The 72,089-nt window shown below is 38.2% G+C and overlaps 1 protein-coding gene, 2 non-coding genes and 1 pseudogene across 3 annotated transcripts; 2 read left to right on the top strand and 2 right to left on the bottom strand.

Moving 5' to 3' along the window:
• The first annotated feature begins 44,536 nt into the window (after nt 1-44,536).
• Nucleotides 44,537-44,652, top strand: LOC142176876 (U5 spliceosomal RNA). The gene has a single exon (XR_012705681.1). It is a non-coding gene; the product is annotated as a U5 spliceosomal RNA (small nuclear RNA).
• A 994-nt stretch (nt 44,653-45,646) lies between these two features.
• On the bottom strand, nt 45,647-47,948 carry LOC142176713 (SAGA-associated factor 11-like). The gene is made up of 4 exons (XM_075244916.1): nt 47,783-47,948; nt 47,099-47,210; nt 46,303-46,614; nt 45,647-46,186 (listed from the first exon to the last, which is right to left on the bottom strand). The coding sequence occupies exons 2-4, from the start codon at nt 47,135-47,137 to the stop codon at nt 46,007-46,009; spliced, it is 531 nt and encodes a 176-aa protein (XP_075101017.1). The 5' UTR covers nt 47,138-47,210; nt 47,783-47,948; the 3' UTR covers nt 45,647-46,006.
• Nucleotides 47,949-52,891: 4,943 nt separating this feature from the next.
• On the bottom strand, nt 52,892-54,742 carry LOC142175709 (uncharacterized; annotated as a pseudogene).
• A 17,124-nt stretch (nt 54,743-71,866) lies between these two features.
• LOC142176846 (small nucleolar RNA R71) lies at nt 71,867-71,973 on the top strand. The gene has a single exon (XR_012705653.1). It is a non-coding gene; the product is annotated as a small nucleolar RNA R71 (small nucleolar RNA).
• Nucleotides 71,974-72,089: the final 116 nt, after the last annotated feature.

Genomic DNA, 72,089 nt, shown 5'->3' with positions numbered 1-72,089 from the left:
GTTGAGTTATCAAACCTATATAAGGAACGTGCTTTTGGAACTACACGATCGCCCATCAGCATTTCGTTCACCACTCATAATAGAATGATATTTACAGAGCTACCTGGTCAATCAAAACTCGTTTTACATTAGTATCATATATAAGTAAAGATATTACCAGCGCATCGTTGTGAGGAATCATTAATCCATCGGCATCTGCATCATCAAAGGTTATGTTGCCGTCTTCCAGAGTTTGGAGAGTTCGCTTCCCGTGAGTTATTGTGAACTTTGTTGTTTTTCTCGCAGCTATATAGGTTACGCCGTTGACTTCTTCTCCGCCGTTTATCACATTTACTGTTCTCTTTGTAGACGGAGGTTTTAGGGGCTCTTGCCTATTTTTCATGTAAGCTTGTTTGCCTTTCTCTCTGAACAATTCCATCAGATAGCCCTGCTTCAATAAATGTTCCACCTCACCTTGTAATAATCTGTAGTCTGATGTTCTATGGCCGTGGTCATTATGGAACTCGCACCAAATGTCTGGGTTTCTTCTATTTGGATTTGATCTCATCTCTTTAGGCCATCGTTCCTTATCCCCCGTGCTTCTTAAAACAGTGACCAACTCGGAGGTACTCACGTTAAAATTGTAGTCCCCAATCCTTGCATTTGTATTAGCTTCTCTGTTACGTTCACCTCGATCTTTTCTGAATCTCGACGATGATGAACCTGAATCTCTATTTGCGAACCTGTGATCAGCCCGCACGTTTTCGAATTTGGAACGAGCTTCTCGCCCCGAAGGTCCCATATAAGGCTCGTACCTATTCTTACTGGACCTCTTCTCAGATTCTGACCGCCTCGAACCTGTTTTTTCTTCAACTTTTGACTGAGCTACGATATCTTCTTCGATCAGTAATTTGGTACTGTACCTATTATAGACATCATTCCATGTCGTGGAAGGGAATTCTCGTAGGCTCTCTTTAATCCTCTTCGTAGCTTCTGAACTTTTCTCGTTTAAATTGCTTGCAAATGCCATGGCTGCCCAATTGTCAGGTACTCTTGGTAGCAACATTCTTACACGTTGGAATATGTCTATGAATTCTCGAAGCAATTCTGTATCTCCTTGCTTTACTTTGAATATATCCTCCATTCTCTTTTCAACTTTTTGTGCACCCGAGTGTGCTTTTATAAATAGATCTGCAAGCTCAACAAAAGAGTCAATAGAATTTTTAGGTAAAAGAGATTACCATGTTAACGCTCCTTTAGTAAGTGTTTCCCCAAACTTTTTGACCAGCACAGATTCAGTCTCCTGCTTGGTTAAATTATTGCCTTTTACACCCGTGGTGAATGCAGTAACGTGGTCACGTGGATTGGTCGTTCCATCGTATTTCGGGATGTCAGGCATTTTGAACTTTTTGGGAATTGGTAATGGAGTTGCGCTTGATTTCCATAGTTGTTGTGAATATTTGTAGAAATAAACTCCTTTGATCACATGTGGTATGCCGGGTATTTGCTCAATACGGTCGTTTTGTTCTTTCACCTATTTCTGCAAGGTTAGTATTAAAGTTTGTAAATCAGAATTATTAGGCATACCTGGTCTTCCATCACGTGACTCATTGGGAGTCCCTCCGCTTCAAGAATTAGCCAACCCTGATCATGGAATTTCCACAGTTGCGGTATTGTTTGGTGGAGGTATGGGTGGCACAGCTGGTAGTCCCCTCATGAAAGCCTGGAGAGCATCATTCACGTACTCAGCAATTAACTGCTTCATAGCATCCTGCTCGACAGTTTGTTCATTTCCATGTTGTTCATTATTATGAGTAGTGGATCTTTCCGGTGATGCTTCTCTTGAATTGCGTGGGGTTCCTTGAGGTGACGGAACTGGAGTTCCTTCCACCTGTTGGTTGTTGTCATTGACATTCAACATGATTCAGTTGGGAGAGAGTGATTTGGAAAGTAAGAGAAGATTATCAGATTCCTAGTAACGGAACCAATTTGTTTAACCAAGGAATTAGATTCTCAATCAAAGCCTATTTTTAGAAGTACCCGGGTTACTGATAATCAAGAAATTTAATATTCTCTCAGAAATAAGAAAGGAAATTAGAATAAAAAATGACAAAATAATCAATAGAAAGCAACAACAATAACAACAACCCAGTAAAATCTCACTAATGGGGTCTAGGGAGGGTAGTGTGTACGCAGACCTTACCCCTACCCCGAAGGAGTAGAGAGGCTGTTTCCGAAAGACCCTCGGCTCAAATAAATAAAAAGACAAAAGGACAAAAAGGAGAAAATAATCAATAGAAAGCACAAGAAAGTAATTATATTTCAATAATAATCAGAGCGCCTCTGTACAAGTGACATCTCCTTCCCTTATATAGGAGTCTATAAGTACAACGTCTTTTGCCTTTTATGACCGAATCATTATGAGCATTAATGATATTAATGAGACGTTATAATTGGTAATAGTAATTGTTCATGAAGATTTCGTAACGTTTGAGATCATTCACGCTCATTAATTGACGATTCATGAGTCTTCCCTCTTTACTGTCTTGATTTATTCCGTCGGTGCCTCTTCATTTAACTACTTAAACTCGAGCGACCGTATCCTTTCATCTCGTGGGTGATTTGCTCGTATCTGTTATGACTCGTGTCTCTTTTAATGCATCTCTCTAGTTGTCGTTTTTTTAGTGATCCACGTGCCTTGCCATATCAACCATATATTTAATTCCACGTGTAATATTTATTTTTACCAATACACGGAGGAGCAACATAAATCAAACTTGTTGACATGTTGTACCCACATTTAGCCGGACAGACAACCATAGGGTCATTAGTATAATAAACGCCGACATAGCTGCAATAGGGATTACCACATTTATAAACAGCCTTTTGTGCACTACTCAGACCGTTATTGGCCAATAGATAAAAAGCTAAAGACTTGGATTTTGAAAGGATTTCTTTTTTGATCGATTGAATATAGGTTTTATTAAGATTTTCTACGCTTTCGTAGAGGTTAGACAAACATCCGTTCACTTCCTTAAGGAGCCTGATCACATTGCCCACTGGCCATGTCAGAATATGAAAGAGGAATTTAACACATTCTTTTTCTGCCTCAGCATATATAATTCTATGAGTCTTAGTATCAATCAAAAGCTTCAACCTTAACTTGGATTCAGAAATCGTCGTCATGATTTTGGATGTGGTCTGGTATAACAGTAGCAATTCCTGATCTTTGTAAATAAATAAATAAAATGTCAAGTAATTACATGTCATACATTTGAGGACCTACATTGTTTACCCGAAAAAACGGATAGAGTTGAATTTATACGTAGTTCTAAGGATATGTGATATAGCTTAATACAAATCGTAAGGATAAAAGGAAATATCAAGTATGAACTGCAAAGAATGTAAAATAAACAAAGTTGTGAAGAAGACGATTTTTAGGACTAAGCAAGATGGATAAGTTTTTTAGGATTAAAAGTGTAACTCTTGAATATAAGATGATATCGTGCTTGAATTACAGTGTGAGCTCTCTGTCCAAAACAATGCCCTTACAGAAATGATAACCCTCCTTCTTTATAGTAGAATGATCTTACTTTAAATATAATTGAAAATACTTAGTGGGAAGTCCATGATAGATCAGCTTTTCCACAATTCCTGCCAAGATTCTCTCCTCTAGTGGGATTGCAACGGCTTTTGTCTGTGAGCTCGATCTTGACTCGAGCTCTCGATCTTGGCTTGAGCTCAATCTTGACTCGAGCTCTCGATCTAGTCTTGAGCTCGATCCAGATTCGAGCTCTCGATCTTGGCTTAAGCTCGATTATGACTCGGATCCTTGAATTAATTCGGAGCCAACGTTGGTTGGTCTCTGGATCATAAGCTTGATAGCTTTACTTTGCATCATAGTTTCATTTGGGTTCGAGCTTGATAATGATATCGAACTCGACATTGATCGGCCCCTTGAGTTCGAAGCTTATTTGTACCATCTTTGGAACCCATCTCGAAGTCTCACTTCGATCGCTTATCTTTCAAACTCGATCAGACGTACGAAGGCCGAAATCTATTTTGACCGTATACAAATAGTCCCCTCGTTTCTCAGGAAGAATGTGGTGAGAAACGATATAATTTTTTAACGGCTCGATCGGATTATAAACTGACGTTTCCATCGAGCTCGATCATGATGCAGTGATAATTATCCCGTTGATTTGGTCTTTCAAGGCATTTAATGTATGTCAGATGGTGGTCGGCCACCGCTGATACTGAACCGCCATCGCTTAAACCTATAAATAACCCTTCCTTTCATCATTTACCACTTTTACATCTCCAATCTTTTAAATTTCCCATGTCCCTTTTCGTATTCTCCGTCTTGCCTGCAAATCTGTGATTTCTCTTTGCAAAAAGTCCCTCTTCAATTTTACCAAATCTTCGTCACTTTCTTCTATTCCTCACATTTGAATTAGAAAATGGCGAAAACATCACAAACCATTCCTCAGAAAGAAAAGGCTTCGTCTTCACAGTGTGCCGCTGATGAGACATGTTGGGACCAAACACACTCACGCAAGTATACGCGGTCGTCAAGTAATAAAGTGACTAAAAGTTGGATGTCGAACCCACGAGGACTTATGATTAACTATTAACTAAATTAGACTATCCTAATTATCTAAACAAGAATTAAATCTAAAAATATTTTATTCTAAACTAATTAAATAAAAAATATAAATAATGAACTTTGAACAGAGAAAGAGCAGATTTTTATGATATCAATGTAATGAAAACGATCTAGGGTTATGGGCTATCTAACAATCCTATTGTATTTTTCAATTGAATTGGCCGACTAATTTATCTAGCTTATTGGTTGACAGGGTTAATATTGCTCATAAGAATCTGTCGAGTTCTTACTTGCCTATTCAAGCTAACCTAACGCCTATATGTCTATGGAGTTAGAATCAACAAGAACGCATGTATAATTCCTGTAAATCAACCAAGCAAGGCAATTAGGTATATGTCTATCCTAACCACGAATCCGTTCCCCGATGCTCGAGTTCAAGAACTTGCCCTACTCAATCCTATATGCAATATAGAATTCCCACTTTCGAGTTCAATTCTAGATTCATAGATAATATTCAATTGGTGATCAAGCAATCAAATAAATAAGCGCAAGATTGAATAAATAAACTAATATGATAAATCAAGAAGTCAAAATCAATATCCGAATAACAATAGTCATGAAAGAACCACAACCCTAGAACGTGAAGTTTAGCTCCATATAGACATGGTAGCCAAACAACAAATCATACAAAGAAATATAAAATTTACTAAGTTTGGTGGGAGAAAGATGGAACTTGATGAATTCCGGCCTCCACAGCTTTGTCGTGGCATTTTTTCCCCTTCTCAATATGTTAGATAACCTAAAAGAGGCGTTTTTGGCTTATATATTGCGTACAAAAGTCGTGGGCCAAAGTTCTCCTATTTCTAATCCAAATCAGCTTCTCGTCCTCCACTTCTCAGCTTCGCATGCTAGGGTGGATGCTTCGCATCCACCTCGTCCTCCACTTCTCAGCTTCGCATGCTGGGGTGGATGCTTCGCATCCACCTCGTCCTCCACTTCTCAGCTTTGCCCAGGTGCGGATGCTAAGGCGGATGCTATGGGCCGACTTCACTGCTAAGGGTGTACGAAATCTGATCTTTTTCTAGATTGGATGCGACGCATCCAATCTCTCTTCCTCTACCTAGAGCACCTTTTCTTCATATTTTGCACTCCAAACACCCTAATTTACCACACACAACTCAATTAGTCATAAAACCAATAATTAAACCATGTTGGGCATTTTAAAGATCAAATAACATTAAGAAGCAGTTAAAACATGGGTAAAGTAACATCAACACATATCGAAATATGCCAAACATCACTACCCCACACTTAAACCTTTGTTCGTCCTCGAACAAACCATCCTATAGTAGACGAAACAAAATTAAGCTCTTATCATTCAAAGCACACTGCACCTATGACCATGGTAATTTGCAACAATTAGGCTCTAGACTATGCATCACATACACTTCCCTTTACTTATGCCCTTCTTTAAACATATTCGAACAAAGACAACATGCTCACAACAACCCTAACCTCAAAAACCGACTCAATGTCACTATGCACTCATGGCTTGAACACCCAACATCATAGAGAAGTCTAATAACGTTACCTATCCCTCGTGAAACCATGTGCCCTCACAACAAGAACAAGAGAGCGAGTTCAATCCACACATTCGAATCTCATGATCAAATATATTTTAATGACTCACATATATCAAAGAAAATCGCTCACTCTCACAAAGAAGTCACATGCATGAAATTGGTACCATAGGCTTGCCCTTAATGTAAATCTCTACTAATGTAAGCTCGCTCGATCTAAAATCAATTAGGACTTTTTCATGGTTGTACTGTGGGCTAAGGGACGAGTAGGATATATTTAAGGAATAGTGACTCACCCTCCTAAGCACTTTAATACATCACAAAATTACTTTAAGCGTATTTTCTTCAATACCACTTCAATTTCACAAACAATATCACCCCCAAAACAGTCCCTTTTTCTTTAAGCACTACTTTAGTTCATACCCACTAGCAAGAACAAGACAACAATTTATTCATTTCTATTTTTCCTTCTTCTTTTTCTTTCCAGATTTTTCTCTTCTTTTTTTTTTCTTTCAATTTCCGCTAGTGGTGTATTATTTTACAAAATAAGTGCACCCTTCTTTCTTTCTTTGGTTTCACTCAAAAGTCACCCCACACTTAGTCCCTTCTTACTTCTTTTAGCGCTCATCTAACAATTAAAGTGCTTTAAGAGGTAAAAGGATCAAAACAATGTCAATTAAGAATAAAAAGGGTATAGGCTTGTAATGTGGGTACCAAATAAAAGGTCTACAGGTTCAAAAGGGTTAACTAGGGATAGATTTTATTTGTGATAAGCAATAAGCTCAAAAAGATCAAAGAAAGCCTAAAATCATTTTTCAAACCAAGCATCACCTAAAATTTCGCTTCAACTCACATACCGGGCAAGTTCTAGACACAAGTACAATACATGGACAACACAAAAACCTCACCATACATGGCACATGACTCACTAAGGACGATCACATTCCGACTCTCAAGCAATACAAGTATTCACGGAGCCACGAGATATTAAGTATTAAACACAAGGTGAACATAAGTCATGTAAACGAGACATAGGCACCACAAAATATGCTATCCAATTTAACAAGGCATCATCAATAAATTCAAATCATACAGAAGATACTACACATGCCAAAGTATAAATATGTTACTATCAAACAAGTCAAGGGCGCCTAGGTTCATCATTCTTGCTCCTTTTATTCCCTAAATTCCTAATCTACTCGGAAAGAAAAAAACTACCCGGTTCAAACTACATCCCATGGAAAAGAACCGAGGCACAAAGAAAAACCACAGGGGATTATTACTACCTAAAGAAAGCTAAAAGACATATTTTGGATTTTTGTTTAGACTTTAATCCCTCAAGAAAACTGTCTAGGAGATCAATCGTCGGGAAAAGTCCAATTTTTCTACATTTTTTTCCCCCCACAAAAGCTACTACACTTAAGAATGAGTACTACAACTAAGCTAAAATAGCACAGAAACTCATCCAAACGATCTCCTCACCCCACACTTAAAATTTTGCAATGTCCTCAATGCACACTATAAATAATAAGAGGGTAAACGAGACTCCCTGGTAGGCCAAAGGCCGAAGCAATAGCGGCTCACGAGGTATTCAGACTTTCCCCAGGCATCGTCCTTTGTGTGGGCACCCCACACTTAGTCCTCACCATCTAGCTCGCTTTTGCACTCTTCTAATGAAAAAAGTGATGGACCAATTGCTCAAGGCAGTGAAGTCTGTCTATCGCGTCCGCGTCGCGTCCAACCAATTTTTGGAGAAAGCAGAGGGGATGCGTCGCGTCCAAGCTCGCACGCACAGGTAAATGCTATATTTTAACACATCGTAGGCCAAAAACAAAATTCAAACATAAGAGCAAACACGACACCCTAACATAAAAAGCCCGTCTCCCTCGTTCTTTCTTTAATCCCAATTGCGACGCATCCAAACGCGACAGGTACGCATCATCTTCTTCGTTCTTTCTTTTTATTCTCTCCTAATTCTCCTCTATTCCCTCTTTTAATGGTAGCAACAAGTTAGGTTTTGCCAATTTCAAATATCACACATATGATTAAGAGAGGGACTGAAAAAGCCTGAGGTTTAGGGTTGTCGTTCTTGTTAGTTGTAATGGTTGCGAGATGATAAACTATAATTCCCTTCATCTCGTTAATTTTGGGAGGGTAGTCGCATTACCCAACTGATAGAATGAACTAGGCACAACTGTTGCATATCACATGTTCGATGAATTGACCGTGAGGTAAATTTGGGCGCCGGTGAAGTCTGAGTAACCGAGTAACATTGGTATATGCTTGTGTATACGTGTGAGGTTGTTTGTGTTGATTGTGTACAGCAATGTTTTGAGCCTATGATATATTGTCTAAATGAATTGAACATCCGGTCAATTGAGCGCTATGCGTAATGATATGTCGTGAGAATAAGTGTGGGGTCGAGTGAGGTGCTATGTGCAATTGAACATGATTAGTTAGCGTCGCTCGGATACACCTCATGTTGGGCATAATGATATCTATATAGCCATGAGCTATAGTTTCATGAAGTATTGAATGGCATGACTCTGCGAATAATTGGAAGTGTAAGATGTTGCAACTGTTTTAAGAGCTGAACTTCACTGTTTTATACACTAATTGTTGATTTCTTTGCATTGCAGGTACTTAGGTTCGTAAAATGGCAGCAACGAGTAAACCGTCCAAGCAACAAGACAAAGATAATAACAAACAACCGCCCAAAAAGCCTACCGGAAAGGCAGCAGGTGCCACAAATCCACAGAAAAAAAGGAAGCGGACGGAGAAGGAAAAGGAACTGCAGCCTAGGCAGTTAAGTGATGATTCAGAGCAAGAAGAAGAGGAACCGTCAGTCAGGAGGACAGTGAAGAAGGGTATTACAAAAACATCATTAAATCCACCAAGCAAAGGGATAGAGATAAGAGAGCCTGTGACATACCAGAGAAAAGCCTCCAAAAAGAGTGATCCGACTGAGAAGGGAAAGGAGAAGATTACTGCAGAATCCGAATCCGATTCGGATAATGACCTTCTACATGTCGACATGAGTGATGAAGATGAGGGTGAACCCATAGACCGAGTTGCCTGGGAGAAGAACTTTGTTAATGAGAAGGCATTCCGAGCCTATAATAAGATATTGGGTTCAAAGAAGTACATTCCAGAAAAGCCGATCAACATCGGAACACTTAAGAAAAAGTACCCAGAGTTTCTGAAATCAATTCTTGAGGTGCAACAATGGGGACCCATCTTGAAGGGTCACGGCAAAGCCAACCTCACTATTGTTAGAGAGCTTTACGCCAATTGGCGTCACGCCAGGGGCAACATTGTGAGAGTAAGAGGGGTAGATATTAATGTGTCAGCTGAGGCTCTGAATAATTTCTTAGGGGTGCCACACACACTAACAGATAGGTTTGACTCCATATGCAAAACACCGAATTATGCACACATTAAGTCTGTCCTATGCCCTACCAGGAAGGATGCAGATTGGAAGCATGGGAGTATGGAGTACCATTCTATAGCCAAGGAATTCATGAGTGCGTTAGCACGTGTGGCTCTAAATTTCATATGCAACCGCCTGATGCCATGCCAACACAAAACTGATGTTCCTCGTCACCGCGCACTAGTATTGTATGCTTTATTGGAGGGGATACCGCTCAACTTAGGAGCCATCATGCATGATCAAATGCAGCGCACCAGGATGAATTACAAGTGGAGGCTGTTCTTTGCAAATACCCTATCGGCTTTCTTGACAGAGATGGGAGTACTATGGGACAAGGAGAATGACGACATTGAGGCTAAAGCTCCAGGACCATACGATGTCACTCATGTTCTAGAGCCGAACAAGGGAAGGTCTTCTAAGCTCACCATTCAACAGTTATTTGAGCAGATGCAGGTAGATATGCAAGAGAACCGGGCTGAGTTGATAGCGACTCGTGTCGAGTTGAGTGCCACCAGGGATGAGTTGAGCCAGACTCGTGCGGATCTAAGCCGAGTCCAGACTGAGCAGGCAACGATGATGAGGGAGATATCATTACTCCTCAGAGCTCTGGTTCAACGTGCAGATATAGACATCTCACAGCTGATTGCATCGTCCACTGCCGGACCATCCACTCTTGTTCCTCCTATAGCCCCTGAGGCTCCACACACCAGGCCTACTGAGGTCGATGTACCACCTGCTACAGAATCAGCTCCAGTTGGTGATGATAGGACAATGACAGCTCTCCCTATGCGTGAGGATGATGTTGCAAGGCCGGATGGGGTCTTGAGGAATGCCATGGATGCCGATGCTCTTCCACAGACTACGGATGAGCCTTCCACCTTAACTTGAGGGAGTTTCTTCTCACCCTACTTTACCTTATTTGTGTGCATTGGGGACAACACACAGTTCTAAGTGTGGGGTGGAGGTTATTCATATTTTTTTTGTATGGATGAATGTACTAAACTGTTACAATTTGATTGTTGGGGGCTGTAAGGATTAATGGCATGTAATAGTAATAAATTCATCTATATGGAGTAACTCTCAGAGTTGATTCTTGAAATTAGTTCTTTTAATTTTTTTTTTAATTTTAATTTTATTTAAAATTTTAATTTATTTTTTAATTTTTCTTTTATTTTTTTTTTATTTTTTTTAATATATATATATACAAGATCTAATTCCTACAAAATAATGAACTAACTAACTTGGGTAACCTCCCAAGAAGCGCCTAATTTAACGTCGCGGCACGACGCAACACGTTCTTCATGCCTCCACTAAATCCATCGAGGTCTTGTGACGTGCAATGTCACCACCCCAATAGTGTTTTACTCTCTGGCCATTTACCAAGAATGTTGCATTGGAACCTGTATCACGCAATTCTACCGCACCATGAGGTTTCACACTAACCACTTCAAACGGACCCGACCATCGAGATTTAAGCTTTCCTGGAAAAAGCTTTAGCCTTGAATTAAACAAGAGAACTTCTTGACCTGGCTCAAACTCACGATGTTGGATGTGCTTATCATGCCACCTTTTGGTCTTTTCTTTATACAATTTGGTATTTTCATACGCATGCAATCGAAACTCATCAAGCTCGTTGAGTTGTAGCAATCTCTTCTCACCGGCCAAGTCCATCTCCATATTTAGCTTTTTAATCGCCCAATATGCTTTGTGTTCAAGCTCGACGGGCAAATAGCATGCCTTCCCATAAACCAACCTGTACGGAGATGTACCTATGGGGGTCTTGTATGCAGTGCGATACGCCCATAATGCATCATCTAGCTTCCCTGCCCAGTCCTTTCTATTCCCACTTACTGTTTTTTCCAAAATCTGCTTTACCTCTCGGTTGGAAACTTCTACTTGACCACTCATTTGGGGATGATAGGCAGTGGAAACCTTATGCTTAACTCCATATTTTGCAAGAATATTGTTCAGCAATTTGTTACAAAAGTGAGTTCCCCCGTCGCTTATCAACACTCTTGGAGTCCCAAAACGTGTGAAGATGTGCTTCTTTACAAAGCTTACCACTACCTTTGCGTCATTAGTAGGAAGAGCAATGGCCTCCACCCACTTAGAAACATAGTCGACCGCCACCAAGATGTACCTGTGCCCATTAGAATATGGGAATGGTCCCATGAAATCAATCCCCCAAACATCAAAAAGCTCTACTGCCAGAATATTTTGCAAGGGCATCTCGTGTTTCCTTGTGATAGTTCCGGTTCTTTGGCATCTATCACAATTTTTAACAAAGGCATGTGCATCCTTAAACAATTTTGGCCAATAGAAACCTGATTGTAGCACTTTTTGGGCGGTTCTATCCCCGCCGTGATGACCTCTATATGGCGAAGCATGGCAGTCATGCAGTATAGCGTTCATCTCTTCCTCAGGAACACATCTTCTCACCAACTGATCTGCGCACTGCCTATATAAGAATGGCTCATCCCACATGTAGAGCCTTACATCATGTAAGAATCTTCTTCTATTGTCAGGTGTCCATTCTAGTGGTGTCACCCCACTTGCAATAAAATTCACATAATCTGCATACCATGGGGCTTCACCTGAGGTAACTGCTAATAATTGCTCATCAGGAAATGTTTCTTTGATTGATCCTCCTTCAGCTACATGGTTCCGACTTTCTAATCTGGACAAATGATCAGCCACTTGATTTTCTGTCCCTTTTCGATCTCGGATCTCTAAGTCAAATTCTTGCAAGAGGAGGACCCAACGAATCAGCCTCGGCTTAGCATCTTTCTTTTCAAATAAGTATCTGATAGCTGAATGATCTGTGTAGATGATGACTTTGGTTCCCACTAGATAGGATCTGAACTTGTCAAATGCCCACACCACTGCAAGCAACTCCTTTTAAGTAACTGTATAATTCATCTGAGCTGGATTCATAGTTTTGCTCGCATAATAAATGGAGTGAAAGATTTTATCCCTCCTTTGCCCCAAAACCGCTCCAATTGCTATGTCACTTGCATCGCACATCAACTCAAATGGTTGTGCCCAATCTGGGCCAATGATAATTGGTGCAGTCACCAATCTTCCCTTTAGCTCCTCAAATGCTTTCAGACATGCATTATCAAACTTGAAGGTGACATCTTTCTCTAGAAGCCTGCACAAGGGAGAAGAAATTTTTGAAAAATCTTTAATGAAACGACGATAAAAACCTGCATGACCCAAGAAACTGTGAATGCCTTTGACGGATGTCGGTGGGGGCAATTTCTCAATCGTCTCCACCTTTGCTTTATCCACCTGTAGACCATCTTTTGACACCTTGTGCCCCAAAACTATACCTTCACGTACCATAAAATGGCACTTTTCCCAGTTTAATACCAAGTTCGTCTCTTCACACCTAGCAAGCACTTTATCAAGGTTCGTCAAACAATTATCAAAAGAACATCCAAACACAGAAAAATCGTCCATGAATACTTCTACAAATATTTCAACCATGTCAGTAAAAATAGCCATCATACACCTTTGAAAAGTCGCAGGTGCATTACAAAGACCGAAGGGCATTCTCTTGAACACATACGTGCCATAAGGACATGTAAATGTAGTTTTCTCTTGGTCCTCTGGGGCTATAGCAATCTGATTATACCCCGAATAACCGTCCAGGAAACAGTAGTATTCCTGGCCAGCTAACCTATCAAGCATTTGGTCAATAAAGGGAAGGGGAAAGTGGTCTTTCCGGGTGGCATTGTTCAATTTTCTATAATCTATGCAAATTCTCCATCCAGTGACAGTTCTTGTAGGAATTAAATCATTATTTTCATTAACTACTACAGTCATCCCCCCTTTTTTTGGCACACATTGAACGGGGCTTACCCATTTACTATCAGAGATTGGAAATACAATACCTGCATCAAGCCACTTAATCACTTCTTTTCTTACCACTTCTTTCATGATTGGATTTAGTCGGCGTTGATGCTCTACACTTGGCTTGTGTCCGTCCTCCATGATGATTTTGTGCATGCAGAAAGCTGGACTAATGCCTTTAATGTCAGACATTGTCCACCCAATTGCTCCCTTGTGCTCACGTAGCACCCTTAATAGCTTTTCTTCCTGTAATTTAGACAAGTGAGAAGAAACAATAACAGGTAAAGTGTCAGAACTACCCAAATAAGCATATTGAAGGTGAGGGGGTAGAGGTTTAAGCTCCAATTTTGGAGCTTCTTCAATTGACGGCTTTGGAGGGGGGCCACTTGGCCTATTCAGGGGCTCAAACGGGTGTATTCCTTGCATGTAAGCACATGATGCATCTAAGATATGCATCATTTTTTCAACCTCATCATCAATCATCAAGCTATCAAACAACATGATTGCTTTTTCTAGAGAGTCCTCTAGATATACACTCGTGTCGAGAAGTTGCGCATCCACCTCCACAACAGATATCATAGAGAGCTCCTCATAGTGGCGGGGAAGTTGTATTGCTTTGTAGACATTGAAGACTGCTTCCTCGTTGTCCACCCTCATAATCATTTTCCCTTCCCTCACTTTAATTATTGCATCACCAGTAGCCAAGAGAGGTCGTCCCAATATGATTGGAACTTGTTCATCAGCCTCGAAATCTAGAATAATGAAGTCAGCTGGGAAGATAAATTTCCCAATTTGCAGCAGCACATCTTCAATCACTCCTTCGGGGTAGGCTATGGACCTATCAGCTAATTGCAACATCACCGTGGTTGGTCTCGGAGCTCCCAGACCCAATTGTTTAAACAAAGACAAAGGCATCAGATTTATGCTTGCACCCAAATCACAAAGAGCACGACCCACATCAATATTACCGATTTGCACTGGAATGGTGAAGCTGCCAGGATCCTTAAGCTTTTGGGGAAGCTTGTTTTGGACCCTTGATGTGCACTCCTCAGTAAGTGCAACCGTCTCGAACTCAGTCAATTTCCTCTTGTGAGCCACTATATCTTTTATGTACTTAGCATACTTTGGAATTTCACGAAGTACATCCACTAATGGAATATTTAATTGAACCTGACTCAACATAGAGAGAAATTTGTTGAACATGCGATCGTCATTCTTTTTCTGCAATCTCTGGGGGAAAGGTGGTGGTGGCCTTGTAGCCTCCATTCGCTTTGAACTTGCATCATTTTCCTTTGACTCGTGTATTGCCTTAGGTGTCAGCTCCCCCTCAGGTATAGGTTTTTCCTTTCTCTTCTTTGGCACTTCCTCTAGTTCCCTCCCGTTTCTAAGTGTAACTGCATTAACTTGAGGGTTCTTCTCTGTATCACTGGGAAGAGAACCTGTAGGTCTAGTATTTTGATTTGCTGCTAACTGCCCCATTTGCCTCTCAAGATTTCTGAAATCGGTCCTGAGCTGTTGATTGTCTAGCAACAACTTTTTTAGCAAGTCATTCGTACTCTCGTCTATTTGTTGGGGTGGCTTCTGAGGCTGATTAAAATTTTCTTGAGGCCTATACTGATTCTGATTCTGTTGATTTCCGCCCCATGAGAAGTTAGGATGATTCCTCCAATTTGGATTGTAAGTGTTCCCATATTGTGCATGTTGATTCATAGGGCCTCTGTTTTGTTGTCCCACATAGTATATAGATTCAGGATTCGTGGGGCACATGTCACTCATATGATTGTCACCACATATTTCGCAACAAATAGACATCTGGTGTACATGTTGCATTTGTTGTGTTGTCATTCGGTTCATCTGATTCGCCAGCTTTGCAATATCTGCTCTCATGGCTGAGAAGTCATCAAGCTCAATCAACCCGGCTGACTTCTGTTTAATTGCTCTTCTTGCATCCCCATCTCCTTGCCAATTATGGTCATTGGCAGTGAAGTTATTTAGCAAGAGTTGTATTTCACTATACGGCCTCGCCATGCAACTACCCCCACAAGCTGAGTCAAGATTCATCTTTGATGCTTCATCTAACCCATCAACAAAAGTGTGACCCAATACCTCATCAGTCTGACAATGATGCGGGCAGTCTCTGAGTAACTTCTTGTATCTTTCCCAAGCTTGACGAAGTGTCTCGCCATCCCGTTGTTGGAACCCCAGAATTTGGCTTCTCAGCGATTTTGTCTTCTTAGTAGGGAAAAACTTGATTAGAAATTTCCTTGCTAAATCATCCCAAGTGTGGATTGAATTTGCGGGCTCCTTTTGCAACCATTCCTTAGCTTTCCCCAACAGTGAAAAGGGAAATAGTGTCAGCCTGACATAGTCCTTGGAAACGTACGGATAATTGTAAGTGTCCGTAATTTCCAAGAAGTTCTGAATGTGCCTCTGCGGGTCCTCATGAGATAGACCCACATATTGTCCTGTGGACTGAATCAGCTGTACCATGTATTGTTTGAGTTCAAAATGCCCAGTGATATCGGGCTTCACAATAGCCTGAGTCATATTCGCAAGATTGGGCCTTGCGGCTTCAATCACCGGACGCTCTTCATTACCTGCCATCTCTATTGGCTGTGGTTGAACTACGATGTCCAACTCTCTTTCTATTATCGTTTTAGCTTCGACTTCTTTTCTCACTCTATGAAGTGCTCGTTCAATTTCTGGATCAAAAGGAAGTAGGTTGTTTGCACTTCTACTCCTCCGCATTCAAGAGAAGAGCCTGTGAATACAAACAAGGCAAACTGAAAATTAAAACTTGAACAAATAAGTAATAACAGCTTAACTCGGTCAAGTAGCTAATTTCTAGATCCCCGGCAACGGCGCCAAAAACTTGTTGGGACCAAACACACTCACGCAAGTATACGCGGTCGTCAAGTAATAAAGTGACTAAAAGTCGGATGTCGAACCCACGAGGACTTATGATTAACTATTAACTAAATTAGACTATCCTAATTATCTAAACAAGAATTAAATCTAAAAATATTTTATTCTAAACTAATTAAATAAAAAATATAAATAATGAACTTTGAACAGAGAAAGAGCAGATTTTTATGATATCAATGTAATGAAAACGATCTAGAGTTATGGGCTATCTAACAATCCTATTGTATTTTTCAATTGAATTGGCCGACTAATTTATCTAGCTTATTGGTTGACAGGGTTAATATTGCTCATAAGAATCTGTCGAGTTCTTACTTGCCTATTCAAGCTAACCTAACGCCTATATGTCTATGGAGTTAGAATCAACAAGAACGCATGTATAATTCCTGTAAATCAACCAAGCAAGGCAATTAGGTATATGTCTATCCTAACCACGAATCCGTTCCCCGATGCTCGAGTTCAAGAACTTGCCCTACTCAATCCTATATGCAATATAGAATTCCCACTTTCGAGTTCAATTCTAGATTCATAGATAATATTCAATTGGTGATCAAGAAATCAAATAAATAAGTGCAAGATTGAATAAATAAACTAATATGATAAATCAAGAAGTCAAAATCAATATCCGAATAACAATAGTCATGAAAGAACCACAACCCTAGAACGTGAAGTTTAGCTCCATATAGACATGGTAGCCAAACAACAAATCATACAAAGAAATATAAAATTTACTAAGTTTGGTGGGAGAAAGATGGAACTTGATGAATTCCGGCCTCCACAGTTTTGTCGTGGCTTTTTTTCCCCTTCCCAATATGTTAGATGACCTAAAAGAGGCGTTTTTGGCTTATATATTGCGTACAAAAGTCATGGGCCAAAGTTCTCCTATTTCTAATCCAAATCAGCTTCAGGGATTGATGCTAGGGTGGATGCGTCGCATCCACCTCGTCCTCCACTTCTCAGCTTCGCATGCTAGGGTGGATGCTTCGCATCCACCTCGTCCTCCACTTCTCAGCTTCGCATGCTGGGGTGGATGCTTCGCATCCACCTCGTCCTCCACTTCTCAGCTTCGCCCAGGTGCGGATGCTAAGGCGGATGCTATGGGCCGACTTCACTGCTAAGGGTGTACGAAATCTGATCTTTTTCTAGATTGGATGCGACGCATCCAATCTCTCTTCCTCTACCTAGAGCACCTTTTCTTCATATTTTGCACTCCAAACACCCTAATCCACCACACACAACTCAATTAGTCATAAAACCAATAATTAAACCATGTTGGGCATTTTGAAGATCAAATAACATCAAGAAGCAGTTAAAACATGGGTAAAGTAACATCAACACATATCGAAATATGCCAAACATCAAGACACCGGCAGAACCACAGCCTGAGGAGTGCGTTCCCGGGGCGTGTGTTCTTACTTCTGATTTTAAGATTGATAAAGGCTCATCGGTCCCTGGCTAATGTGAGCCAGTATCGAGGTACATGTGTTCGATAACCGAGAAGCACCTCAAACAGCTAAAGAAAGATTGCAGTTGGGATAAAAAAGAAATAATAATTCCTACTTCTGACGAAGATGTCACCACTTACGTGAAAAGGGTTTTTGAATGTGTATACTTACCCTTTGACGTTAGGTCCCCTCGATTCCGTTATTATTGACTTCTGTCATCAATACCAAATAACCCTAGGCCAGGTCCATCCTTCCTTTTGGTGGATCGTTATCTTGATCTGATACTTTGTGAACAAAATCGAGGGGATGCCGTTCACCCTCGACCATCTTATCCGATGGTACCGTCCTCAAATTTTTTGAGGAGGGTTAATAAAACTTCAGCGTCGGGCTACCAAGGCTATGTTCTCGAGCATTGATGAGGACAGGGATTGGGGCTGGATGGGCAGGTTCATTCGAGTGAGGACTTCGGACCTGATTCCGACCGAAAAGATGCCCTTTCCCGAGGAGTGGAATATGAAATGTAAGTGTGATCCTAATGTTACTTCCTTCTATTTTGTTCTTTCATTTCTTTTCTCATCGATATTCTTCTTTTTGTGATGTAGCGGTTCCCTGGATGCCCGGAGCAGTCCCCGATATCGAGAACTGGGTACGAGCTCTTGTTTCGACCTCCACATACGCCGAGCGCTCATGGCGTGATTTGTCAAAGGGTCGGTGGGAGGCCAAAAATCATGGTAAGCCCCTTTCTCTTACTCTTTGATAATTCAAACGAGATGATTTCCAAATATTTTAATAAACTATTCCATATGCAGGTTTGGGCAAAGATGCGGTTTTGAGGCCCTTGTCCAACGAGGAAGAAACTTTGGCCTCCGTCCCAAAGCCGGTGAAGGAAAATAAAAGGAAAAGAGCCTCCGTTCCCGAAGATCCAAAACCGAAGAAGAGGACGGGTCATAAGCCGAACAAGAATGCCATTCTTTTGACTGTGGAATCAGTTCTGCGTCTAAGGGATGAAGATGAAGATGAAGAAGAAGAAGAAGAAGAAGAAGAAGAAGAAGAAGAAGAAGAAGAAGAAGAAGAAGAAGAAGAAAATGATGGGTCCGCGTTGGCGGCCCGAATAAAGAGAACCACCGATGCTCCATCGGCAGCTAGATCGGTGATGCTTCATGAGACTCCGCCTCGAACTGAGGATATACCGGAGAAAGATTCGGGCAGAATCCCTGAATTATCGGAGATCGAAGACACATCCCATCGGAGCCAACGAATGGGAGATATGTCCGAATGGGGCCCTCTTGAATCCCTTCGAACCGAAGAGAATGCTCCAAGTGATTCATGTGGGGCAGCAACAATCGAAGATTCGCCCACCTTCCCTGCTTTTTTCGCAGGGGTGATTCGGGAAGCCCAAGCTTTGGGGGCCCTCGATCTAGACAGGCCTCATGATGGAGAGGATCCCTTTCGTGACCTGTTTACCGGTATCAAGGACGTTGCCGGTACTAGTGATGAATCGGATCTTTTTCACGGGGTGCAGCAGGCTTTGAATCAGGTAAGCCCCAAAATTATTTTGTCGGTACTACCTTTATGTTTACTTTTCGTTTCTAACTTCGTTTCTTGTTTCTTTGCAGGCAGCAGCAGTTCATCGAGAAGCATGTTCTCAGTCCTAAAACGAGCTGCATCGATATGAGGCCGACCTTCAACGGGTTACTAAGGAGAGGAACTCCCTAAAACTTCTCTTAGGGCAAAGGGAAGAGGAAATAAAAGACCTCCGAGGTGAGTTGGCCAATGCTTACCGAGATTAGACCGATCTGTCTGAAAAGGTAATGATACTTTTAAAAGCCTATGGGATTGATCCCGGAACGATGGCTAATTTTTCGGTCTCACAGTTGGAGCAAAAAATTGAGATGATCAGGAAGCTCCGCGAGGAGGTCGATGCGATAAAAGCGGAGTCTTTGCAGTGGAAAGAAGGTATGGACCGCTTTGCTGCAGAGAAAGAAACTGCTCGAGCCCAGTTGTCATCGACCAAAACCCAACTTCAGAGAATGAAGGAAAAAGGCCTGGTTCAAGCAAGAAAAATAGAGGAGCTCAAGACTCGGTTGGCCTCTGTACTTGCCAAGGCCGAATCTGATGCCGAAAAGGCAAAGGACGATGTGGATGCACTCGTGGCCGTCTACCGGGCTGATGTTGAAGCTACCCAGGTCCAAGCAAGAGAGGCAGCCGAGATCGCCGATACTCGAGCACATTGGGTCGCTGAACTTGCCAAGTGCCGATCTCGGAGGAAAACCCTCGAGGAGATCCATGCTCGTGGTTTCGATCTTGCTGAAGAGATAAAAAGGGCCAAAGAACTCGAAGCCGATGCTGAAGCCTTGGTTTCCAATGACGATGATGATGACAATGATGATGACGATGGGAGTAAGATTGGATCCGAGAATGGGTGGAGCCCGATAGAGAAGAGACCGCTCCTGGGGATGATCAGGAAGCTTAGTCCTTAATTTTTATGTTGTAATCAATCACGTAAACAATTTTGTATATAAAAATATCACCTTTTTTGCCGACTCGCTTCTGTTTTGTTTCATGCCTTGTGAAGACTTTATTCATGCCTTATGAATGTTTTCACAAAGATTTACACAACTTAATTAAACTTGAAATGATGTAGCCCTTAGGCTTATTAGTTGAGTTAATGATTCGATCTCGAAGAAATATAGCCTGTAGGCATAATGGTCGAGTGAGTGCTTGCTCGGACTCGAAATAAAAGTAGCCCGTAGGCTTAGTAGTCGAGTGAATGATTCAAACTCGAAGTAATGTAGCCCGTAAGCTTAGTTGTCGAGTGAATGATTCGAACTCGAATTACTGTAGCTCGTAGGCATAATGGTCGAGTGAATGCTTGCTTGAACTCGAAATAAAAGTAGCCCGTAGGCGTAATGGTCGAGTGAGTGCTTGCTCGAACTCGAAATAAAAATATCCCGTAGGCTTAGTAGCCGAGTGAATGATTCAAACTCGAAGTAATGTAGCCCGTAGGCGTAATGGTCGAGTGAGTGCTTGCTCGAACTCGAAATAAAAATAGCCCATAGGCTTAGTAGCCGAGTGAATGATTCGAATTTGAAGTAATGTAGCCCGTAGGCGTAATGGTTGAGTGAGTGCTTGCTCGAACTCAAAATAAAAGTAACCCGTAGGCTTAGTAGTCGAGTGAATGATTCGAACTCGAAGTAATATAGCCTGTAGGCATAATGGTCGAGTGAGTGCTTGATCGAACTCGAAATAAAAATAGCCCGTAGGCTTAGTAGCCGAGTGAATGATTCGAACTCGAAGTAATGTAGCCCGTAGGCATAATGGTCGAATGAGTGCTTGCTCGAACTCGAAATAAAAATAGCCAGTAGGCTTAGTAGCCGAGTGAATGATTCGAACTCGAAGTAATATAGCCTGTAGGCGTAATGGTCGAGTGAGTGCTTGCTCGAACTCAAAATAAAAGTAGCACGTAGGCTTAGTAGTCGAGTGAATGATTCGAACTCGAAGTAATGTAGCCTGTACACTTAGGCGTAATGGTCGAGTGAGCGCTTGCTCAAACACGAAATAAAAATAGCCCGTAGGCTTAGTAGTCGAGTGAACGATTCGAACTCGAAGTAATGTAGCCCGTAGGCGTAATGGTCGAGTGAGTGCTTGCTCGAACTCGAAATAAAAGTAGCCCATAGGCTTAGTAGTCGAGTGAATGATTCGAACTCGAAGTAATGTAGCCCGTAGGCGTAATGGTCAAGTGAGTGCTTGCTAGAACTCGAAATAAAAGTAGCATGTAGGCTTAGTGGTCGAGTTTATCTTAATTTTGTTTGCATAATAAATCCCCAAATAGAGGAATTTCTCTCGGATATAAGATATCGGTAAAGAGGAGAACTTTCTTTGCAAGTCATTATACATGTGTTCATGTTTTGCGTCTGGATTCGGGCCAACTACATGAGCATCGCTCGTTTTGACCATTTGGCTCTTACAAATTTTCCTATTGGAACCCCGTTGTTGCGAAATAACTTTCTTGCATCAGAACTTGATATATTTGAGGGCTAATGCCCCCAGTATTCGAGGTCAATTGTAAAGAGGCCTCGGATATTGTTGTAAGTGCAGCACGATCATTGGTTGCCTCATTAAAAACCTTGCCGAAAATCCATTTGGGATAAAATCGGTCTAAGGGAAAAAGAGTACAACGCATGCTTTCAGATCTAAGGCTCGTATTGAAGGATCCATCTTCGCTCCTGATCGGACATCTGCAGGGGTTAGTTTTGAAACGTAAATGAATATGGGAGGGTCGTACCTTAACAATAGTATCTTTTTAGATGTGACACATTCCAATTGCTTGATAGTTGTTTGTCGTTTATAATGCCGAGCTTCTATGATCCCTTTCCGACGTTCTTGAGAACCTGATATGGTCCTTCCCAGTTCGGTCCTAGTTTTCCTTCGTTCGGATTTCGGGTATTGAGGGTGAGTTTTCTTAGCACTAAGTCCCCGGGCTTAAAATGGCGGAGCTTGGTTCTTCGATTATAGTATCTTTTGATTCGTTGCTTTTGGGCGGCCAATTGGATGAGAGCAGCTTCTCATTTTTTGTCCGATAATTTGAGGCTAGTGTTCATGGCCTTATTTTTTGTAGTTCTATTGTGTATCGAAATTTGGCACTAGGTTCGCCGATTTCGACGGGTATCAAGGCTTCGGACCCATATACTAAGGAGAACGGGGTTTCCCCCGTACTAGATTTTGATGTTGTTCGATATGCCCAAAGGACTTCAGGTAGGATTTCTCTCCATTTTCCTTTGGCGTCGTTCAGCCTCTTCTTTAGGTTTTGAATGATAGTTTTGTTCGTTGATTCGGCCTGTCCGTTCCCACTGGGGTGATACGGTGTTGATAATATCCTTCTTATTTTGTGATCTTCGAAAAATTTTGTCACTTTGCTGCCAACAAATTGTTTCCCATTGTCACACACTATTTCGGCGGGCATCCCGAATCGACATACGATATGATCCCAGATAAAGTCTATAACCTCTGTCTCTCTCTTACTTTCTCGAATGCCTGTGCTTCAACCTATTTCGAAAAATAGTTAGTCATAAATAAAATGAATTTAGATTTACCTGGGGTCGATGGCAGAGGGTCGATGATATCTATTCCCCATTTCATGAATGGCCATGGGGATAGGACTGAGTGAAGTTGCTCCCCGGGTTGATGGATCATTGGTGCAAACCTTTGACATTTGTCACATTTTCGAACAAATTCCTTCGTATCTTTGCCCATATCAACCCAATAATACCCTGCATTGATTATTTTTTGGACTAGTGGATTTGCACCGGAGTGATTCCCACAAGTGCCCTCGTGCACCTCACGTAGGATGTAATCGGTATCTCCTGGACCCAAGAATACTGCCAATGGTCCATCGAATGTCCTTCGGTATAACGTTCCATCTGAAGCCAACGTGAATCGAGCAGCTTTAGTCCGTAGTGCCCTTGAATCTTTAGGGTCCGATGGGAGCTTTTCGTTCTTTAAGTATTCAATATACTTATTTCTCCAATCCCAGGTTAAGCGCGTAGAATTTATCTCTGCATGACCTTCTTCGATCACGGATCTCAAGAGTTGAACGACAGTCCCCGAGCTCAAGTCACCTTCCTCAACCGATGAACCCAAATTCGCAAGTGCATCGGCCTCACTATTTTGCTCTCGTGGAACATGCTGTAAAGTCCATTGTTTGAAATGGTGCAAAGTGACATGTAGTTTGTCCAAATACCTTTGCATTTTATCTTCTCAAACTTCGAAGGTTTTGTTTACTTGACTTACCACCAGCAAAGAGTCACATTTGGCTTCAATGATTTCTGCTCCCAAGTTTTTAGCTAGCTCGAGCTCTGCAATCATGGCCTCATACTCGGCCTCGATGTTAATCAACCTGGTAGTTTTAATAGATTGCCTAATAGTGTTACCCGTGGGTGGCTTTAAAACTATGCCTAGCCCGGACCTTTTCACGTTCGAAGCCCCGTCCGTAAAAAGGGTCCATACCCCCGATGACGTACCCGATTTCAACAGGAGTTCTTTTTTGACTTCGGGTACGAGGGTTGACGTGAAATTGGCCATGAAGTCTGCTAAAATTTGAGACTTGATGGCCGTACGGGGTTGATATTTGATATCGTACCCACTCAGTTCAACGGTCCATTTGGCCAATCGGCTTGATAGTTCGGGCTTGTGCAAAATATTACGAAACGGGTAAGTGGTTAATACACATATGGGGTGACATTGAAAGTATGGTCTTAACTTTCTAGAGGTGCTTATCAGTGCAAGTGCCAATTTTTCTAGGTGCGGATATCTAGTTTTTGCTTCACCCAAGGTCCGACTTATATAATAAACGGGAAATTACGTACCTTGCTCTTCTCGAACTAGGACACCGCTTACTGTGATTTCCGATACTGCCAAGTACAAGAAAAGTTTTTCGTCTATTTTTAGAGTGTGAAGTAGCAGTGGGCTCGACATATATCGTTTTAGTTCCTCTAATGCATGTTTGCATCCTGGGGTCCAAGTGAAATCATTCTTCTTTTTGAGTAGAGAGAAAATTTGTGATTTCGATCTGATGATCTTGAAATGAATCGGCCTAAGGCTACAATCCGTCCAGTTAGCCTTTGTACAGCTTTCACGCTGTCCACGATGGTGATGTCTTCGATGGCCTTGATTTTGTCGGGGTTAATCTCGATTCCCTGATTTGACACCATGAAGCCGAGGAACTTTCCCGAACCGACCCCGAAAGCACATTTTCAAGGTTAAGCTTCATGTTGTATTTCCTCAAAATCTCGAACGTTTCCTGCAAATGGGTCAAATGGTCCTTTGCGCGCAGGGACTTAACTAGCATGTCATCAATATAAACTTTCATTGATTTACCTATTTGTTCTTCGAACATTTTATTTACTAGGCGTTGGTAAGTAGCCCCTGCATTTTTTAGCCCGAAGGGCATCACATTATAACAATATGTTCTATATTTGGTAACAAATGAAGTCTTTTACCGGTCCTCCGGGTTCATCTGGATTTGATTATACCCGGAATAGGCATCGAGAAAAGTGAGGATCTCGTGGCCGGCCGTGGCATCGATCATGCGATCGATGTTGGGCAGCGGAAAGGAATCTTTGGGTCATGCTTTGTTCAAATCCTTATAGTCCACGCACATTCTAAGTTTGTTCCCTTTTTTAGGCACTACAACTACATTGGCTAACCATTCGGGATATTTCACCTCCCGAATGGACCCTATCTTGAGAAGTTTGGTTACCTCGTCCTTTATGAATGCGTGCTTTACCTCGGACTGGTGTCTTTTTTTTTTGCTTCACCGGTCTGAACCTGGGGTCCAAGCTTAGCCGATGCGCCGTTATGTCCGGTGGGATCCCTGTTATATCTAAATAGGACTAGGCAAAACAATTGATGTTATTGATAAGAAATTGAATAAGTTTCTTCCTAAGTTCGAGGCTCAACCCCGTTCCCAGGTATACCTTCCATTTGGGCCAATGCTCGATTAGTGTGACTTGCTCCAGTTTCTCAATTGTAGATTTGGTGGCGTCGGAGTCATCGAAAATCATGAAGGATCGAGGGATCCTCTGATCATCATCTTCTCCGATCTTCTGGTTATCTGGTTGGGTCAAGGCCTATGTCTGTGATTGCTATTTGGTATCTCATTCCCCTTCTGAGCCCGGTCCCTTTACTGGAGAAGGTGAGGATATTGGTTTCTCTTCCTCGACGACGAACATTTCTCTTGCGACTGGTTGTTCTCCGTACACTGTTTTGACCCCTCTCGATGTTGGGAATTTGAGGACCTGGTGTAGGGTCGAAGGTACAACTCTCATGTTGTGGATCCATGGCCTTCCGAAAAGGGCGTTGTACCTCATGTCGCCTTTGATCACGTGGAACTTCATTTCCTGGATGGTTCCGACCACGTTTATTGGTAGAATTACCTCGCCTTTGGTGGTTTCACATGCCATATTGAATCCGTTTAGAACCAGGGTTGCAGGTACGATCTGGTCCTGCAGGCCGAGTTGTTCTACGACCTTCAATCTGATGATGTTAGCCGAGCTACCTGGATCAATCAACACACGCTAAACTTTGGTTTTATTCATGAGTACGGATATTACTAGTGCATCGTTATGAGGTTGTATGATTCCTTCTGCATCTTCATCATTGAAGGACAGAGTTCCTATGGGTGTGTAATCTTGAGTTCGAGATTGCTTTTCTCTCACAATCGATGTCTTAGTGCGTTTAGGCACTGGTCCCTGAGGGATGTTGGCGTCGCCGATAATCATGTGAATGGTGTGCTGTGGTTCTTCTTATTCGTTTTGCTTGCTGAAATCCCTGTTTTTAAAATGGTTCTTCGCCCTATTGCTCAAAAATTCTCAAAGGTGCCCTTTGTTGAATAATCAGGCTACTTCCTCTCTTAGTTGCCTGCAATATTCTGTTCTGTCGCCATGGTTGCCATGATATTCGCACATTTGATTAAGATTCCTCTGGGCAGGATCGGTCTGCATGGGTTGAGGCCATTTAGTATCTTTGATGCATCCGATAGCCGAAACGATAGCGGATGCATCAATGTTGAAGTTATATTCCGATAGCCGAGGTGCTTCCTTAGATCTGGCAGGCCTATCGAACCTACTTCTGTTCATCAGCCCACGGGACCCTTGACCTCGATCACTTCTTTTGTTATTTTGCCTGAGGTTATGTCTCGATTCACTAACTCTGGCTTCCGTTGTATGGTTGGTATCGATCCCCGATCGGACCTCGTTCTCGATTAGTACCCCTTCTAACATTGGGTTCAGACCCCAATTGATTATCTTCGACCCTAATTTTTGATTGGTACCGATTTTACACGTCGGCCCACGTGATGGTTGGGTATTCGATCAGGTTATGCTTTAATCGCCGTGAAGCCGTCGAACTTTGTTCGTTCAAACCTTGAGTAAAAGCCTGAACAGCCCAATCGTCTGTGACTGGTGGCAAGTCCATTCGTTCCATTTGAAAACGAGATACGAACTCCCTCAGCATCTCGTTATCCTTTTGTCTTACCTTGAAGAGGTTCGATTTCCTTGTTGCGACTTTTATGGCGCCGGCATGTGCTTTCACAAAAGAATCTGCTAATATGGCGAACAAGTAGATGGAATTTGGTGGTAGGTTGTGATTCCAAATCATTGCCCCCTTCGAGAGGGTCTCTCTGAATTTTTTTAACAACACGGATTCGATTTTATCGTCTTCTAAATCATTGGCCTTGATGGAACATGTGTAAGAAGTGACGTGCTCGTTGGGATCGGTCGTTCCGTTATATTTGGGAATTTTAGGCATATGGAATTTTTTGGGGATTGGTTTCGGGGCTGCGCTTGAGGGAAAAGGTTTTTGCACAAATTTTTTTGAATCCAACCCTTTTATCATTGGTGGAGCTCCCGGGATCTGATCGACCCTAGAGTTATAAGTTTTTACTTTTTAATCGTTGGCTCCGACTCGCTTTGCGAGTTCCTTGAGCAATTTTGCAATTTCGGGAGTAGTCCCCGATTCTTGCTCATTTGACTTCACTATGGCTGGCCCCGTTCTGTGGGTGATTTCTCGAGGTGGATTGGGCTTCTGGCCTGCTTTGCAGCTGGGTTTGGCTCTGCAACTGAGCTATTGCTGCCTGTTGGGCTTGCAACATTTCGAAAATCGTACGCAAGCTAATGCCGTTTTCCTCGATGTTATAGGTATATCGAGCTGCAGACCGAGTACCACCATGGATGTTATTCTCGGGTTCAGCATGTAGGTTTTCCTCAATGGCTACATGCGAATTGATATCTATTGGCTCCGATTCGAGCTCCAATGGCGTTTACAAGTGGTCTTTCAGTACTGGGTGTCAAGTTATTGTTTTCATCTTGAAGGCCGGCTTCGTTGTCGGTTGGTGAAGCCATTTGATTGGTGGTTAGTCGTAGCTAATCCGAAATTCAAGATATTTTCGGAAACAAGCGCAAAACACAATGGTGTGTTTTTTCAGATTCGTATCAAATAACCACTTTTATCCTTAGCTCCACGGTGGGCGCCAAACTGTTTAGCCAAAAAAACGGATAGAGTTGAATTTATACGTGGTTCTAAGGATATGTGATATAGCCTAATACAAATCGTAAGGATAAAAGGAAATATCAAGTATGAACTGCAAAGAATGTAAAATAAACAAAGTTGTGAAGAAGACGATTTTAGGACTAAGCAAGATGGATCAGTTTTTTAGGCTTAAAAGAGTAACTCTTTAATATAAGATGATATCGTGCTTGAATTACAATGTGAGCTCTCTGTCCAAAAAACTGCCCTTACAAAAATGATAACCCTCCTTCTTTATAGTAGAATGATCTTACTTTAAATATAATTGAAAATACTTAGTGGGAAGTCCATGATAGATTAACTTTTTCACAATTCCTGCCAAGATTCTCTCGTCTAGTGGGATTGCAACGGCTTTTGTCTGTGAGCTCGATCTTGACTCGAGCTCTCGATCTTGGCTTGAGCTCGATCTTGACTCGAGCTCTCGATCTTGGCTTGAGCTCGATCCAGATTCGAGCTCTCGATCTTGGCTTAAGCTCAATTATGACTCGGATCCTTGAATTGATTCGGAGCCAACGTTGGTCGATCTCTGGATCATAAGCTTGATAGCTTTACTTTGCATCATAGTTTGATTTGGGTTCGAGCTTGATAATGATATCAAACTCGACATTGATCGGCCCCTTGGGTTCGAAGCTTCTTTGTACCATCTTCGGAACCCATCTCAAAGTCCCACTTCGATCGCTTATCTTTTGAACTCGATCAGACGTACGAAGGCCGAAATCTATTTTGACCGTATACAGATAGTCCCCTCATTTCTCAGGAAGAATGTGGTGAGAAACGATATAATTTTTTAACGGCTCAATCGGATTATAAACTGACGTTTCCATCGGGCTCGATCATGACGCACGTGATAATTGTCCCGTCGATTTGGTCTTTCAAGGCATTTAATGCATGTCAAATGGTGGTCGGCCACCGCTGATACTGAACCGCCATCGCTTAAACCTATAAATAACCCTTCTTTTCATCATTTACCACTTTTACATCTCCAATCTTTCAAATTTCCCAAGTCCTTTTTCGTATTCTCCGTCTTGCCTGCAAATCTGTGATTTCTCTTTGCAAAAAGCCCCTCTTCAATTTTACCAAATTTTCGTCACTTTCTATTCCTCACATTTGAATTAGAAAATGGCAAAAACATCACAAACCATTCCTCAGAAAGAAAAGGCTTCGTCTTTACAGTGTGCCGCCGATGAGACACCAGCAGAACCACAGCCTGAGGAGTGCGTTCCCGGGGCGTGTGTTCTTACTTCTGATTTTAAGATCGATAAAGGCTCATCGGTCCCTGGCCGATGTGAGCCAGTATCGAAGTACATGTGTTCGATAACCGAGAAGCACCTCAAACAGCTAAAGAAAGATTGCAGTTGGGATAAAAAAGAAATAATAATTCCTACTTCCGACGAAGATGTCACCACTTACGTGAAAGGGTTTTTGAATGTGTATACTTACCCTTTCATGTTAGGTCCCCTCGATTCTATTATTATTGACTTCTGTCGTCAATACCAAATAAAATTTCCGACCAAGCGGTGTCGGATAATACCGCTTAAGTCAAGGTACATCCGTCCCTGGACAAGACACGATATCCAGATTGATCTCTTCATTGATTCTTGTTTGGCCAAGCTTTATGATTATTTTAAAAAGAATTTTTTGTCATAAGTATTTTTTGATTTTTTTTTGGAGAGTAGCAGTTTGTATTTGGCTAATCAATTTAAAAAATAATTTCATTAATATATTATAGCATTAATTTATGCTTGACCATGGTTCCAAAAGTATATTCTGAACAATAGATTTTGCTACCACCTCAAAAGCATTTTTCCCCCCTAAAACTTGACCAAACAAGTCAATTCTCTAAAATAAGCACTTTTTGAAAACTATAAACACTTTTTGCTTCCAGAAGCTTGGCCAAACAGGTTAATGTATCTCAAAACGTAAGTTAATCGTTTTCTTTGAATCTTATGGTTCTAGCATGGAGCCAAAACTTATGTACGTAGTTGCTTAGGCAGACGTATTTAGTAATTGTAGAAACTTTTGCAAGCAGTGTGTACTAAGAATACTACACCGTTGCAATCTTGAATAGGCTTTCTAGGGATACTGGTAAGCTTAATACCAAAATAAAAGTTTAACAGTAAATACTAGTTAGGAATTAATTATGATTTGTATCATCGGTGGTTGGGAATCAATGATCATCGGGAGCCCAAATATCCCCTAGATGCTCAAAACCCTAACGTTCTATTATATTAATAATGAAAAGATTATTCTTTTTGGTGTTTATATAGACTAGGATTAATTAATGGGCTTGTGGACTACCACTTCATATGGGTAGGCCCGACCAATGAACCAATATCCTTTTCCTTTTTGAGATTTTTATACAATAAGTCACTATTTAAATATATTTTTGTTTAAATAACATCACTTTTGATTTATTATAAAAAAATAGCAAATTCATCTACAAGTCTAGCACATTAAAGGTTTAGACATTAAATTTCTAACAAATTTAAAATTCACTTATCCACAAATTAAGAGAAAATTTATACTTTCTCTCTCATCACCACTAAAAATTTCCGTTTTTCTCTTTATTATTATTCATCAATATCTCTTGCTTTTAATATTCTATCAAAGTCTCTCCATGTCCCTCCCCACTCCTTCTAGACACCGCCATCCTTTTTCCAATAGTTAGGTTCACCAAAATCATTACAAAATTTAAATTATAAGTGAGAAACTGCATAAACTTTCTCGCAAAGTTTTTGGCGAGAAAACAAGGCACATGTATAAATTATGCATTATACCATACATGTTATATATACAATGTATTATTGGGATATTTCTTTATCTCTGAATACCATTTGGTGGTGATTTATTTTACTATGCATGTTATTTTCACAATATATTATTGGAACATTTGTGTGTATTTTTCAGAATTGGAAGGTTTTATCGGTGTAAGTTTTTAAAATTTATACATATTTTATATGGGTTATAAAGTGATTGTACCCTAGATACGTATAATGTATTTTTTACATTGCAGGATTCGGTATTTTAGATTTATATAACACGTGATTTGGATCTATATATATTTATTTCAATTCAAACATATGTGATGTATACATAGGGTATAATTAACACCTCATCGAATTTTGAATATAAAAGACACAAAGCAAAACTAATAATGTAACTTTATATACCATATATTTTTCTAGTATAATATATTCAAATATTATAATTTATACCAATAATATTTTAATACTATATACTTCATAAAATAATTGTTTAGCATGCATATACCACTTACACATACTGTATGTAATAGTTATAATGTCAATATTCCAACTATTTATCCAAGTAGATATTTTTATCGAAGCATAATTGGAAGAGAAAGAAAAACTAAAATCACATTCATCAATAAATCATCATTTATGACAAAATCATTCTTTGGAATAGAGATAAAAGATAAGGAAAAGTCATTTATGACTAGAACGTGAACTCAGCCGAGCATTTTAAATACATAGCAATTTCCTAAAATTTAGGAACATAGGTAAGATAACTATTACAGATTTTTATTATGAATGTTAATATGTAACTGCTAGAAATGTTAATCAAGTGCTACTGCTATGACTTTGTAAAAGTTTTTAAAATATTACACAATAATATTTTTTCCTCATCCTTTTTCTTTTTTTTGGTTTTTTCTTAGTGTAGCTATTAGAAGGTCAAAAGCATTTTTTTCTCAAGAAAAGTATTTTTTTATTTAAATTTGAGGTGTTTAATTGGTCAAGATAGAGAAATATTTATGAATAGCAGCAGAAGTAGTTTTTCTGCTTTTAATTTATAGGTTCTTACGAGAAGCAGAAGTAGAACATTTATTTGTTGAGAAGTGCAATTCTTGACATATATGAGGTCTAGTGTTGGAGTAGTCTTTATAATAGAAAAAACGGAAAAAGGCCAAAAATGCCCTTGAACTATTTGAAATAGCTCAAAAATGCCCTCCGTTTATTTTTGGTACCAAAAATATTCCTACCGTCTATATTTTGGACCACAAATGCCCTTAAATCGTTAGTCTTGTCATTGAAGGTGACAAGGCAGTCCAACTATAATGACCCGACCGGTCGTTTTGAGTGTTTTCGCTCCTTTCAACTATTTGAAGTCTTGAATAAATTCCTATGAGGTATTATGACTTGTGTGAATTGTCGGTTTTCGTTTTAAGATATTTCAAAGTTAGCTTGGAAAAATAAATTTTTACGTTGGAAACTTAAGTTAGAAATAGTTGACCGGATATTGACTTATGTGTAAACGACCTCGAAATTTAATTTTGATGATTCCAATAGCTCTGTATGGTAATTTTGGACTTATGAGCGTGTCCAAAAAATTATTTGGAGGTCCGTAGTTGAATTAGGCTTGAAATGCCGAAAGTTGAATTTTGGGAAGTTTGACCAGGGGGTTGACTTTTTGATATCGAGTACGGAATCTGATACTGAAAATTGGAATAGTTTTGTTATGTTATTTATGACTTGTGTGTAAAATTTGAAGTCATTCCGGATTGATTTGATGTATTTCGGCACAAGATATAGAATTTGAAAGTTCAAAGTTTATTAGGCTTGAATTGAGGTGCGATTCGTAGTTTTAGCGTTGTTAGATGTGATTCGAGGCTTCGACTAAGTTCGTATGATATTTTAGGACTTGTTGGTATATTTGGTTGAGGTCCCGAGGAGCTCGGGTGAGTTTCGGGGTGGTTTCGGACCATTTCTAGGCCAATTTTACTTGCTGATTTCTGTCTACAGAGGTGTGCATCGCGATCACGAATATTTGGTCGCGTTCGCGAAGTGCAAACAACAGTTTGGGGCCTTGTGAGTCGCGATCGCGTAGAACAAAATCTCTGCTGCACTGACCCAACTTTGAAAGCTTATATCACGCAATCTATAAGGAATTTAGAAATGATCCAAAAATAAAAGTTGTAGACCTTGATGTCTAGTTTTTATAAAGTTAAACCATTTGGATTTGTAGTTGTATACAAAAAGTTATGGTAGATACACTATAGGTTGTCTAGGAAGAGTTTGAAAATCTCTGTTGCACAAGGCTGACTTTGGAAGCTTATATCTAGAAATAGATAAGGAATTGGGAGATGAACAACAAATAAAAGTTATATCCCTTGGCGTCTAGTTTCCAGAAAGTTAAACCATTTGCAATTTAGAGTTTTGTATAAAATGTTTTGACCATTATACTAGAGGCTGTCTGGAAGAGTTGGGGAGTTTGTTCTTCGCGATCGCGATTGGTTTTCCGCGATCGCGAAGAGCATTTTTGGGGCTGAAAATTTTGTGCTTCACGATCGCAAAGCATTTTCCGCTATCGCGAAGAGTAAATACCTGGGCAGTAGCTATATTTCGAGGTTTCAGTCATTTTTAACATATTTAGAGTTATGGAGCTCGGATTGAAGCGATTTTTTGAGACGATTTTCACCATATAGATTGGGGTAAGTGTTATATATCTGAAAGTGATTATACTTCATGATTATATGGTTATATTCATTATTTATTTTGAATTTAAATGGAAGAAATCAAGATTTTTGCAAAAATCTTCCAAAAATGAAAATTTAAGATTTCGAGGTCGAGTTGTTATCAGAATTTGATAAAATTGGTATGGTTGAACTCGTATCAGAATGGGTGTTCGAATTTTGTAATTTTTGTCGAGTTCCGAGACATGGGCCCCACAGACAATATTTGAGCTAAATTTCGGATTTTTATGGAAAATTAGCATTTTCTTATGAAATTAATTCCAAAAAATTTTATTGACTGAATTTAATTATTTGTGGCTAGATTCGAGGTGTTTGGAAGCCAATTAACGAGGCAAAGGCTTAGCAGAATACAAATTTCACGGTTTGAGGTAAGTAACTGTTTTAAATCTAGTCCTGATAGTATGAAACCCTGGAATTTTGTGTCATATGATTATTTTGGAGGTGACGCACATACTAGGTGACAGGTGTGTAAGCGTGCACCGAGGGGATTGTGACTTGGTCCGTCCCGTGAAACTGTAAAGTTGAATAACTTATTGTTAGATATATGCTCTCTATGTGTTGAAGAAATTTAACTGTAAATTATGTTAAAAATCATGCTTAGGCTATGTTATAGTACTGTTGGGAACGCAAAGGTCGCGTACTTGTTAAATTATTTGCTAATTTCTATCTTGTACTCAGTCATGATTTTTCTTGCGTATTATACCTAAGTCTTTCTTGATATTTGTTGATACACTATGTTATCCTTGTTTGGGTTGATCTTTGTGATTTCTGAGAGCCCGAGAGACTAGAGAGGTTGAGGACTGATTAAGGCCGAGGGCCTGTCGGTGAGGTAAGGATATTATGGCACGTGAGTTATCCGTACAGGATATTATAACACGTGAGTTGTCCGTGCAGTACGTGAGTTGTCCGTGCAGATTATGGCGCTTGGGCTGTAGGAGCCCCTCCGGAGTCTGCACACCCCCAGTGAGTGCGGGTACCCATTGAGTGTGAGTGCTGAGGGATGAGAGCCGAGTGGTTGAGTTGTTGTGACGAGTGGTGTGACTGTTGCCCTGAGAGGTTGTACTTGCTTTTCATTTGTTGTTGCACTTAATTGCTATATGTCATTGTTGTGAAATTCTCTGAAAATTTTTATATCCGGATTACATGAACTTGAGGTGTATAAAATTGACTTGACTTAAACTGCTGGAATTGATACTATGTCTATTCTTTGCTAGAATTACTGAAAATAAACTATAACTGTGTAGCTCATCACTATCTTCAGTTCCTTATTTATTATTGTTACTTATTGAGTTGGTTGTACTCATACTACACCCTGTACTTCGTGTGCAGATTCAGGTGTTCACGGACATAGCGGGTGTTGATTTTTTTGCGCATTTGATTTTTCGAAGATTCGAAGGTAGTTGCCGTGTTTCGCAGACCTTGTCTCTCCTTCCCTATCTCCCTGTTTACTGTATTTGGTCTTAGACTATCATAAACTGTATTTTCCAGACTTGTAATCATATTAGATGCTCATGTACCCAGTGACACCGGGTTTTGGGAGTGTTTATATATGTATTTGTGAGTTTTTCTTCCGCTAAAAATTTAGATGTTATGTTTTCAAACTTTAAAGATATGATGGTTTATTGAGATTATCGGCTTGTCTAGTATTGAGATAGACGCCATCACGACGGGTGGGATTTTGGGTCGTGACAAGTTGGTATCAGAGCTGTAGGTAACATAGGTCTCACGAGTCATGAGCAGGTTTAGTAGAGTCTTGCGGATCGGTACGAAGACGTCTGTACTTATCTTCGAGAGGCTGCTGAACCCTTAGGAAAATTTCACTTTCTTGTATTATATCATGCGGAATTGATTCATCTTGAAACATAACTCTTTGAATTCCTTCCACGCATTCGTATGCGCACATGAGCGCTCGGTATCAGTTGTGTATCACCGGCTTGTGATTCTTTGAATGAGGTTCAAGATATGAATTTTGTGTTTTGGTGATGGGATAGTCTGGAGGACTTGAGGCCTCGGTAGCTTCAGTTGTAACCTGTACATTTGGACTCATATGTCCGGTAATGTCCCTACGAGTGAAATTTATGGCTCGATGAACGGTGGAATGGCATTGTGATGAGTATGATGTAACTGCGGGATGTGTTAAGACGATTTGAATATGACGAGAAGTGTTTCCTTAAAATTTAAAGGAATGCCATTGGGTGCTTTATTTTCATTTTGATGTGACGTACAATCTCGAGTGTGAATATTTTGAAAGATCTTTCACGTTGTTAAATTTTGGGGCAAATTAATTCTCGTGTTTGGTTAATGAGTTTGGACTCATAAAGATTAAGTGATTTCATAGTAATTGTGGTTGCGAAAGAGTATAACAAGATGCCAATTTGAGACTAAGCAGGTGGGTTATCTCCTGTGCAGTAATCTATGTAGGTGTGTTCCTTATGATGTGAATAGAGAGTTTCTTTTCTACCAACGAGGCGTATGTATTGAGATTTGAATTTGAATCGGGTTGAAAAAGTTGACTTGATTGTCGCGAGAATAAATGCTAACTTAGCGGATGATTGAAGTATTTTATGGTGGGTGTTGCATAAGCTTGAGAAGAATTTTTGTTGAACTGACTGCAGTATTATGGCAGTAATGAAGTATGGGTATTGTGAGTTATCGAGTGTTTTGTTCTATGGCTTTGAGCCAAGTGGGGGAGTCTGCTATTGACAATTCAATTTCATGGATATATGTTAAATTTTAGTTTTGATTTGAGGCATACTTGTGGGTTAGTTATGACTTACAGAGGTGGATATCGAGGATAACTCGGGTAAGTAAATTCCTGGATACGGGTTACATTGAACTTTATGAAAATATAAAAGTTATGGAATGATTAAGTTGTTATTTTGAAGGATGTAATGCGCACGAAGTATGAATTCGATTGGCCGTGTTAAAGCAGGGTAACTTCTTTGAGTGTTGATCGTGCTAAAGGAGCACATATCTTTCGGCCTGTTTGGGGCGGAGTAAATTAGATTTGAGCAGAGTGGATAACTCTCGAGAGGGTTCTAATGGATTCAAAATGTATATGTAGAAATTAAAAAAAAAATTCGAATTTGTATATCACTAGAATCGGTTACTTACATTGGATGGTATCGGGACGTGCGGTAATTCCGTTTGACTATGGATTCTACATTTTAGTATAAGAAAGGAAAGAGGAACAATTTTAAATTTGCATAAGGTATTTTCAGAGTGAGTGTTACAGTTGTGGTATTTATGGAGGTGCTTAAGAAGAATATAATGGCTTATGGGCCTTAGGGTGGTGTAGTTTCATGTTAGGATGTCTTGTTGTGAGCTTTGGGTAAAGTAATGGTGTTCTGACAAGGAGAAATGGCAACTTGAGGATAATCTAGAAGAAACTTGGAGAAAATAGGACAAATGGGTAACATGCTGGATCAATATGGTAACGGTATGCTCGGTTATTTTAGTTCTTATGATGAGGTGAGGCTTTACGGGTGTTTTGTGGCAATACTCTCGGATTTGGCAACCTGTGTGGCTTGGTCGAGTTAGAGGAATTCAGTTCTGATAGCTTGGTTATGTGCAAATGGATTTCAAAGTGTTCATGATGGTTTCTACCATAGCTTGAACCGGATATTTTCTACCGGTGTGGGGAACATATTGTTTATTGTGATTTCCTCCTGGAAAGAAGCAAGATAAAGGTTTCTAACTAATAGGGTATGTAATTTGCTGGTGACTCAGAGTTTATAATGAGATTCTCGTGCCTTTCACATGATAGATGTGATGTGTTGTGCCGGATTTAGATTTACATGTATAAGGTGGCAGTTCATTCTTGAAAGGAAGATCACAAATTTTGGATAGAATGGTCAATTTTAGATATTTAGATGAATGTTATAACTGCTCGATAATCCCTGAGAAGGGTGCGCATTTCAAAAGGCGCATTGTGTTTTGACTTACGGATGTTCATTGGTATTGTAGTACTCACCTGGTTGATAGGCTGCTGATATTCAAATTATTGCTATATGGCATGGAATAATTATGAAAGTATTCCTCATGGGAAGATCGTGAATGGAAGATGTGTTAGTCATTCTAGTACTGGAGTTGGGATCAGTTACGGTGATTCATGTGTTTGATGAATTTGGAGACTGGGAGTTCTCAAAAGTATATTGTTTCGAGTTGCGGCCTGTTTGAGGGGAGTATTTTCTTTAAACTCAGTGGAGGCACTAGTTGCGTTAATTATTTGTGATAGCTACGCGCTATAAGTGTGCATATATGTGAGGTTTGAGCCAATGTGCGAGCATCAGGGCAAATATTCATACTCGAAAGAATGCTTAGGCTATGATATGCCTAGAGTTGACTGTTAAGCGTAAAGTTATAACGTTTCTCATGTTCATACCTTTGTTGAAAACTATCTAGGCTACATTTAAGGTTACAAAGAGGCTAATTCCCTGAATAAATGGGGTAGTTACTATTTCTGCATTAAATTGTCGATTTGAAGTGTGATAGCAGACTTTGCACATGCTTACACTATGGCATATTATTTATACCAGTCCAGGAGCATGAGAATCATATTTCATTATCATATACAAGTGTACTTGTTTAATTTATTATGTATGATATGCTGGGACTGGAGGCCTGTGACCATGCCGGGCGATTCATATTATTGGCACGTGAGTCATCCGTGCCGTGTGTGGGAATTTTATTTCTATGATAATTTATCTGATTTATTAATTTTCTTCCTCTACAATTGTGCATATGCGCCTACAGTTATCCTCTTCACGAAATTTGAGGAGTTGGTTGTAACATTACGGTTATAGTGGTGCTTGTTGAACTTGCAATACGGTTCTCTTCCTTGAGACATCTCTCATATTTAAGTACACAGATTGCGCAGTTGTGGCTTGAGTTATATTGATGTGGCGTGTCTATGGGATAGTTGCGTTTAATAATATAAGGTCATTGGACCTAGAATGGGTACTATCAGATTTGATTACGGTATATTCGGGAGGATAATATTGAAAGCCGGCTTAGAAAGTGATTATGGTTCTGGTTGGGGCGAGAGAGCTCTATGACTTGTTGCTCTAATAAGGGGTCATGAGATTTCTGCATGTTTCTTTTATTATCAGCAGTGTACGAAGGTTTTTGGAACGAGGTTTGGCTTGATATGAGGTTTTATACTAGTACTTGATTGGTTTTGAGTAGTTACTGTGATAAAAAATGGTGTTACGAGTATGCGAGTTATGTAGTATGTTATGCGATTATATCTGGGATTATAGTTATGACTGGATACAACTTGTTCAGAGTTATACATTGTGTAGATGTGAGATTCGGGTCTTGAAAAGAATTCAGGATGTTGGAAATTTGGCTCCAAGTTTTTTGGGCTAAGGTTAAATTAATGATTTTCAGCTAGGTTGTGTGGTTAGACCTATATAGAATAGGGTGACGTGAGATCACCCCCAGGTATGTGCGTGGTAAGGTGGAATAGAGATTTGAAGGTTAAGAACAACTTTTGGCACGTTCAAAGACGAACGTATTTTAAGGGGGGGAGATTGTAACGACCCGACCGGTCGTTTTGAGCGTTTACGCTCCTTTCAACTATTTGAAGTCTTGAATAACTTCCTATGAGGTATTATGACTTGAGTGAATTGTAGGTTTTGTTTTTAAGGTATTTCAGAGTTAGCTTGGAAAAATGAATTTTCATGTTGGAAGCTTAAGTTGAAATAGTTGACCAGATATTGAATTATGTGTAAACGACCTCAGAATTTAATTCTGATGATTCAAATAGCTCTGTATGGTAATTTTGGACTTAGGAGCATGTCCAAAAAATTATTTGGAGGTCCGTAGTGGAATTAGGCTTGAAATGCCGAAAGTTGAATTTTGGGAAGTTTGACCGGGGGGGAGGGGTGACTTTTTGATATCGAGGACGGAATCCGATTCTGAAAATTAGAATAGTTTCGTTATGTCATTTATGATTTGTGTGCAAAATTTGAAGTCATTCCGGATTGATTTGATGTATTTCAGCACAAGATATAGAATTTGAAAGTTTAAAGTTCATTAGGCTTGAATTGAGGTGCGATTCGTGGTTTTAGCGTTGTTTGATGTGATTCGAGGCTTCGACTAAGTTTGTATGATATTTTAGGACTTGTTGGTATATTTGGTTGAGGTCCCGAGGAGCTCGGGTGAGTTTCGGGGTGGTTTCGGACCATTTCTAGGCCATTTTTAATTGCTGGTTTCTGCCTACAGAGGTGTGCATCGCGAATATTTGGTCGCGTTCGCGAAGAGCAAACAACAGTTTGGCGCCTTGTGAATCGCGATCGTGGAAGCTCTTTCGCGATTGCATCGAACAAAATCTCTACTGCACTGACCCGACTTTGGAAGCTTATATCATACAATCTATAAGGAATTTAGAGACGATCCAAAAATTAAAGTTGTAGTCCTTGATGTCTAATTTTCAGAAAGGTAAACCACATTTGGAGTTGTGTTCAAAAAGTTATGGTAGATATACTATAGGATATCTGAGAAGAGTTTAGAAATCTCTGTTGCATAGGGCTGACTTTGGAAGCTTATATCTAGCAATATATAAAGAATTAGGGGATGAACAACAAATGAAAGATATAGATTTTGGTGTTTAGTTTTTAGAAAGTTAAACCATTTGCAATTTAGAGTTTTGTACAAAAAGTTATGACCATTATACTAGAGGCTGTCTGGAAGAGTTGGGGGTTTGTTCTTCGCAATCGCGATTGGTTTTCCGCGATCGCGAAGAGCACTTTTGGGGCTGAAAATTTTTGTGCTTCGCGATCGCGAAGAGTAAATACCTGGGCAGTAGCTATATTTCGAGGTTTCAGCCATTTTAACATATTTAGAGCTATGAAGCTCGGATTAAAGCGATTTTTGAGGCGATTTTCACCATATAGATTGGGGTAAGTGTTCTATATCCGAAAATGATTATACTACATGATTATATGGTTATATTCATCATTTATTTTTGATTTAAATGGAAGAAATCAAGATTTTTGCAAAATATCTTCCAAAAATAAAAATTTAAGATTTGGAGGTCGAGTTATTATCAAAATTTGATAAAATTGGTATGGTTGAACTCGTATCGGAATGGGTATTCGGATTTTGTAACTTTTATCGAGTTCCGGTACGTGGGTCCCACGAACGATTTTTGAGTTAAATTTTGGATTTTTATGGAAAATTAGCATTTTCTTTTGGAATTAATTCCAATAAATTTAATTGACTGAATCAAATTATTTGTGGCTAGATTCGAGGCGTTTGGAGGCCAATTCACGAGGCAAAGGTTTAGCGGAATAAGAATTTCCTGGTTTGAGGTAAGTAGCAGTTTTAAATCTGGTCCTGAGGGTATGAAACCCCGAAATTTTGTGTCATGTGATTATTTTGGAGGTGACGCACATGCTTGGTGACGGGCATGTGGGCGTGCACCGAGGGGATCGTGACTTGGTCCGTCCCGTGAAACTGTAAAGTTGAATAACTTATTGTTAGCTATATGCTCTCTATGTGTTGAAGAAATTTGACTGTAAATCATGTTAGAAATCATGCTTAGGCTATGTGATAGTACTGTTGGGACCCACAAAGGTCACATACTTGTTGAATTACTTGCTAATTGTTATCTTGTGCTCAGTCATAATTTTTCGTGCGTATTATACCTCAGTCTTTCTTGATATTTGTTGATACACTATATTATCCTTGTTTGGGATGATCTTTGTGATTTCTGAGAGCTCGAGAGACTAGAGAGGTTGAGGACTGAGTAAGGCCAAGGGCCTGTCGGTGAGGTAAGGATATTATGGCACGTGAGTTGTCCGTGCATGATATTATAGTACGTGAGTTTTCCGTGCAGATTATGGCGCTTGGGCTGTAGGAGCCCCTCCAGAGTCTGCACACCCCTAGTGAGCGCGGGTACCCATTGAGTGTGAGTGCTGAGGGCTGAGAGCCGAGTGGTTGAGTTGTTGTGACGAGTGGAGTGACTGTTGCCCTGCGAGGTTGTACTTGCTTTTCATTTGTTGTTGCACTTAATTGCTATATGTCATTGTTGTGAAATTCTCTGAAAAATTTTATATCTGGATTACATGAACTTGAGGTGTATAAAATTGACTTGACTTAAACTGCTGGAATTGATATCATGTCTATTCTTTGCTGGAATTACTGAAAATGAACTATAACTATGTAGCTCGTCAGTATCTTCAGTTCCTTATTTATTATTGTTACTTACTAAGTTGGTTGTACTCATACTACACCCTACACTTCGTGTGCAGATCCAGGTGTTTCTGGACATAGCGAGTGTTGATTCTTTCGCGCAGTTAATTTTTCAGAGATTCGTAGGTAGTTGCCGTGTTTCGCAGACCTTGTCTCTCCTTCCCTATCTCCTTGTTTACTTTATTTATGGACATAGCGAGTGTTGATTCTTTCACGCAGTTAATTTTTCGGAGATTCGTAGGTAGTTGCCGTGTTTCGCAGACCTTGTCTCTCCTTCCCTATCTCCTTGTTTACTTTATTTAGTCTGAGACTAAATAAAGTAAACAAGGAGATAGGGAAGGAGAGACAAGGTCTGCGAAACACGGCAACTACCTACGAATCTCCGAAAAATTAACTGCGTGAAAGAATCAACACTCGCTATGTCCAGAAACACCTGGATCTTAATTAACTGCAAGTAAACAAGGTTGTACTTGCTTTTCATTTGTTGTTGCACTTAATTGATATATGTCATTGTTGTGAAATTCTCTGAAAAATTTTATATCTGGATTACATGAACTTGAGGTGTATAAAATTGACTTGACTTAAACTGTTGGAATTGATACCATGTCTATTCTTTGCTGGAATTACTGAAAATGAACTATAACTGTGTAGCTCGTCACTATTTTCAATCCCTTATTTATTATTGTTACTTACTAAGTTGGTTGTACTCATACTATACCCTGCACTTCGTGTGCAGATTCAGGTGTTCCCGGACATAGCGGGTGTTGATTTTTTTGCGCATTTGATTTTTCGAAGATTCGGAGGTAGTTGCCGTGTTTCGCAGACCTTGTCTCTCCTTCCCTATCTCCCTGTTTACTGTATTTGGTCTTAGACTATCATAGACCGTATTTTCCAGACTTGTAATCATATTAAATGCTCATTTACCCAGTGACACTGGTTTTTGAGAGTGTTTATATATGTATTTGTGAGTTTTTCTTCCGCTGAAAATTTAGATGTTATGTTTTCGAACTTGAAAGATATGGTGGTTTATTGAGATTGTCGGTTTATCTAGTATTGAGATAGGCGCCATCATAACGAGTGAGATTTTGGGTCGTGACACCAACTGGGTTAGATTTGCTTACATGGCCATCCACCTAAGCAATCCAGCATGGTAAAATTATTTTTTTGGAAAAAATATTTTTTCGGTAATTTTTATTAAAATATAAAATCAACACTCATTCCGAAAAAAGTAAAAAATTTCCGAAAAAAATATTTATTTCGGAAATTTTTATTAAAATATAAAATCAACACTTATTCCAAAAAAAGAAAAATATTCCGGAAAAATAACCCCCAAATATTTATTTTTCCGGAATTTTTTTTACTTTTTTCGGAATAAGTGTTGATTTTGTATTTTAATATAAAACCCCGAAATAAAGAATTTTTTCGGATTTTTTTTACTTTTTTCGGAATAAGTGTTGATTTTGTATTTTAATAAAAATTTCTGAAATAATTAATTTTTCCGAAATTTTTTTACTTTTTTCGGAATAAGTGTTGATTTTGTATTTTAATAAAAATTTCCGAAATAAGTAATTTTTCCGGAAAGTTTTTACTTTTTTGGAATAATTGTTGATTTTGTATTTTAATAAAAAATTCTAGAAAAAAATTTTTTCCGAAAAAATAATTTTGCCATGGTGGATGGCCATGTAAGCAAATCTAACCCAGTTGGACTGTCATGTCACATTCAATGGCAAGACTAACGGTTTAAGGCATTTAATGTCCAAAATATAGACGACAAAGATATTTTTGGTACAAAAAACAAACGAATAACATTTTTGAGCTATTTCAGATAGTTCAAGTGTGTATTTTTTGCCCTTTACTACATTATCGACTATGAACTAGAATTGTTGAGACATTTGTGAAGTCCCTTGTACAATGTGACGTTGTTTAAAATCTTGGAGAAAGCTGAAGAGTCTACTGTCTAGGGATAACAGGTTTGGGGAAGGACTTTACTACAAAACGAAAACAGAGAAATTTACTAGTCATAACAAGAAGAACCTTTAACTAGAGGAAAAGATCTGCTTGCTTCAGAACAGGGGGAAAAGCGGGGGCAAATTCAAAAAAGACCGATATATAAAAATTAATTATATTCGCTAACCAAAAAGTATAAAAATATATATAAAGTATATATAATATATATTGTGTCGGGTATTATATTTATATTTTTTTTACTTTTAGCCCGCGCCACATTCGGTAGCCGAAAAAGTGTATAAAAATGTATAATATATACAAACAATATATATATTTTTTCGGTTATTATTTTGAGAGCAACTATACAGTGTCATTTTCCCGTAAAAATAGCACGTGCTAGCCAGTTTTCGGACTGATAATTGAAAAATAGCTAGCGTTTATAAAGTCATTGAAAAATAGCCACTATTTTGCTGTAACACGGAAAGTTCAAGCATAATAAACTGAAGTTTGGAGCACTTGTGTATGAACTTCCAGCATATTATGCTAGACCAACATATTATGCTGGAACTTCAGTATATTATGATGGAGTTCCAATGTATTTACTGGAACTCCATCATAATATACTAGAACTCGAGTATATAGTTCCAGTATATTATGTTCGAAATTCACATGTAAAAAATTCGAACTCCAGTATATTATGCTGAAATATTTTCCGAATTTTGAACAGTATTTTTGTTCAAATTTATCTTTACATGAAAAGTTGCTAAATTTCGATTACTTTTAAAATTGTGACTATTTTTGAATTCCACCCTGGAGCACCAAAAAATCTTCTAAAAGGCTTGGGCTTCCCCAAGGCCCTAACAGAAGCCCATATTAGCAGTGTGCCCGTGTGGTATTAATTGTGAAGAATCAATAAAATCCCACACCGAAGGGGCGGTATAAAAGAGAGCAGCTGCAACGAATATAAAACTAGCTCGTTCACTAAAGCAAAACTCACGCAGCCACGCGATGAGCACAAAGCGAACTATTCTTTCGCCTTTTACTAAAGAATACCGTGTGCGCGTCGCAAATAGTGGCATACGCCAATTTTTGGAGGGTTCCTCTTAAATGAGGATCCCAACAATGCAAGTTACAATTTTCTTATCTTTTGTCACTTAATTATAATACGATTTTGTTAGTCATAAAATGATTTCAGTTTATACTTTGCTGTTAAACAGTAATCTAGAAGGCTAAATTTTACATCTGGTGTCTAGTAAGAACTAGGGAAAGCACAAAGCTGAGAAACCGCTTTAACCGAACAATAGCAAAAATAAAACTGGAAATCAGTATGCGATGTAAAATTTGAACTCTTTGGAAATTGGTTAATTCTTCTGGGGTGCCTTTGCTTCACTGGTTTGAGTTTTGAACTTTTGGAGATTATTTAGTTCTTTTTGGGTGCCTAATTATTTAGAGAATTCTGTCATATGAAAAGCATAATCAACTTCCAAAATTGGAATTGGAATTAATTATATATATATATATATATATATATATTACTTTATCCACTTTGACCAATTTCTGTACCTTTGGTAAGTGTTAATTTTAATTTTATTGAATAAGGAAGGTACATTTTTCTAACAAATCTTGAAACACTATTTGCTTTATCCTTCATTTAAGAAGTTTTGAGGAAAGAATTGGAATGCTAGACGCAAAAAAGGTTAGAGTCGTCACTAGGCTTATGAGGTTGAGTGTTAGGGAAAGAACGTGGTGGGGTTTGTGATAGTAAAATTAGCGGGAATTCATGAGTTTTGTCAAGTAAAATTGATAACGAAAATGGAGAAGGCATCTGCAATGGAGGAAATCGGATATGGGAAAAAGAAAAAGGAAAAAAAAAGAGAAGAAAGGAAGAAAGAAAAAAGAAAGGTAAAGAAAAAAAGTACTAATAAAAAGGAAATAGTATTTATAATGCACTTTAATACAATTAACGAAAAAGCTAATTAGTTTGGGTGGATTCCGTTTCGAAATGGGTATATATGGACCAATTGTGACTGTAAGGGCATATATGGACCAACTATGTGACGGTAAGGGCATTCTTGAGCTAAAATATTAACGAATGACAAATGAGCTCAATTTCGTATAGTACAAGGGCATATTTAGACCTTTTCCATTATAAATACAACAAAAGAACTGATGATAAAGGCATTGACTATGACCTAGAATTGTTAAGACATTTGTCATACAATGTTACAAGTTAGATTCAACTACTAAACTCTGGTTTGTGAAAGCCAACACGCACTAAACCAGTTGGATGTGAAACCCATGCTTGCATATATTTACAGACAAAATCATACTGTCTGCTCCTTGTGGCCGCCCGAATGCACGACAGATAAGGAGGATTTGAAGCAACAAAGGGAAGTCCCAAGTAGTCTTCTCAGTTCAATTCTTCACCTGAAGATGAATCAGCCTCCTACATTGGCCTCCAAGGCCATATCACAACTCTTCTAAGGAGCCATTTGAGTATTCATTACCTGCAACACCGGAACTTCCATTTGGTAACCGGCTCGAGCTAGTGGGATTTGAATAAGGGGAGTAGGTTGAAACAGAACTGCTTCGTGTATATCGGTTCTGAGCAGTGCTACTTCTTGTTGCCTTAAGACGGGTCTTCCTCCCCTGCAGCCAAGTTCAACACTCCTTTAACATATCACAGTAGTATTAACAGAAAATAATTTGGATATACTGATATGGGGTCAATCTGAAATTGGGTGCTGAAATAGGAAATAATCTACCTTTCCCATGCATTTTTCCAAGTGAGGAGCAAACCGTCCAGCCACTATAGACCGGCTACAGTTCATACATTCAAGTATCTCATTTGCGACAGGAGGATGAGTTTGCCCAAATATATCTACAATGTATTTGCCATTTGTTTCACTACTGTTGCTAGGATCAGCTACTGTTGCCCGAGCTTGGGCAGACAACCGCAGTTCTTCCTCCTCTTCTTCTACATTACAATCAAGACCTAGTTTTGCTATTCGGTGACACTCAGATGCAACATCAACAATGATAGAATCAAGGAGCTCACTGAAAACGTGAGAGGACAACTGCACATAGAATGCAAAGTAGGCCAACAGTTAGATATCGACAAGATTGGCATGAAGTAAAACACAGAATCGATTATTATCACCCATTTACAAGATGTCCTGACTTTGAGCATGCAACAGAGAAAAACTAAGCTTAAAAAATGAATACACCCCCCTCCAACCCCCAATGCTTACATGGAAAAGATTTAATGTAGTTGGTGCTTTTTTGCAGATAATATAAGTTGGAAGTTACTAATCATGTAGAAGACATTGAAAAAGAACTAGGTCTTCAAGATAAACAGACAACATGCAGAAACGTGGGTGGAGTATAGTAGACAACAATTTTATGCGTTGACCACAGGAAGGAGAACGAATAGATTCAACATATTAGGAACATTCTCCTAATTGCCTTCACATACAGCTGACACATACAATTCTTTATAGCAGTTAAGCAACAGCGATAACCAAATATGTGTTTCTAGTATCACTTTAAGACGTGTATTACCTGCGGATTAGAGATATTATCCTCATTTGGCGCAGACATGAGTCTTGCCTCCGAAATACAATGTGCAGAAACCCACACAGAAAGATCCGGCAGACGAACAAAATCCTGCAACCTAGATAGACAACAGCATGTAATTCAGAACTCAGAAGAGAATAGGAGAACTTTATATAAAATTAAAATTAATATGAATCGTATGTCAAAGGAAAACAATTATTCAAATTGAGCTGTATATGTCATCTTCTTGATATCTATATATATGTTAAATAAAAACACAATCTTGATCAAGAAAAAAAACAGACTCGTGCTTAAGCGAAACCAACACGTAAATGTGCAAGAGCTTCAAAAGGTAATGTAAGTAGCAAAGCAGAGGTCCGGCACAAAGTTACGTGGATGTTATTTTCCATGGAATATACATAATCCAATCACCTGAATATAATTTGGGTCAATTTAGAAATTTAAAGTGGAGCTCAACCATGATCAAGGCATATCCATCAATCAATCAATTACACCTTAATTTCAAACTAATCTATTCAGATTGTTCTATATTCGTACTTCTGCTCTATTTGGGCTCATTTATTTCCAATATTCTGATGAAATTAGTTTAAAATAAGGTTTCATCAAATTGGTGATTAAAACAGAACACCAATTAAAACAATCAAAACTTACAGATCCAGAAAGAAATACCTGATTAGTTCTCTGTTAATCTGCTTACTCTATTTCTCTAATCTGATGGCTTGGAACAGAGGCATAAGGGGCGATGGGTTGCGGTGTTCGGGTGAAGATATGATACTTGGAGTTCTACGGGCGGCTACTGTATTCCGCCAATGAAATGCCGAGTGCTCTGGTTTTGAGCGACTTGGGCCAAAGGCTTTGCTTACTTACTTGAGATGGGCTCCTTTTATTGAGATTGTTTCGGCCCAATTATAGAAAGACGACGGGAAAATGACACTGTATAGCCGTTTTTAAAATAATAACTATTTTTTTAGTATATATATACATTCTGTATATTATATACAAAAACTATACAAATTTTATATACTTTTTCTTATTAAAATTACTTAATTAGTATTGAAAATTAAATGAGTTAGATCCAAAAAGTTGAATCGATATATGGAGAATTTTTATATAGTTAGCCAGAGCGTCATTCTTTTTTCTTCCCTCTTTTTATTTATTTATTATTAAGAAATGATTCTAATTCCCATCTTGTATATCAAACTATCTCTAGTATATATTTGAGTAAATCCACAAGAAATTACACTGATATATACAAAGATGAAAAATAATTTTTTTTATATATATTTTAACATACGAATAAGGAAAATAAATTTTTGATATACATTATAATATACAAAAAGAAGAAAAATAAACTTGTGGTATAAATTTTGGTATACACGTGATTTGATGTGTTATACATTGATATGTAAAAATAATATAATTATTTTCGTTGTGATATACATTGATATAGAGACCACAATAAATTTTAAACAACCATATTTATAATTTCTTATTATAGATATATAAAAAAGGAAAATAAAATTTTAATAAGCGTTTTGATATTAAAGAAGAAAAATAAATTTGTGATATATATTTTGATATACATATTATTATTGTGATATACATTTATCGACTACCTGATGCCAATATCTATAATATTGGTTTTTTTTTAATTATGTGAGTAAGTTGTCATACCGTGCCAAAATCCCAAGCAAGCATGATTCGGCTTAATTGCTTCCAAATTTTAAGAGACAAATGTTTTTTTTTTTAAATTCATAATTTATATATATATATATATATATATATATATATATATATATATATGTGTGTGTGTGTGTGTGTGTGTGTGTGTGTGTGTGTGTGTGTGTGTGTGTGTGTGTGTGTGTGTGTGTGTGTGTGTGTGTGTGTGTGTGTTTATTGGCTAGCGAATATAATTAATTTCAACTGACCGATTAATTTTGTATTTTGACTGATCCAAAAGGAGGTTGACAACTTAACATGATAGCCCCATAAAGACAGTCTATTTGCCAGCAAAATAGTGGTTATTTTTCAATTACTTTACAAATATTGGCTATTTTTCAATTATCAGTCCGAAAACTGGCTAGCCCATGCTATTTTTATTATTTCAATTTACTCGAAAGCTTTGCTTTATTTTTTTTCGCTTTTGAGGCCATGCCATATCATAATATGAGGAAAAAATAAATTGTTGCAATGTATAAAACATTTTTACCAAATACCATTTATCCGATAAAACTTACCTATTTTTCACCAATTAGAGATATATTAGGGTTAGCTTTAATCTAGTGAAAGTAATAATATTAATAAGTATTATGACTTTCTTATAGTAAATAGTAAGTGTTAGTCACTATGTATTACTATAAATAATGAAACAATAAACTTTCTGAAACAGAAAAAAAAGAAACAGAAAGTTAGCAACAACCAAAAGTCGAAATAAATTTTGAAAAAATAATTTCGGAATAAATCGATTCCACTGAATGCACAGTGTGTCCTTAAGAAAATTATTCCCCTCAAGTACTCGAGGTGCTGGAATATTATCCTCCCAGAATAGAACGATTTAACTCACCGGAGTGTTAGTACCAAAAACGCCGATGAAACAACGAACTACTCGAAGGCTATAAAATACACTGAATATTTTGTGCAGAAGAAGAAGAAGAAGAAGAAGAAGAAGAAGAAGAGCAGAAAAATTCGTAAGGAAAGATTTTGGGATTCAAAGCATATTTATAGACCTTCTGGCACTGTTTCAGAAAAGGTTTGCAACCTTTTAGAAACAGCCATGACTGTTGGAACATGTTGTTTGAAATATTGCGGAAAAACAGATTTTAAAATAATTTGGGAAAGAAAACGGACCGGACCGGGTTGCGTCGCGGGTCCTGGATTATTTCGGGTTGAATTTTTGTTAATTAATTAAATAATTGAAAAAAATTTATCCAAAAAGAATAATCAATCAATCTTTGACTGAATCCGAAGCCGAAGCCGAAGCCCGAGCGAGCGACGACGGCGCGAGGCTTACTTTCTTTCCAACCCATTTAATACCAAGAGAAGTGCTTTCTCAATATAAGCACATTTATTTTTCTTTCCACTACCAATGAGGGACACTTTGCTCTTTCCAAAGCAAAAGGGAGCTCACTTTCCCTCAACTGTCTTCCCTCCATTTTTCATTCACCAATCTTTAATCCCAATAATCCCCACATGATTGGGGAATGGCTATAAGACAAAGAAATGCACGGACGGGTGTGTGTTTTACATGCAAGGATTAATTGCATCTGGATATGTAGGTTTTCCTTTGAACTTTTCGTAGTGTACTTATATCGGATATACTCGATCAATCGGTAGATTTGATATTTTTGAACCGTCGAGCTTTGTTATATACCTAGACAACATAAGTCACACAATCAACCCTTAACCATCCATGGTTCTCACGGTTGTGTTCGTTTCAGCCCTGAATATCGCATGGTTTCATGAGTGCTTAGAGAATGGGCCTTTACTTTCATTCCTCTTGAAGCGGCTTACACTTCACACTCACATAGGTGATTTCTAAACGTGTAATCCTATAGACACACTATCTGGTCATATCCTGCCAGACTTAGCAAATCATTAAAAAGCTTTAAGCTTTATTGACTCATCAAAAAGCCTTAATGCTTTACCTCGATTTATGAACATTGTCTTCATCACGAGAATGAGTTGAGTTATTTGACAATATTGAACCGTCATTCATAACTTTGTTTGTTCTCTTTGAACCTAGCTATTGGGATCTTCAGTCTGCTAGGTAGAGTTACTGCCATGATGACTTGTCCTATCCCTTAACCCCATTCCCTTTGATGATCTTTCAACTGTCTTTCTAGATAGGCCTTTTGTAAGTGGATCCGACACTTTATCTCTTGACTTTACGTAGTCTATCGTGATAACACCACTAGAGAGTAGTTGTCTAATGATATTGTGTCTTCGTCGTATATGGCGAGATTTTTTGTTATACATAACGCTCCCTGCCCTGCCTATTGCCGCTTGACTATCACAATGTATACATATTGGTGCCAAAACATTTGGGCCAAAATAGAATATCTTTCAAGAAATTCCGGAGCCATTCAGCTTCTTCACCAGCCTTATCTAAAGCTATAAATTCAGATTCCATTGTAGAACGGGCGATGCACGTTTGTTTGGATGATTTCCAAGACACTGCTCCACCCCCAATTGTGAAAACATATCCACTCATGGATTTAACTTCAGATGATCCAGTGATCCAATTTGCATCACTATATCCCTCGATCACGAAGGGATATTTGTTATAATACAAAGCGTAATTTTGGGTATGTTTCAGATATCCCAAAACTCGTTTCATTGCCATCCAATGTATTTGATTGGGATTACTTGTAAACCGACTCAGTTTACTAATAGCACATGCTATATCTGGTCGCGTACAATTCATGATATACATCAAACTTCCCAATACTCTTGCATAGTCCAGTTGTGAGTCACTTTCACCTTCATTCTTTTGAAGTGCATAACTCACGTCAATTGGAGTCTTGGCAATTTTGAAATCCAAATACTTGAACTTGTCAAGTACCTTTTCAATGTAGTGAGACTGTGATAATGCTAGACATTGTGGAGTCTTGTGAATTCTGATTCCTAAGATCATATGAGCAACTCCTAAGTCTTTTATGTCGAATCTGCTAGCCAACATGCGCTTAGTAGCATTTATATCTGCCATATTTTTGCTCATTACCAACATGTCATCAACATATAAACAAACAATGACTTCATGTCCTAGAGTGTTTTTAATGTAAACACACTTGTCACACTCGTTGATTTTAAACCCACTTGCCAATATTATTTGGTCAAATTTGGCATGCCATTATTTGGGTGCTTGTTTAATCATAAAGCGACTTAACAAGTTTGCACACTTTCTTTTCTTTACCCGGAACCACAAAACCCTCAGGTTGTTCCATGTAAATCTCTTCCTTCAATTCTCCATTTAAGAAAGCTGTTTTAACATCCAATTGATGGATTTCAAGACCATACACGGCCGCCAGTGCCACTAACACCCTAATAGATGTTATCCTCGTTACTGGCGAGTAAGTGTCAAAGTAATCAAGGCCTTCCTTTTGTCTATAACCTTTGCCAACAAGTCTTGCCTTATATTTGTCAATAGTGCCATCAGCTTTTATTTTCCGTTTAAAGATCCATTTCGAACCTAAAAGCTTATTTCATGGAGAAATGTCAACCAATTCCCAAGTATGGTTATCTAAAATTGATTGAATTTCACTATTGACTGTCTGCTTCCAAAATGCTGAATCAGAAGATGACATAGCTGCTTTAAAAGTTTGAGGCTCATTTTCAAGCAAGAATGTCACAAAATCTGGTCCAAAAGAAGTAAATGTTCTTTGACGTTTGCTACGCCTTGGATCTTCTTCACTTAGAATTTTTTCCTTTGGTTCTTCCCATGGTCGTTTAGGTCTTTTACTTAATGACTCACATTCAGTTTTATACGGATATATACTTTCAGAAAAATCAACATTATCTGATTCAATTACCGTATTAACATGAATTTCAGGATTATTAGATTTATGAACCAAAAACCGACATGCTTTACTGTTTGTCGCATATCCAATGAAAATACAATCCACGGTTTTTGGTCCGATTTTTACCCTTTTGGGTAAAGGTACTTGTACCTTTGCTAAACACCCCCACACTTTGAAATATTTCAAGTTGGATTTTCTTTCTTTCCATTTTTCATATGGAATTGATTGCATTTTTCTATGGGGTACTCTGTTGAGTATTCGGTTAGCTGTAAGGATAGCTTCCCCCCACAAACTCTGCGGTAACCCGGAACTTATTAATAAAGAATTTGTCATTTCCTTTAATGTCCAATTTTTTCTTTCCGCAATTCCATTGGATTGAGGTGTGTAGGGGGCGGTAGTTTGATGGATAATTTCATATTCCGAATATATTTCTGCAAACGGAGATTCATATTCTCCACTCCTATCACTTCTAATCATTTTGATCTTTTTATTCAATTGATTCTCCACGTCATTCTTGTATTGCTTAAATACTTCAATTGCTTCATCCTTACTATTAAGCAAATAGACATAACAATATCGAGTGCAATCGTCAATAAAAGTAATAAAATACTTTTTCCCACCTCGAGATAGTGTCGACTTCATATCGCAAATGTAGGTATGAATTAAGTCTAAAGGATTTGAATTCCTTTCAATAGACTTATAAGGATGTTTTACAAACTTAGATTCAACATATATTTGACATTTCGATTTATTACACTCGAATTTAGGCAATACTTCTAAATTAATTAACTTCCGTAAGGTTTTATAATTGACATGTCCTAAACGAATATGCCTTAAATCATTTGACTCCAATAAATAAGAAGAAGCTGAAATTTTATTCATACTGTCAACAACCATTACATTGAGTTTGAAAAGGTCCTCTGTGAGGTAGCCCTTTCCAACATACATTTCATTCTTGCTTACAACAACTTTGTCAGAAACAAATACATATTTAAATTCATTCTTAATAAGTAAAGAAGTAGAAACTAAATTCTTCCTAATAGTAGGAACATGAAGAACGTTGTTGAGCGTTAACACCTTGTCGGAAGTCATCTTCAGGAATATCTTCCCATAACCTTCAATCTTGGCTGTTGCAGTATTTCTCATGGAAAGCTATTCTTCGGGACCAACAATAGAGTAAGTCGCAGATGCTTCTTTGACAGCACAAACATGTCGAGTGGCTCCAGAGTCAATCCACCACTCTTTCAGATTTCTAACTAGGTTGCATTCCGAAAGCATTGCACACAGATCATCAATGTCATCATTCTTCTCCACTATATTGGCCTGTCCCTTCTTCTTATCCTTTTTCGGGAGACGACAATCATGGGCTTTGTGACCAACTTTTCCATAATTATAGCAGTTGCCCTTGAATTTTTTTTTGTTTTGCTCCTTAGTCTGTCCAGAATACCTCTTTCTCTTCTTACTTTTTGGAGCAGTCTACTTAACGATATTAGCTCCCATGATCGTCCAACTTCATTTCTTTGCGCTTGTGCTTAAGATAGTTTTTGAAATCTCTCCACGAAGGAGATAATTTTTCAATCATTGCAGCCACTTGAAATGCTTCATTCACGACCATATCTTCAGTAATAAGGTCGTGAAAAATAAGTTGAAGTTCTTGAACTTGGGTTCCAACGGTTTTGCTGTCTATCATTTTATAGTCTAGAAACTTGGCAACCACAAACTTTTTCAAGCATGCATCTTTAGTCTTATACTTCTTCTGAAGTGTGTCCCATAATTCTTTCGAAGTTTTTACAGCACTGTAGACATTGTACAAGTCATTATCCAAAGCACTTAGGATGTAGCCTTTGCAAAGAAAGTCTGCCTGTTTCCAAGCCTCAACAATCATAAACTTCTCATTATCCGGCATGTCAGCGGCAGGCACTGGAGGGTCTTCACTGGTGAACTTCTGCATACCAAGTATGGTAAGCCAGAAAAACACCCTTTGTTGCCATCCTTTGAAGTTAGCTCCAGAAAATTTTTCCGGTTTTTTGGTCGGTGGAAGAACAGTTCGGCTTGACGAGGCTATCATCGTTGCCGCAACAGTCACAGAAGAATTTTCATTATCAATAGCCATTTCTCACTATCAACAACAAAAGAGTTCAATTAACGGTAAAAAATAGAATAGTAAACAGTACTATAATGAACGATAAACAGTATGTTTAATAAATAAAAATTGAAGTTTTTATATATTGTTTTACAATAAACGATGAAGTTTTTATGTTCTTCAAATCGTTTCTGAATTTTAATACTCCAATGAAGTTTCTATATCTTCAAATCAGAATAGAAAAATTCAGAAGAAGCAGAAAACCACACATGTTTTAGTGAAATAATAAACTATCTGAAACAGGAAAAAACAGAAACAGAAAGTTAGCAACAACAGAAAGTCGAAATAATTTCTGGGAAAATAATTTCGGAATAAATCGAGCCCACTGAATGCACAGTGTGTGTTTGATAAAATTATTCCGCTCAAGTACCCGAGGTGCTGGAATATTATTCTCCCAGGATAGAACGATTTAACTCACCAGAGTGTTGGTACCAAAAACGCCGATAAAACAGCGAACCACTCGAAGGATGTAAAACACACTGAAGATTTTGTGCAGAAGAAGAAGAACAAAAAATTTCGTAAGGAAAGATTCTGAGATTCAAAGCATATTTATAGACTTTCTAGCACTGTTTCAGAAAAGGTTTGCAACCTTTCAGAAACAACCATGGCTGTTGGAACATGCTGTTTGAAATATTGCGGGAGAAGGAATTTTAAAATAATCCGGGAAAAAAAATGGACCGGATCGGGTCGTGTCGCGAGTCCTAGGTTATTTCGGTTTGACCGAAGCCGTCGCCGATGGCGTGAGGCTTACTTTCTTTCTAACCCATTTAACACCAAGAGAAGCTTTCTCAATATAAACACATTCACTTTTTTTTCCACCATCAACGAGGGACACTTTGCTCTTTCCAAAGTAAAAGAGAGCTCACTTTCCCTCCACTTTCTTCCCAACATTTCCCATTCATCAATCTTTAATCCCAACAGTAAGTTTACTAATTATAACCGAGTGATACAAGTGTCAAAATTAGAGAGAAAAATCATGATGTATATAAATTTAGAAGAAATACAGTAGATTTTATCTAACTCGAGAGACTAATATTTCCGACATTTGACATAACGAGCTTGATTTTGATAAAAGATTCTCTCATCCGATTTAACTAAGTTCAATATAAGATAAATTTGACTTTAACTTAAGATGGTGTTAATGCTTTTTGGGGGTTGTTTGGTATGATGGTTAAGAAAAATAATTTTGGGAGAAAAATTTAGTACCGTTTTATCCCCTTTTTGGTTACTAATCCTGAGATAAGTTATCGCAGGATTAGAACTAGTACCAGGATAACTTATACTTGCCAGAGGGTGAAATAGTAATCCCAGGATAAAACAGTAAAATTGATAATCTCATGATTAATACAACATACCAAACAATCAATAAAAAATAATACTAGAATAATTAATTTCAGCATAACATATTTTTAAACCAAACGACCCCTTAGTAAACAATTATGAGAATGCATATTAACTACTCTCCTTGTATAGTTAATGAAACTAATTATGAAGTGGTAATACTAGTAGGTAAATACTTATTCAGTAGTTATATCAAATCAATGAATTAATTTATTAGTAATTTGATCTAGTCCCCCAAAATTCACTAGCTTCTTTTGACTGACTACTCATGATTATTTTTGGCTTCTAAATTTGCTTTTTAATGCTCTTTTGCAGAAGACCTGCGTGTTTTTCGTGAAGTAAAACGTTTGTGATACCTTTGTTTTCATTGTCCTTTTTGCCACGTAATTTACAAAGTGCCAAAAAATTATCCTTTTTTTGGGCAAATAAAGTAAAAAATTTAGTAGAAAAAACAACTGGAAGATTAAGCTATTTGCCTCAATTTTCAGACCCACACACTCACTACCATCCTAAAAATGTAGTATCATATTAGAGATAAGTTCTTAAGATCTACAACATTTGGCATTCATGCTTTGTGTGTCTAATTAATTTTCCAAATAAAATGAGAATAATATTTCACTACTTATCTGTATGATTATCTTTTAAAAATGATAGTAACAAACTTCTCAAAAAAGTTCAGGCAACAAAAATGTGGGTAATATGGGAAAATCTGTTTATGGGCATAGGTAATCCATCATTTATGTGGTTTTTAGTAGTTAGTATTAAGATTTATATAATTATATTCATAATAGTTTTGTTTTATTAGTGTTGGTCGCTTTACAAACGAGGGAAGGCGATCGTTCAAGAATAGAAATTCAACCCGACAAAAGTGATGCATTAAAAATGATATAGACAACATACAGTCAGCGACGTAAAAGACATGACGACATCTAGCTAGTCAACGGGTTCATTTTTTAACGAGGTTAAGGTGTGACCCTGAAATAAGGAGAAAAAAAAATGAGTATACAAAGTGTTTGCTCGGAATCACCTTAAATGATTGGACAATTAGTAGGTTAAAAACAATTAGGCAAATTAAACATCTTTTGATATAATAGTTTTTAAAATTTTGAAAGTGTTTTTATGAGGAAGAACATTTTTTCGTTATAAATTCAACCTTTTTAAACATTTCGAAAATGTAAAGTAAATATTATTCTCCTTGTTTAGTTATTTATTTATTTATTTACTATCTCCTCAACGATTTCACGAACTATATATCTGTAATAATTCAATTCTTTTGTAACCACAAAATAGTTATTTGAACTCATAATCACTGCCTAGCTTATTTAAGTCATGCAATTAAAGCAAAAAAGAAAGCATAATTTTTTTTTTACCTTTTTATTTAAAAGATTCATTTTTTTTAATGAAATCTTATTTACTTTTATGACAGGCTGCCAAAATGAAAATTCAATTTTCAGTCTCTATATATAGACAACTATTATGCCTTTTGTAACCTCATAAAAATCTAAAGAAACATCACTCTAGAGGTACTACTAGTTCATGCACTTCATAATTCACTTTCTTTATAATTTTTCTTTCTTTTTCTGCTAATCAATTTTTTTTTTTTGGGGTTTGTATTAAATCATTGTTCCTTAGGTAATTCAAGAAAATGGAAGATAAGCGTAAAAGATCTGAGCCTGAATTAGCTTTGTCCCTTAAAAGTCCAACTGATAATCAAGATGAATTACCAGTTAATAGGCGTAAGGTTCCTCTAACCCTAGATCAAGCAATTGATTTTGAACTGAACAAGCCTGGTCGAAATGTTGATTCTGACGTGGATTTGAAGAAGCTTAGAAGGTTATATCTATTTTGTTTTGTTTTTGTGCCTTGGTTTTTCATGATAACTATAATATGTTTTTTACCCTATGTTTTATAAGGTTGTACTCCATATGTTAAGATTAGATAACGATTTTTTTGTGCATTTTATTAGGACTGTATCAAATCGATTGTCTGCGCAAAGATCTAGGATTAAGAAGACTGAATACATCACTGAGTTGGAAAAGAAGGTGAAAGACCTCCAGGTACCTAGATCAATTTTTTTTTTTCTAATCGAATGATTTTTCGTTTCATTTTTTTTTTTTGTTGGCAAATAGGAGATTTTATTTTATTACTAAGTAATATTATTACATAAATTAGATATTCCGTTTCATGTCGTTCCAATTTGTTGTTTTGCAAAAGAAGGTGAAAGACCTCCAGATGCCTAGAAAAAATTACGTTGCGAGTATTATAAATGGCAAAGTTGTCTGTCTGCCACGAGATTTAGTCATTTATCGTTCCGATTCGTAAAAATAAAAAAGTTATTAGGGAGAACAGAAGTTGAATGTTTAATTTTTAAAAGATCTTGTTCTTAATTTAATAAGAAAAAAATAAGAAGTCTATCGCATTTAATGGCATAAGTAAGATTTTTCGAGGTGTTGCCATTTAATAACTACACATAAGGGTCTTATCTAAGTGGTCATGTTGATTTAATTTCAAAATCAGTGTCGCGGATTCGAATTCATTGATTTGTAATTTTAGGACTGTTATTTCTTTTAAAGAACAAATGAGTCTTAAAGCGTCATTTCAAGTCTCATTTGTTAAACGAGAAATACAATGCACATTGGCATTTGAGGTGACATCGCTTGCTACAAAAATCAGATTAACCACGAGACTATGCGCACTTTTTTATCAATCTTATATTTACAATTTTTTTTGTGTTTTCCTCACAAATAATCAATCTTATATTTATATGTTTTTTGTGTTTTCCCCAAAAATATAAAGAAATTCGACGAAGGAATGACACGCTTTTTTCAAGAGCATCCACCTCTATCTGGGTTGGATGTACGTAGTCTTTCGTCACCTAGTTCATTTGAGTCCAGTATTTTCAACCCTAAACATAAATTTATATGTAACATTTATTAAAATCCAACAAATATTAAATTGAATTCATAATTTAAAAGTATTATGGATTCAACGTTAAGAGACTTAGAGGTTGAACCTAATAAATTCGAATCCTGAATCTGCCTTTACCTTCGTTACCACTAACATTTTGTTTTCTATGTTGGTGCAGGATACCATAGCTTATCTATCACCCGAAATAGAGAATTACAAAGAAAAGCAAACGATGTTGAGGATGCAGAGAAAATATTTGCAAGAACAGTTGGATACCTTCACTGACAGATCCAAGCTCCGCACTGGTATATTCACCCCAAACAGAAGTCTATTGCTCATATTATATTTTCCTTTAAGTATTAAGAAAAAGAAAAAAAAATAAAAACAAAGGGATTGTTAGATTGGAGGTATTAAGAAAAATAATTTTAGTGTAAATTTTCGCCTAAACTAATGTAGTGTTTTGTGAAAGTAATAAAAAAAAAAGTCTTTTCATAACTACTAGTATACACCATTTAATTTGTTAGCTGTATTAAAAGGAATAATGTTCACTTAACTAATGCAACTTTTGGTTGGCAGTATTCATGATCATAATACATGCATCATGCAAGACTACAAATATTGTTTTACACATGATAAAATGTGAAATAAGAATATGCGTAGTAGCAATAATATATATGAATAAAAATATTTGAAGACAAATTAAACTTTTTTAAAGTAAGTAATCCCTAGATACCATTCCGATCCATAATTTATTATACACTGCATACTAATCGTTACATTATTAATCAACTCATAACGATCTCTTTATTAGTACTATTCATCCATAGATAATCCTCGTATAACAATATTCTCAAATGACTCTTAAAAGAATTTTCTTTAATGCTTGAAGTGCACAAAAAGGGACAATAAGAGGGTTTTCATGTTGCAGTGCAAATTGAAGAGATGAAACTTGAATTAAGGAGGCTTAAGGAACTTGCCAAGGTTCAAGAAGAGCATTATAATATGCAACTGGGACAAACTTCCAATTACTTTTATCAGTCTGAAATGGAGCTGCAGCAGGCTGCTGCTGGCATAGATCAGTATCTCAACTTAGATGTCATGAACTTTTACCCACCCAAGAATGAGATGTGAACCAATTATGAACTAATATTGGATCCATGCTATGCTCTTTGGTCAAGATTTCCATAGTGCCAGGCTGCTAGCTTTTAATATTATTACTATGTATTTTGTGGGATTACTAGGTCTTTTTATTTCTGTTCCTTTTCTTTTTACTTTTTTTTTGGGGGGGGGGGGGGGAATGAGGAGGAAAGGTGTTGAAGGTGTGTGTTATCGTTCATTATTACAATCGAAAAAGAATTGTGTGTGTGGGTTTGGGGTGGGGGGGGGGGGTGAAGGTGTAAGTTATCGTTCATTATTAGAACCGAAAAAAATGTTGTACTTCGTCTTTCTTGATTTTCTAATTCTTCGTAGTTGAAAATGAGTTTAAGCTATGTGTATGACGAGCGCAAAACACATTTAAATTGTGCTCGTTAATCAAAGATAGTATAGTATAATATCGTGTCCATATAGATTTGATTTAAACATTATTATCGTAGTTTGTAGTTAGATTGCTATTCAAGAGGATCAACAGTTGAGGTTTATATAATTAATAATCTAAAATCTATAGCTATTAACTAATGACAGTCACAACAAAGGTAAGAAAGAGAGTTATCAATGAGAGAAAATATGGGTTGATAGGATATGTGCAAGATAATTGTTCGGGATCTAACTCTAGATAATTCACTTCTAATGTTCAAGTGAGTCTTTCGAATTCACTTACTTATCAGTACAAATGTTTAATAGAAACTCCTCTCTCGATTAAGTCTCAACCTCACAATATGAACCAATTTAAGCTCGGTGAAAATATGCAAGAATTCGTAACGGATTGGTCTTTAGGAGAACCTCTTTCGATTATCCTCCTAACTAGATTTAATCAAGGATTCAACTAACCTCTTTCGATTACTTAGAAGAATCTATGAACTCAACCAACAATATAGTGCAAATATATCACAAGTTATACCTCTTTCGATAACAAGAACAAGTGAATATAGATGCAACGATTAAATCTTCCAAAAACGATTCAAATACATAAAAATAAAGTTATAATCCACAAACAACCATCAATACACCAAATCCATCAAAATCCAAAAGGTTCTACTCCATAGACATGGAGAAATTCTTCACAAATAAAATAAAAGTAGAGGAAAACATAAATACAATCCAAACCCGGATCTTGAGTGAGGAAGGAATGATGAAATCCTTGTGGTTGAGTTCTTCAAACTCCTCCTTAGCCTCCTTGGCCTCCCTAGGTCGAAATCTAATCTAAAAGTCCTTCTAAAATGGTATTTTGGGATATTTAATCCGCCCGTAAAATAAAACGGATGAAACTACCCTTTTCTTAGCGAAATAGGACTCTTCCCGGATAGGACATGCGCGGTCGCGCACCTGGGGACTTGCTCGCGCATTTTGCACTGTAACGATCTGGCTTGTCATTTCGAGAGTTGTAGCCTCGTTTCCCCCATTTCTGCTTATTTGTGTGTTGTTTAGCTGTGTTGAGTTGTTTTGAATTGGTAGTTTAGGTTCAGAGTAGTTTTAGAGTGAAATGAGGCACTTAGACTCTTAGTTAGAAAGCTAAGTTAGAAAAAGTCAACCAGAAATTGACCTATGAGTAAACGAATTTGGATTGGGATTTTTATGATCCAGTTAGCTTCGTTGGGTAATTTTAGACTTAGGAGTGTGTCCGGAATATAATTTGGAAGTCCGTGGTAGAATTCGGCTTGAATTGGCGAAAGTTAGAAATTTGGCGATTTTGGTCGGCAGTGGAAAATTAGGTATTTGGGTCGGAATGGAATTCCGGAAGTTGGAGTAGGTTCGTAGTGTCATTTGTGACGTGTGTGCACAATTTGAGTTAATTTCGAGTTGATTTGATATGTTTCGGCGCGAGTTTTTGGAAGTCGAAAGTTTGTAAGTTCATTTAGTTTGATTTGAGGCGCGTTTCATCGTTTAAATGTTGTTATGCATGATTTGAGGGCTTGAGTTGGTCTGTGTTATGTTATGGGACTTGTTAGCATGTTCGTACGGGGTCCCGAGGAGCTCGGGTAAGTTTCAGATAGGGTTGGGCTGCGTTGTGCTCGTTTTTCTTATGTTTCGACGTCGTTTCTTCCGGCATAAATGGTACCATATTAAGCAAATGAGCTCTGATTTCTGTTTTGATTGAATCATTAAATCCATATCATAATTACGGAGCCATAGCAAAAAGAATCGTCGAATTTGGGCATTGTATGAGAAATTTATGGTCATTTTACTAAAACATTAAGTTGCTAGATTTTTCAGATTAATTACAAAATTGTCACTGAATTCGTATTTAAAAATCTGCACTATTTGCAAATATTAAAATCTACATATCTCCTTCATCATAAGGTCAAATTGAGTGATTCAAAAACCTAACTTGACTAAATTTCACAAGAAATCCATTGGAGGCATAAAAACGAGTTTCGAGATCATTTTGTGAGAAACGAGGCAGAATAGCTGGCAGAAAAATATATTAAACGACGGTTTGTTCATTTGGTCATATTTTGAGTTGGGGAGCTCGGATTTGGGCAATTTTGGGGGCGATTTTCACCATAAGGATTGGGGTAAGTGTTCTCTACTTAGTTTTGGTTATATTTCGATGAATTCATCTTCGTTTTTGGGATTTGATTGATGATTTCAAAGTGGAATTGAAGGAGTTAGGTTTGAGTTTTGGAGAGTTTAAGTGAGGATTTGAGGGACCAAACGGAGTCAGATTTTGATGAATTTTATATGGTTAGACTCGGGAGAGGACGAGATTTATTATTTTTCTATTTTTGACTGATTTCGAGACGTGGGCCTGGGGGCCGGATTTTGGCCGATTTCAGATTTTTGGCATATTTATGTAGTTTTTATGGTGGAATTTGATTCTTTAGACTATGTTGATAGTAGTATTATGATTTTTGGTTAGATTCGAAACTTTTGAAGACCGAGTCCAGAGACGAGGGCATCTCTGAGTAGGATTTTACGTTGTTAAGGTAAGTAATAATTTTAACTTTGGCTTTGAGGGTATAAACCCAAAGAATTTGATATCGTGTGACTGTTTGGAGTTGATACCCACGCTAAGTAACAGGCGTGTGGGTGTATACCTCGAGGGATTGAGACTTGGTCCATCCGTGAGGCCTCATGGCCATCATCTGTGTTTACGTAGTTACTTGTTGTTGAACTTGTTTGCCTTCATGTTAGAGATCATGCTTAGGCTTTATTCATGCTCACATTATTTGTACTCAGTCATAGAAATTATTGTACATGTTTACCTCAGTCTCTATTATTTGCTAATATGTTGTGATACTTGATGTGAGCTATGTTCCCTTATTTGTTGATGATGGTGAGGCTAGTGAGGTACATGATTGAGTGAGGTCGAGGGACTGGTTGTGAGGATATTAATACCATAGCGCGTGAGTTTTCCACGTAGCACGTGAGTTGACCGTGCGGGTCCAGGTATTGATACCATAGCGCGTGATTTATCCGCGTAGCACGTCAGTTGACCGTGCAGATCCGGGTATTGATATGATGGCACGTGAGTTGTCTGTGCTTAGCGCTTGGGCTTTGGGAGCCCCTCCGGAGTCTGTACACACCCCCAGTGAGCGCAGAGTGTTGAGCGTTGAGTGCTGAGTGATGAAGTGACATTGTTGTGAGGTTGCATTTACTTTTGATGTTGTTGCATTTACCTGTTTATTTTTCTTGTAGTTTTACTGATTTATGAAATTACATGTCTACTCCTGTTTGTACTTTATTGTGGAAATAATAATTGGATTATTCTGCTTAGCTCGTCATTACTGCTCAGTTCCTTAGTTATTTCTGTTACTACTGAGTCGGTTGTACTCATACTACATGCTGCACTTTATGTGCAGATCCAGGTGAGTTAGAAGGCATCGATCGTTGAGTTCAGGCCGGCTATCTTTGGAGACTGCAAGGTAGCTGTTAGCGTCCGCAGGACCTTGTTACTCCTCTTGTCATTTCTTCTTTTGGACAGTTAGACAATTTATATATCTTAGTTCATAGTTTTAGATTCTCATGACTTAGTGACACCCCGATGTTTAGGGCTCGTTTCCGTATTTTCTATATTATATTTAGAATTGATTTAGTTTATGAGAAATTCAAATGTTGGTATTGTTTTATTAAATTCTTATAATCGATTTATTAGTAATATTTTGGGAAATAGGCTTGCCTCGTAACACGATAGATGCCATCACGACCATGGTTAGATTTTGGGTCATGACAAGTTGGTATCAGAGCCTAGGTTACATAGGTCTCACGAGTCATGAGCAGGTTTAGTAGAGTCTTGCGGATTGGTACGGAGACGTCTGTACTTATCTTTGAGAGGTTGCAGAACCCTTAGGAAATTTCATATTCTTGGATTCTTATCGTGCGGTATTGATTCAACTTGAAGTGTAACTCATTGAATTCCTTCCACGCATTCATATGCGCACATGAGCGCTCAGTATCAGTTGTGACTCGATGACTTGTAATTCCCTGGATGAGGTGCGAGATGTGATTTCTGTGTGTTGATGTTGGGCCAGTCTGGAGGACTCGAGGCCGGGGTTTGACTATAGCTTGAGCACTGAGGTGTTGAATTGTGTGAACGCATGCTTGTGGTACTTTTGGGGATATTTAAGAGAGTATTCAGCGGCTTATGAGCCTTAGGGCAGTGTGGTTTTATGCTTGGGTCTCGTGTGGTGAGTCTGGGTTGAGGATTGTGGTGTTATGGCGGGGCAAAGTATCAATTTGAAGGTAATTCAGAAGGGACTCGGATAGATAGGACATCTTGGTAGTAGATTAGATCGGCATGGTAATGGGTATGATTAGTTCTTTGGGTGTGTATGAGGTAATGAGTTCTACAATGTGTAGGCTGCAGGATTTGGATTTTATAAGAAATTTTAGATGAGTAAAAATTAATTCCAAGGCTGGTGGGTTTGGTTGAATTGAGAAATTTCACTTATGTTGTGTTATCGGACCTACATTGGAAAGGGGTGGCATGGGATCACCCTAGGGTATGTGCAAGGTAAGGTTATGTGGTGGTTTGATGGTTTTGAGAACAATTCTTGGCTCGTTCGAGGACGAACGTTTGTTTAAGAGGGGGAGGATGTAACGACCCAGCCTGTCGTTCTGAGAGTTGTAGCCTCGTTTCCCCCATTTCTGCTTATTTGTGTGCTGTTCAGCTGTGTTGAGTTGTTTGGAATTGGTAGTTTGGGTTCGGAGTAGTTTTGGAGTGAAATGAGGCACTTAAACTCTTAGTTAGAAAGCTAAGTTAGAAAAGGTCAACCGGAAGTTGATCTATGAGTAAACGAATTCGGATTGGGATTTTTATGATTCAGTTAGCTTCGTTGGGTGATTTTAGACTTAGGAATGTGTCCGGAATGTAATTTGGAAGTCCGTGATAGAATTAGTCTTGAATTGGCGAAAGTTAAAAATTTGGCGATTTTGGTCGGCAGTGGAAAATTAGGTATCGGGGTCGGAATAGAATTCCAGAAGTTGGAGTAGGTTCGTAGTGTCATTTGTGACGTGTGTGCAAAATTTGAGTTAATTTCGAGTTGATTTGATATGTTTCGGCGTGAGTTTTTGGAAGTCGAAAGTTTGAAAGTTCATTTAGTTTGATTTGAGACGCGTTACGTCGTTTAAATGTTGTTATGCATGATTTGAGGCCTTGAGTTGGTCTGTGTTATGTTATGGGACTTGTTAGCATGTTCGTACGGGATCCCGAGGAGCTCGGGTAAGTTTCGGATAGGGTTGGGCTGCGTTGTGCTCGTTTTTCTTATGTTTCGACGTCGTTTCTTCCGGCATAAATGGTACCACATTAAGCAAATGAGCTCTGATTTCTGTTTTGATTGAATCATTAAATCCGTATCGTAATTACAGAGACATAGCAAAAAGAATCGTCAAATTTGGACATCGTATGAGGAATTTATGGTCATTTTACTAAAACATTAAGTTGCTAGATTTTTCAGATTAATTACAAAATTGTCACTGAATTCGTATTTAAAAATCTGCACTATTTGCAAATATTAAAATCTACATATCTCCTTCATCATAAGGTTAAATTGAGTGATTCAAAAACCTAACTTGACTAAATTTCACAAGAAATCCATTGGAGGCATAAAAACGAGTTTCGAGATCATTTTGTGAGAAACGAGGCAGAATAGCTGGCAGAAAAATATATTAAACGACGGTTTGTTCATTTGGTCATATTTTGAGTTGGGGAGCTCGGATTTGGGCAATTTTGGGGGCGATTTTCACCATAAGGATTGGGGTAAGTGTTCTCTACTTAGTTTTGGTTATATTTCGATGAATTCATCTTCGTTTTTGGGATTTGATTGATGATTTCAAAGTGGAATTGAAGGAGTTAGGTTTGAGTTTTGGAGAGTTTAAGTGAGGATTTGAGGGACCAAACGGAGTCAGATTTTGATGAATTTTATATGGTTAGACTCGGGAGAGGACGAGATTTATTATTTTTCTATTTTTGACTGATTTCGAGACGTGGGCCTGGGGGCCGGATTTTGGCCGATTTCAGATTTTTGGCATATTTATGTAGTTTTTATTATGGAATTCGATTCTTTAGACTATATTGATAATAGTATTCTAATTTTTGGTTAGATTCAAAGATTTTGGAGACCGAGTCCAGAGACGAGGGCATCCCGGTATAGGATTTTATGTTGTTAAGGTAAGTAACAGTTTTAACTCTGGCTTTAAGGGTATAAACCCGGAGAATTTGATATCGTGTGACTGTTTTGAGGTGATACCCACGCTAGGTGACGGGCGTGTGGGTGTATACCTCGAGGGATTGAGACTTGGTCCGTCCCGTGAGGCCTCATAGCCATCATATGTGTTTACGTAGTTACTTGTTGTTGAACTTGTCTGCCTTCATGTTAGAGATCATGCTTAGGATTTATTCATGCTCACATTATTTGTACTCAGTCATAGAAATTATTGTACATGTTTATCTCAGTCTCTATTATTTGCTAATATGCTATGATACTTGATGTGGGTTATGTTCCCTTATTTGTTGATGATGGTGAGGCTAGTGAGGTACATGATTGAGTGAGGCCGAGGGCCTGGTTGTGAGGATATTAATATCATAGCGCGTGAGTCTTCCTCGTAGCACGTGAGTTGACCGTGCGGGTCCAGGTATTGATACCATAGCGCGTGAGTTGTCCGCGTGGCACGTGAGTTGACCGTACGGATCCAGGTATTGATATGATGGCACGTGAGTTGTCCGTGCTTAGCGTTTGGGCTTTGGGAGCCCCTCCGGAGTCTGTACACACCCCCAGTGAGTGCAGAGTGTTGAGCGTTAAGTGTTGAGTGCTGAGTGATGGAGTGACATTGTTGTGAGGTTGCATTTATTTTTGCTGTTGTTGCATTTACCTGTTAATTTTTCTTGTATTCTTACTGATTTATGAAATTACCTGTCTACTCCTGTTTGTACTTAATTGTGGATATAATAATTGGATTATTCTACTTAACTCGTCACTACTGCTCAGTTCCTTAGTTATTTCTGTTACTACTGAGTCGGTTGTACTTATACTACACCCTGCACTTTATGTGCAGATCCAGGTGAGTTAGAAGGCGGCAGTCGTTGAGTTCATGCCGGCTATCTTTGGAGACTGCAAGGTAGCTGTTAGCGTCTGCAGGACCTTGTTACTCCTCTTGTCATTTCTTCTTTTGGACAGTTAGACAACTTATATATCTTAATTCATAGTTTTAGATACTCATGACTTAGTGACACCCCGATGTTTGGGGCTCGTTTCCGTATTTTCTATATTATATTTAGAGTTGATTTAGTTTATGAGAAATTCAAATGCTGGTATTGTTTTATTAAATTCTTATAATCGATTTAGTAGTAATATTTTGGGAAATAGACTTGCCTTATAACATGATAGGAGCCATCACGACCATGGTTAGATTTTGGGTTGTGACATGCACACCGTTCTGCCCTAAGTGCGCGCCCAACGCGTGATCGCGCACTTTGTAGCCCTTTTAAATAGATTTCCAACGATATATTGTGGAGCCCAAACGGATTTCTGAGCTAAAAGTTATGTGCATGTAACTAGACAATGTGTAGTATGCCTGCTTGATTCTTCGTTGCATTCTTAAAGTGCACTATCATCCGTTGATCCTCGAACACGATTCCAACTTAATCCTTGGGCTTTTACTCAGACTTCAAAGCTCCAAAATAGCATGAATTCATTCCACAACATCTACATAGATCGGAATCACTTATACAAGGTATAAAATACATAATTAGTACAAAACACTAGCGATTAAAGCTCCAACTTAATTAAAGTGCAATGAATTAGAGTGCAATAAGCGACTAAAACACAAGATTATAGCCTAACATCAACACCCCACACTTAAAACATTGCTCGTCCTCGAGCAATCAAACCACACTCTATATAAACATGACCTTTTTAAACAACTCCCCAAACTCATTACACCAAGAATATTTAAAACAGACTAAGCACAATAGTGTAATATTTTCACCTCAAGAATTGATTCACAAGTACCACGCATTATTCATAACTTACTCACTTACTCTAACATAGAGGTCCACGACATTACCTTTCCTTCATGAATCAAGTGCCCTCACACAACAATCGAGAGTAGTTCCACACACAATAGACATCAAGAACAACTAGGAACTCAAGATAGAAAGAATTCAGTCACTCTAGGAAAAATATTCATATGCCACTAAAGATGAACCAGAGGCTTGACCATAGTGTATTACTCAACTAATCGAGCTCATTCAGTCAAGGATCAAGTAGGACTGGTTGTAATGTAGGCTGCGGGACGGGGATGATACATTTAGATATAAGAGTAACTACACATCTCTAAGCACTTTTAATACATATACTTAACCTTTACACCCCACACTTATGTTAAACCATAACTACACCTTCACATCCGTATATGTCGACTCCCAACTTCTTTAAGCACACATACATCAAGAGTTACCACTATCAATGGATATAAACTTTTTTTTTCTTTTTTTTTCTTTTTCGATTCAAGTGGCTCATACTTTTTCACAACAGTGCACCTTTCTCCTTATTTGAATAGTTCCACTCAAAAGCCAAACCAACCACCCACACTTCAACTTTTACAAAGTTCATACCAATTTCAAGTGCTCACGAGAGGTAAATGGTTCAAATAGATGGTCAATTCAAACAAAAGGGTAAGACTTGTAATGTGGTTACCAATTACAGGCTCAACGGGGTTAACTATGATACATAACCATTTGGTGGGTAACATATATAGCTGGCTCAACAAAGAAATGCCTATATCACTTCCAAGACTGAACAAATCTACTATTTTGCTCTGCAAACACATATGGCAAGTTCTAGACATCAATTGCACTGCACAGAATACACAAAGCCTCACACACACATGGCACATAACTCACTCAGGATCGGACTCATCAAGATACTCTAATCAAAGTAGTTAAGAAAAGTTAAGATCATACAATTTAAGGTACTTATACAAGAGTAAAAAATTGAGCATAAGCGTCACAACTAAAGCACTTACTATTCTCAAGGCATAATAAAGTCAAGAGATATTGCTTTCATTTAAAATCACAGCACAAGATCTCCTACTCCTAAAAGAAAAACTACACCCGGTTCAAACAAAACCCTTGGAAAAGAACCGCGGCTCAAAAAAAATAAACCAAGGGAGAATTATTATACTACCTAAAGAAAATAATATATATATATATATATATATATATATATATATATATATATATATATATATATATACAATTAATATTATTTTTTTTCTTCGACTTAATCCCTCAAGAAACCTGTCGAATGACATCCATCGTCGGGAAAAATAAATTTTTTTAAAATTTTCAATCAAATGAATTACAAAAACACACATAAACATTTATACATTCTATACATATATACATCCCTACCCCACACTTTAAATTGTGTCATGTCCCTATGACACACAAATAAAAAGAAAGAGGTAAGGACAACTTCCCTGAACATCTAGTCGGAGTTTGAATCAAAGTTGGGCTCCATCCCTAGCGCCCGAACTAATGCACACATCCATGCAGACAACTTCTTCTCGAGCTTCCTTGGATACACCCCACACTTATATTTTTCGCTCACCGCAGTCTTATCTTTCTAGCCCTTCACTTCCCATACAACACTAGCAGCTAGCTTCTCCCTTTTTACCCCTGTTTCTACATCCATCTCAAAAATCACAGTCTCCTCGCCCACTCTAAGCATGAGTTTTCTCTCATGTATATCTAATATTGCTCTACCCGTTGCTAGGAATGGTCTTCCTAGGATGAGGGGGACCTCCTTGTTCTCTTCCATATTAACCACTATAAAATCCACAGGAAATACAAACTTATCTACCCGAACTAAGACATCTTCAACTATTCCCTCGGGTATTAAATCGTTTGGTCTGCCAGCTGCAAAGATATTAGTGCAGACCTTATCTCTCCAATCTCCTTCTCCAGTTTTCTATAAATAGATAGAGGCATTAAATTAATTGAGGCACCAGAATCACATAGAGACTTATCAAAATTAGTAGTGCCTAAAGAGCAAGGTATGGTAAAACTCCCTCGATCTCCACACTTTTGTGGGAGTTTGTTTTGCAATATTGCATTGCAATGCTCTGTGAGCTTTGACCACTGAGGTCTCTTCTATTATCCTCTTCTTTGTCAGAATCTCCTTCAAGAACTTGGCATAAGCCGACATTTGTGAGAGCACTTCTGTGAATGGTAGGTTTATATGAACCTGCTTCAGCACATCTAGAAATATCTCAAACTGCTTGTCCAGCTTTTCTCGACTCAGCCTTTGGGGAAAAGGCAGCGCAAACATATGCTTGTTCTCATCATGTTCCGCCCATCTTGATTTTTCTTCCTTTTTTTTTCAGTTTTCATCGGGCCTTTATTCTTTTTATCAACATCACCTTCAACTGCTTCTCACTTTCTTTTTCAAAGTTCACCTCATTTTGGATCGGGGTGGGATTTTCAACACTTGCCCATTTCTCAGAGTTACATCCATCACTATTTCTTTTGGATTTATCTCAGTATCAGCGGGAAGTGTTCATGGGGATCTCTCCAACATTAGAGTAGCTAAGTGCCCAACCTGTTTTTCCAGTCTTCGAAAAGATGTACTCAATTCTTTGATAGCTGCATCATGGGTATCAAGCCTCTCATCTGTTTTGATAATGAAGGTCTTCATAATATCTTACATGCTAGATTGATTCGACTGTGGAGAGTGATACTACTTCCTCTGCTGATTTTGAAAACTTGTAGCTCCTTGTTCTTGGAATCTAGGGTTGTTTTATTGCCGTGCATTTGCAGTACCCCCAGGTGAACTCCATGAAAAGCTGGGGTGCCTTTGACCCATTGATTTATAGTTTCCTACAACATTCACTTCCTCAGTTGAGGCTTGACACTCATGGGTGGGGTGTCCTCTTCCACATATATCACAAGCTGCGTGGTGTACATTTTGCATCAAAGCTACAATTAGCTTCCATATTTCTTTAGCCATAGCATCAAGTTGTACTTGCGAAGATGTAGTAGCATCAACTTGGTGAACACCAGTTGATTTTCTTCTTTCCATACTCTTAGAGGGCCACTGATTAGCATCTCCGGATAATTCATCAAGAATTGTAACTATCTCCTCTGGAGTCTTATTCATAAAAGGGCCTCCAACTGCATTGCTCAAAGTTCTACGCGAGGCCGGTGTCAATCCATCCCAAAAATCTTGGAGTTACATCTAGAGTTCAATTCCGCTATGTTGACACCTTCTAACTATCTTCTTAAACCTCTCCCATGCTTCAAAAACAGTTTCATTCTCTTTCTGGCAGAAGTTATGGATTTCTCTTCTAAACTTGCCCATTTTGGCTGAGGAGAAATATTTATCGAGAAATTTTCTGGTCATTTCCTCCCATGTACTAATTGATCTATTTGAAAAGCTTCGAAGCCACTGCTTCGCATCATCTTTAAGTG

This window comes from Nicotiana tabacum, chromosome 22 (assembly GCF_000715075.1).
Source record: "Nicotiana tabacum cultivar K326 chromosome 22, ASM71507v2, whole genome shotgun sequence".
Taxonomy (NCBI): Eukaryota; Viridiplantae; Streptophyta; class Magnoliopsida; order Solanales; family Solanaceae; genus Nicotiana; species Nicotiana tabacum.
Note: the sequence above shows the minus strand (reverse complement) of the source record. Positions and strands in the feature narration are given on the sequence as shown.

Coding starts and splice junctions, on each gene's coding strand:
- LOC142176713 (XM_075244916.1), bottom strand. CDS start 47,137: ATGTCTGCGCCAAATGAGGATAATATCTCTAATCCGCAG. Junction 46,615..47,098: donor ATAATATCTCTAATCCGCAG/GTAATACACGTC, acceptor TTCTATGTGCAG/TTGTCCTCTCACGTTTTCAG. Junction 46,187..46,302: donor TGGAAAAATGCATGGGAAAG/GTAGATTATTTC, acceptor ACTTGGCTGCAG/GGGAGGAAGACCCGTCTTAA.